Source organism: Salmo salar, chromosome 20 (assembly GCF_965601325.2).
Source record: "Salmo salar chromosome 20, fSalSal1, whole genome shotgun sequence".
NCBI lineage: Eukaryota > Metazoa > Chordata > Actinopteri > Salmoniformes > Salmonidae > Salmo > Salmo salar.
In genome coordinates, this window is record NC_138310.1 from 29465050 (window position 1) to 29537138 (window position 72089).

The following is a 72089-nucleotide window of genomic DNA, read 5'->3' on the forward strand; positions in this document are numbered from 1 at the left end:
TTCAATCCCCACAGTGAATTATTTTAAAGTTTGTTACAAATGGAGATATTTCATTAAATAGTGTTAGTGATCCTTTCTGACTGCTACATTTGTCCTCACACAGGACCACGTGCTGACAGACCAATCACGGGCCGGCAGGCTACCAGGAGGCTCCGGTTGACTCTCTCAGGCAGGATGAAAATGACTACATCGACCATGATCCTTTGCTAGTTACAGCCATTCAACCACATTGAGCAATATGGTGCGCTTCAAATTCAAATACTTACAGCTTCATGCGCCATCGGGAGGTTTCCATAGGAATACGTGGATGACGTCAGCGCTGTCACTATGTACTGGTCTATGCTTTAATGTCTATGCTTCTGTTACTGGAAATGAGGCTGTGTTTATGTTAGGATGACCCTTACTGAGCCTCTCTCGCTCTGAGCCTCAGACTCTCACACGCACACAGACACACACCTCTCTGTAAGCCGTGAAGACAGCAGGGTGATTGTGAGAGGCCAGACTGGCTGCATAAATAGCTTTATTATGTTCCTAACGCTGCCAGCTCTACCCACAGTTTCCCTCTAACCAGCATAAGGCCTTTCCTTCACTGTGTGTGTGTGTGTGTGTGTGTGTGTGTGTGTGTGTGTGTGTGTGTGTGTGTGTGTGTGTGTGTGGTGTCACTATAACTGAAATACATTCTGCGCTGGACTATACAGTTTCAGAAAATGGACAGTCTTTGGCAGTAATAGGACAGAATTTTGACTTAAAATCTTTCATTTTCACCAACTACTACTCCCAACATGTACTTGAAGAGCACTTTGATGAAAGCTATGATCCTCTTCCTTGTGCATATGGGTATAAGATAGAGGGAGAAAGAGAGAGAGGCCCAGCCGAAACACAACCTTTTAAGGCTGCAAACCCAGCAGCCTTAGGCGGACTCAGAAATAGCTCCCGCGCGCGCGCACACACACACACACACACACACACACACACACACACACACACACACACACACACACACACACACACACACACACACACACACACACACACACACACACACACACACACACACACAGAGTATGATTGCTCTTGTAGAAGATGTGGTGTCTTTTGGTGTAGGAGTGTTGCAGAGACTCATACATCTGATGCCAGCTACTCTCCCTCTCTCGCCCTACTCCTGACCGTCTCTTTAACAGAGATAGGTGGATGAGGATAAAAGGATGGAACTGCCTGTAGAGACTGATCTGTATAAACCAGTGGCTCCCTAACAGTTGGCTGCTGCTATGAGACTGTATCCTGGCTAAAAACCTTGATTCTGTTAACTAGTTGAACCATGTTTTAAGATTCGGTGTGATCTGTCCCCATAACACACAAAGAGAGACTGAGCTGGTTAAAACATTCTTAGACATCATGTGAGAGTAAGATAACACAGGTCTGTGTGTGTGTGTTTGCAAGCTTGCGTGCGACATAGCTTACTCTGCTATTCCTGATCACAGAACCAAAGGTCAGACAGGTCCTCAACATTCCAGCCATTGAGGTTCTGCACTAGTCTGCTGGATGAGCATGGCTGGTAGGACAGTAGATGAATGTTAAACCACTTCAAATGCAGCAGGAGACTCAAAATGGCTGTAAGCGAAAACACCTAACCCTCTACCACACCCCCTCTCTCCCTTCCCTCTACCTCACCCCCCTCTCCTCCTCATCTCTACCTCACCCCCCTCTCCTTCTCTCTTCCTTCTGTCTGCCTCCCCCCTCTCTGCCAGAAGGTGTTCCTGTACTGATACGCAGCTCAGAGTCCGCCAACAGTTAGATTTGTCCTTGGATCTCTTTCCTCTCTTCCCCCTCTCTCCCTTGCCCCTCTGACCAGCTCTTTCTCTTCCCCCTCTCTCTACCCCCCCCCCCCCCCCCCCCCTTCCCCATCTTGCTGCCTCCCTCCCTCCCTCTCTCTCTATCCTCTCTCGCTCCAGTCTTGGCTGGGGTCCAGTGTTACCCAGAGGAGGGAACACAGGGAACAGGGGAGATCTGGCCACGCTCCTCTCCTCTGTTTCACATCACTTCAGATGGAGAAGAAACAAGCAGAGAAAGCCAGTGTAGCCGATTGGGTCTCACTTTACAATAAGTGTCCTTAATACCTATGCACTGGCAGGTACAGTCGATGGGTCTGCTCTTGGCTCAGGTCTCAAACCAAAATTACCATCACAGCTGGACCAACCTTAACAATTTTCACATTTGAGAGAGAACCCATGAACTCTTAAAGGGTTCCCTGTCCCTGGTCTAGGTTCCCCTATGATTCCAACACTGGCCCTAGCAGTTAGCCTGTCTACATCATGGGATTTGAATTTGCTCCAGGAATCCAAACTGAATCCAAATGGTGAGAGCCTCTGTTAGTACCTACTGTAGTCCACCATCCAGTATGGTTCCAGTTGCCATGACAACAAGAAGCCCCACACCACACATATCAGATACAGCGCCTTCGGAAAGTATTCACACCCCTCGATTTTCCACATTTTGTTGTGTTACAGCCTGAATTTTAAATTGATCAAACTTAGATTTTGTCGCTGGCCTACACACCATACCCCACAATGTCAAAGTGGAATCATGTCTTTCGAAAATGTTACAAATTAATATAAACTGAAAAGCTGAAATGTCTTGAGTCAATAAGTATTCAACCTAGGGATAGTTGCCTTTAGGATGTGTGTATAACCCTTCACACCACCACCCACACTGGGACCATGAATAGTCTTCCACTACAACTCCTAGAACATCTCAGAGGTCTGGACTCCTCTTAATGGCACAGGACACAATGCACTTGGCAAAGGGTTACTGGTTCAAGACCTGGCCTAGACCAGTGGTCAGAGGGTTATACCTATGCCTTCCACATGCTCCACACACACACACACACACACACACACACACACACACACACACACACACACACACACAGTAGTACCATAGTTACAACCAGTCACCAATCCATGCCCCTCTCCTTGGTGCTGTTGACAAACCAAGCTGTGACATGCCGCTGCTAAAACAATCCAGTCGGCAATGAAGGAAACATATTTGCTAAAATGTGCTTGTAGGCTATGTTCACAGTGTAAGTACTAGTAGGCTGCTGTACCTAATCGTGGTAACAGCTATGGCTAGACAGAGATTCATCCCATGCTTTTCTGGAAGTGTAGAATCATATATGGGAGAACATCCACCTACTAGGCTACAGAGAAACATTGTACCATGTAGTTTAGTTACATGTTTGAAACATTTGACAGTCAATACAAGCTACACATTAAAAGTTTATTTGGATGTGTCCACTTTTTTAAACTACAGTCAACCGCAAATAAATAGGCCTACATATAATCATGTTCAATTCACATTTAGACTCCAAGAATTCAAGGTGGTAAGAAATGATAGTGAACTAGGCTAGCCTACTTACCCATGTCCAATGTTTTCGAACACTCGAGTCTATCGTGTAAATATGTTATCAAGATCATTTAAAATCCATGTAGTCACATGTACAGAACCTGCCGTATGCACTGACAGCGTCCTGGATAGCTGTCAAATGGTGCAAGAATATTTTTATAGACAAACCCGAGGAAAATGGCGTCAACACAACAGTGCGCTGAAAACAGCCCCCCAAAAATAATTATAGCCGATCTAATAATCAAATGAACATGTTCACAAAAATAGAAGATTTACTTTTTCTGTGAAATACAGCGCGTGATGCTAATAGGCTAAACTTTGCATGCGGGTAAACTACGCACATTCACAGGTCCACTGCAGAGATCCCCTCGCCGTATCAGTGGCTGGTCAGTCGGCCAGCAGCATAGTGCTGCTTCCCTCTCAAATCCGTGACTCGGGGGGAGGATCGGAGCAAACCGTTTTACTGCAGTGAAAATAAACTAGCAGATTGTATCCGAGTAGCCTCCAACCCCACATCCAACGGTAACGTCACTGGAGAGATCGTGGTTACATGCGTAAAAATGGTAGACGTGTTGTTGAGCAGAAGACTGGTGTTTTCGATCGTTTCCCCTCCCCGGTTGGCGGTGGGTCGAAATTAGGGGGTGTTCTGTTCGCTCGCTCTAGATCCGTGTGTGTTGCGACCCGTTGCCGTGACTGATAATGATCTCAGAGAGACAGGACTATAGATGCAGCTCGCGCTCCGATAGAGGAGAAGAGCGCAGTGTCGCCTCCACCTGGTAGCGGGTGGTAGACTAGCCTAGGCTACTACAGAAACACAGGACATATCCCGCACAGTTGGTTTTAACCAGTTTCATAACAGGACAGGATATCACTGGTCAGTTCCAGGGGATTTCCTTTATTCACAAACCAACATTCACTATCTAATGTATGTGATGTCCTACCATGTCGGAAGTTTATACATGTTATGTCAATTGGTGTCACACGCTGTATAGGCTACACAGTTATTTTAATGAGCCAGCCATATTGTTATTCTGAAGGCATCCTCCTCTTTCAGAATTGGGGCAACATCAAACTGGATTTATTTGATCATGCATAAACACTGCATTGTGTGTCTGTGTTATGTTTAATGCATAAACAACAGTATGTGCATCCTGTGCTTCTAGGAGGACAATATATTGACAGAGAAAACGTAGAGCTGAATAATGACGCAGACAAAAAGGTTAGCTGCATCCACTGCAGAACAACTGGACAACGCGTTTGCATATTGGTGTGTGTTTTTGCTGCTATGATAGCATTGCAACCAGTGCTGATATTTCCATAAACATACATTTATGCTGCATTAGTTGAAAGGATTATTGCTGTTTCTCTTTTGTGGTAGTTATAAGCTATAGAGACAGTTACTCACTCTTATGTTCTAACATCTTGACATAGTGAGATGCTGTAAAGTGGGATGCTCTCTGTGTACAGTTATTAAATGTAAAACACATCCTGCAAGTTGGCTCTGACCTATGGAAAACATCCTCTAACATTAACTAACATGCAAATGACAAATGACCTTTTCCTCCCTCACTCAGTGTCACTATATCTCAAACTAAATTTGTAAATCTCACCCTAGTCTGACAGACTGACTGTTTGTGTTTGTGTTTGTGCATTCACTCCCTCTATAAATGTTTTCTTGGCAGCGTTGTCATAACAATGCTAAAGCAGAACTGTTTATGGTCCAGCATCAGCTAATTTCTCTGGTTATGGGTGTGGGGCCAGTATTATAGCACTGGTGTGTGTGTGTGTGTGTAAGGATACAGACAGGCCTCTGAGAATAAGAGGTCAACAGCTGCTCCCCAGACAACCAATCAATGCACATTGTATGATTCTTACATACACACACCAGAACACCAACACACACAAATCCCACACACACACACACACACACAGAGAGTAGCTTTTGGATGTGTTACCATGGATACCAGATACCGGCATATCCAAGGGGAGCCGTTTCCAGCTTAAACTGTAAATACTGAATTACTATTGGGTAGGTAGAGACAGAGAGAATTGGGGCTTTTTCATTCATTTACGTATTTACATCTAAGTGGTGCATAGTCATGTTTGTTTCAAGTGTTACCATTGTATTTCCTGAGCATGATATACTTTTACATAGCTTGAATGTGTGTTTTATTGATTATTGTGAACCAGTTGGACTATAGATGTCTGTTTGGGTGGCAGGTAGCCTAGTGGTTAGAGCGTTGGACCAGTAACCGAAAGGTTGCTTGATCGAATCACCGAGCTGACAAGGTAAAAATCTGTTGTTCTGCCCCTGAACAAGGCAGTTAACCCACTGTTCCTAGTCTGTCATTGTAAATGAGAATTTGTTCTTAATTGACTTGCCTAGTTAAATAAAGGTTAAAAAAAAATGTTTAAGATGTATCTACAGTACTTGTCAATGTCAGACTGACTAGTGAGAGGCGCTGAAATTCTGCTTCCTCACTCACTACTCAAACTGACACTCTGAGGATAAATCACTTCACATTCGCACACACACACACACTCTATGGACTCCACAAATAACTCCACAGATCCAAGGACTGCATGTGTGTGTGTGTGTGTGTGTGTGCGTGTGTGCATCTCCCTCCCCTGTCTCTCCATTCTCTAGAGTATAACATGGAAGTAAATGTCTGTATCCTCAGGCCAGATCTGTAGGAGATGAAAGTGAATCTTATTCTAAACCACTTTACCAAACGCTTCAGCTTTTATGTGGAAACAGCAAACGTTCCTCTGTGGTTGCAGAGAGAGAGAGAGAGAGAGAGAGAGAGAGAGAGGGAGAGAGAGAGAAAGAGAGGAAGGGGGAGAGAGTAAGGATCAATGCACCATCTGATTTTACCAAGCCCATTTCATATTTCATGGGATTGAGCTATTGCTTCATGTGGCTTATAGGACATTAATTCATCTCGACATTAGAAGACTTTAATGAGCTGGCCACCTAATGCAACCATTTCAGATTTGTGTACAATAAATACAAAGATACAATGGCATACTAGAAACCATTAGAGCTGATTGTATCTCTTATTGGCAGTGTTTCAAGGGCTGTGTCAGTACATGTGTGTGTGTGTGTGTGTGTGTGTGTGTGTGTGTGTGTGTGTGTGTGTTCTGGGGCTGGAGTGCGAAGCAACATGTTTATTTATCAAAGTGACAGGAAGTAAGTGTTGTTCTGAGAGGATGTTCTGAAACCACATCCTGCTGCATGCTGAGAGAACAACTTGTGCCGGGACGCCACAGTCTACCTTGACTGTACAGCGGTGGCAAAAGGGTGTGTGTGTGTGTGTGTAATGTGGTCAGAGCATTCGGCCAAGAACATAGCACCTGCAGATTTACCATGTTTTTCACACCACCACTCATAGCAGTAGACTCTCTACTTCAAAGAATAGCAGAAACATAACACCTGTGGTCAAAAACCTCAACATCTTTAGAAGATACAACTCAGGTGTCCAGGGGGATTTAGTCCACCTGCTGCTCTGGGGCAACAGGTAGCCTAGTGGTTAGAGTGTTGGGCCAGAAACTGAAAGGTTGCTAGATCAAATCCCTGAGCTAACAAGGTAAAAATCTGTTGTTCTGCTCCTGAACAAGGCAATTAACCCACTGTTCCTAGGCTGTCATTGTAAATAAGAATTTGTTCTTAATTGATTTGCCTAGTTAAATAAAGGTCAAATAAATGTTCTTCATCTGGGAAATAAGCTGGATGTGGTTTATGATGTGTAACTGTCAGAGAGGTTTGTTTACTCACAATCAGGGTTGGGCCAGGTACGTGAAGGGTCATACAGAGAACAAACCTGTAGTAGAGAACTGAGTCGACACCCATCCACTCATCTCTCTCTCTCTTTCTAGCTGCTACTAGTCAGGGGAACGTTGAGGTGATTCAATTAATTTCCTCTTTCTTCCACCTCCCCATTCTCTAAAGGTGATTTATTAACTTGTGTTCACATATCAAAACTAGAAGTAAACTCCCACACACACAGAAATCACCTACCTCGCCACATTCACAGCTGTAGAATATAAGGAAGCTATGGGGTCGTTTGGGGTGTGAAGGTTCGCTGAACTTCAAATTCAGATATTACTCAGTCTAATTATAATTGACAGTTATATCTGGAGTTCGGATGAATATCTGTAGTTATGATTACAGTGTGTGTAAGTGTAAGTTTGTGTATACATACTAGGCTACAGTAGGCCCACCACTGCTAACCGTTGCTTGGATGGTGTGTTATCTGAAGTGGGTAAACCATGTAGTTACAATAATCAATCCTGAACAGGATGCCACGGTATGGTTATTGTAATGTTTGAGTGTGTGACGGGTGTAGTGTCACAGTTGTCTCCCTCACTCTGATGACAGGCTGTCAGAGGGAGTTATTATTGTTGTACCATGTGCTTGTGTTTCAGTCAGAGTCACAAACACACACACACACACACACACACACACACACACACACACATGCACACACATGCCCACACAAACACACACGTCTCAATATCACACACAAATACACACACTAACAGTCTGGCATGACAACCACACTAATGGCCGCAGCGCATGACAGGTTCATGACAGGTTCATACAGAGAAAATATAAACATGATGATAATAATGTTAAAGCAGTAAACACCGAGGGGGATGGGTGAATTATATCCTCTATTTGACGGACACAGCAGGGAGTCCAGACTGAGACTACTGAGACACAGTAGTTGTCGTTGTTGTTTTGGTTGGTATTTACCTCTCAGACATTATCTGTCTCATTAGGCCAGGGAAGTGGCTGCTTTAGTCCCAGACAGAGAGATGAGTGTGTGTGTGTGTGTGTGTGTGTGTGTGTGTGTGTGTGTGTGTGTGTGTGTGTGTGTGTGTGTGTGTGTGTGTGTGTGTGTGTGTGTGTGTGTGTGTGTGTGTGTGTGTGTGTGTGTGTGTCTGTCTGATGGACTAAAATATGTCTTTGTACTCTGTTTTTACTGTCCTTCTAAGAAACGGACTAAATAAACACACACACACACCTATCTCGTCTTATACAGTGATGGAAAGCCATTATGTATGAAAAATATGGCTAGGTTTGTAGAAGGACCATTAAAAATAGGGGAACACTGAGGTGCTGGTATTAAGCTGGTAGTAACCACTACGTAACCACTACAGAATGTCCGACCAGAACAATGAGGGGTCAGAATGTCCAGGTAAGGGGGTTTTATTGACAGGAAGGAGCCACACACACACACACACACACACACAGCTGACACCACTCTGACATCAATGAATAACTGTAGATAGTGGTTCTACAACGGTAGAAATAGACATATTATAATATACAATAATATGTCAAATACCTCAACTAACTGGCTGGAGGCGGAACTTACAACGAGCAATCATAACCGCCATAGATAAAAGACAGTACTGTGCAGCCGTTTTCATCGACCTGGCCAAGGCTTTCGACTCTGTCCATCACCGCATTCTTATCGGCAGACTCAATAGCCTTGGCTTCTCAAATGACTGCCTCGCCTGGTTCACCAACTACTTCTCAGAGTTCAGTGTGTCAAATCAGAGGGCCAATGATATCGCTCTTGCTGCTGGTGATTCTCTGATCCACCTCTACGCAGACGACACCATTCTGTATACATCTGGCCCTTCCTTGGACACTGTGTTAGCAAACCTCCAAACGAGCTTCAATGCCATACAACACTCCTTCCGTGGCCTCCAACTGCTCTTAAATACAAGTAAAACTAAATGCATGCTCTTCAACCGATTGCTGCCCGCCCGCCCGACTAGCATCACTACTCTGGACGGTTCTGACCTAGAATATGTGGACAACTACAAATACCTAGGTGTCTGGTTAGACTGTAAACTCTCCTTCCAGACTCACATTAAGCATCTCCAATCCAAAATTAAATCTAGAATCGGCTTCCTATTTTGCAACAAAGCATCCTTCACTCATGCTACCAAACATACCCTCGTAAAACTGACCATCCTACCGATCCTCGACTTCGGCGATGTCATTTACAAAATAGCCTCCAACACTCTACTCAGAAAATTGGATGTAGTCTATCACAGTGCCATCCGTTTTGTCACCAAAGCCCCATATACTATCCACCACTGCGACCTGTATGCTCTCGTTGGCTGGCCCGCGATTCATATTTGTCGCCAAACCCACTGGCTCCAGGTCATCTATAAGTAAAGCCCCGCCTTATCTCAGCTCACTGGTCACCATAGCAACACCCACCCGTAGCACGTGCTCCAGAAGGTATATTTCACTGGTAATCCCCAAAGCCAACACCTCTTTTGGCCACCTTTCCTTCCAGTTCTCTGCTGCCAATGACTGGAACAAATTGCAAAAATCACTGAAGCTGGAGACTTATATCTCCCTCACTAACTTTAAGCATCAGCTGTCAGAGCAGCTTACTGATCACTGTACCTGTACACAGCCCATCTGTAAATAGCACACCCAACTACCTCATCCCCATATTGTTATTTCTTTTTTTGCTCTTTTTCACCTCAGTATCTCTACTTTCACATCATCATCTGCACATGCATCACTCTGTTGTTAATGCTAAATTGTAATTATTTCGCCACTATATTCTATTTATTGCCTTACCTCCCTAACCTTACTACATTTGCACACACTGTACATAGATTTTTCTATTGTATTGTATGTATAGATTTTTCTATTTTTGACTGTATGTTTGTTTATTCCATGTGTAACTCTGTGTTGTTGTTTTTGTCGCACTGCTTTGCTTTATCTTGGCCAGGTCGCAGTTGTAAATGAGAACTTTTTCTCAACTGGCCTACCTGGTTAAATAAAGGTGAAATAAAAAAATAAAAATAAAAATTGGTCAGAAACGTAGGGTGATTGACTGAGGAGCTGTCATCAGGCATTCTAACTAAAGGTACAAACTTGGGGTGCATAGAGATCAAAGGTTGGAACCAAATAATTACATTATTTGAGGAACAGAACCCAAACCGAAAACGAAAGTGATTTGTACTGTTCCGAACAGAACCGTTATTTTAAAAGCATGGGATACGGTTAATACGGTTATTTTATGTACCAGGAATTTTTATCTGGTCCAAGAAAAATCACATCAAAGCGCATATGCAAAGCCCTTAATCTGTCACTCAGAAACATATTCCAGCGTCTGCCTGCCAGCTGGAAATCTTTGCCAGTGGGTGTGCATGTGTGAAGACTACCTGCCCCTCCCCTCTGAAGCATTGGTTACTGTAGCCTGCTGACAACGTTACATAGGTTACTGTATCCTACTGACGACATTACATAGGTTACTGTAGCCTACTGACGACGTTACATAGGTTACTGTAGCCTACTGACGACGTTACATAGGTTACTGTAGCCTACTGACGATGTTACATAGGTTACTGTAGCCTACTGACGACGTTACATAGGTTACTGTAGTCTACTGACGATGTTACATAGGTTACTGTAGCCTACTGACGACGTTACATAGGTTACTGTAGCCTACTGACGATGTTACATAGGTTACTGTAGCCTACTGACAACGTTACATAGGTTACTGTAGCCTACTGACGATGTTACATAGGTTACTGTAGCCTACTGACGACGTTGCATAGGTTACTGTAGCCTACTGACGATGTTACATAGGTTACTGTAGCCTACTGACGACATTACATAGGTTACTGTAGCCTACTGACGATGTTACATAGGTTACTGTAGCCTACTGACGATGTTACATAGGTTACTGTAGCCTACTGACGACATTAGACGCGTAATTCAGAAATTTGGGAGAGATGTTTAATTATAGAAGAATGGATTTACTATTTCAATGCTAGTTAAGGATACTATAGTTATTAGGCACACCCACTGGCAAAGATTTCCAGCTGGCAGGCAGAAGCTGGAATAAGTTTCTCAATCGCACTCCACACTGCCCTTTCCCACCTGGACAAAAAGAACACCTATGTGAGAATGCTGTTCATTGACTACAGCTCAGCGTTCAACACCATAGTGCCCACAAAGCTCATCACTAAGCTAAGGACCCTGGGACTAAACACCTCCCTCTGCAACTGGATCCTGGATTTCCTGATGGGCCGCCCCCAGGTGGTAAGGGTAGGCAACAACATATCTGCCACGCTGATCCTCAACCCTGGGGCCCCTCAGGGATGCATGCTTAGTCCCCTCCTGTACTCCCTGTTCACCCACGACTGTGTGGCCAAACACGACTTCAACACTATCATTAAGTTTACTGATTACCGACAACAATGAGACAGCCTATAGGAGGCCAGAGACCGCCTATAGGAGGTCAGAGACCTGGCAGTGTGGTGCCAGGACAACAACCTCTCCCTCAATGTGAGCAAGACAAAAGGAGCTGATTGTGGACTACAGGAAAAGGCGGGCCGAACAGGCTCCCATTAACATCGATGGGGCTGTAGTAGAGCGGGCCGAGAGTTTCAAGTTCCTTGGTGTCCACATCACCAACAAACTATTATGGTCCTAACACACCAAGACAGTCGTGAAGAGGGCACGACAACACCTTTTCCCCTTCAGGAGACTGAAAAGACTTGGCATGGATCCCCAGATCCTCTTTCTACAGCTGCACCCTCGAGAGCATCCTGACCGGTTGCATCACCGCCTGGTATGGCAACTGCTTGGCATCTGACCGTAAGGCGCTGCAGAGGGTAATGCGTATGGCCCAGCACATCACTGGGGCCAAGCTTCCTGCCATCCAGGACCTATAAACTAGGTGATGTCAGAGGAAAGCCCAAAAAATAGTCAAAGACTCCAGTCACCCAAGTCATAGACTGTTTTTACACTGCTGCTACTCGCTGTTTATTATCTATGCAGTCACTTTACCCCTACCTACATGTACAAATTACCTCGACTAACCTGTTCCCCCGCACATTCACTTGGTACCGGTACCCCCGTATATAGCTGTTACGACTCCTACCGTAGGTAGCTCCCCCTCCTGTTCGGGTGGCGCTCGGCGGTCGTCGTCGCCGGCCTACTAGCTGCCACTGATTTCCTTTTCCCCCTTTTTGTTGATTGTGTGCACCTGTTTTTGGTTTGGGCTGATTAGCTGGGCTATTTTAGCCAGGAGGCCCGCCTGCTCTGTGTGCGGGATTGTTTGGTACTGTATTGCTTGTGTATGCACGCTCATTTGTATTTTTGAAGTGTGAGTGCGTATGTTGCGCCGACCTGTTTTTGTCCCATGTGTTTGGGCACGTTGGTTTTGGTGTGCGCTCTAGTTCGCTGTTGGGGCGGCTTGTGTTTTGCCGTTGTGTGTTAAATAAATAACACTACCCTGCATTCTCTGCCTCCTGCTCCTGACTCTGCACCCACTACGCCCTAGCGTTACAATAGCCTTGTTATTGTTATTTTATTGTGTTCATTTTTATATTTTTTTACTTTAGTTTATTTGGTAAATATTTTCTTAACTCTTTGTTTATTTGGTAAATATTTTCTTAACTCTTTCGTGAACCGTATTGTTGGTTAAGGGCTTGTAAGTAATCATTTCATGGTAAGGTCAACAACTGTTGTATTCGGCGCATGTGACAAATAATGTTTGATTTGATTGGATTTATTAACCTAAAAAGGTAAAACGTGTTTTAATTCTAGTGCTACTCTGCACACACAAGCTTGGTATCTAGCTAGCTAGCTATCCAGCTAGCGTTTGCTCTGGTCCAAAGTTAAACCAACTAGGAAGTTCAAAGACATTCAAAGTTCTTCCAAAGAAGCCGCACCTCCGTAGATAATTCTGTGGGTCTAATTCAGATAATGCATGTCATAACAAGATTCCCAGCGCATTAAGGCAAGCTTCCTCCATCCTCTCTCATCACCCTCAAAATGTCACTTGCATCTCGCACCCTACACTGTGACTGGCAGCACAGTGTGTGTGTGTTTGTCTTTCATTATGATTACACTATGCTGTTACGGAAAAATACAATTTGCTCGTAACGACTTTCCTATACAAATTAGATTGCTTACCCGCTCCACAACAAGCAGCTCTATCTGAACTGGTTGGTGAAGTAATTTAATGTCGAGCTAAATGTACAAAAATATATATAGTTCAGAGGTTTAAAAATAAACAGAAAGGAACAATATGAACTGGTACTTTATTTGGTTAGAACCGGTGAGGAACTTTTTTGGGGTCATTCACCGAGGCAGGAGTGTAGACAAGATGGGAAACCGGTCAAACAGAAGTCCTGTCTCTTTGTGCGTCTGGCCGCCCCGTCACAAAGGTGCTTGAGGTCACCAGACCAGGGTGTGTGGTGTCCCCCACAGAGATGTCAGGAGGGTTCCCGACTGAGACATCAGGAGGGTCCCCCACAGGGACGTCGGGAGGGTCCCACACAGAGACGTCAGGAGGGTTCCCGACTTAGACGTCAGGAGGGCCCCCCACAGAGCTGTCAGGAGGGTCCCCCACAGAGCTGTCAGGAGGGTCCCCCACAGAGATGTCAGGAGGGTCTCCCACAGAGACGTCAGGAGGGTTCCCGACTGAGACATCAGGAGGGTCCCACACAGAGACGTCAGGAGGGTCCCCCAAGGCTGGAGCTAGATGGACACAGTTAGTAAGGGGCTGGCAAGAACCCAAAAGCTGGGACAGGTAGATCCCACCATGCAGGGGCTGACAGGGCCTGGACAGCAAAGGGTGCTCCTAGGGAGGAAGCAGCAGGCTGGACGTCACAGGTAGGAGGGAGACGTCTTTGGACAGCAGCAGGCTGGATGTCACAGGTCGGAGGGAGACGTCTTTGGACAGCAGTAGGCTGGATGTAGAAGGTTGGACTAGGCAGATTACACCAGAAAGGGACCGGAGAGGTCTGAGTGGCAGGGCTGGACCTGTCGCCTACAGCAGCTGCAGGAAGGGCTCCCGCATTATGGACCAAGTGACATTCAGAGGTGTCGGCAGGAGTAGGAGTAGGGTGCTCTCTCAGGGTGAGTTCAGGCAGCTCCTCTGTCCCTGGAGAAGGCTGTAGGTCTTCCACAAGCAGGGAGGTGAGGATAGATCTTGAATCCAGAACAGGGATCGGCAGAACCTCTGTCACTGGAGACGCCGATGGCACCACTGTGCACCAGTTGAGACTCCATGGCAGCAGCTGGTTGAAGCACAGCAGTTGGAGTGTATAGCTAAAGCTACATAGCAGGAGCGGCTGTAGTAGGCGCAACTACTAACTTGAGCTCCATGGTCGGAGCAGGCTAGATCGGCACAGCTGGGGCTGGAGCACAGTGGTGGAGTGCTCCCCCAGGGTGAGTTCTGGTAGCTCCTCTGGCTCTGGAGAAAGCTGTAGCACCGCTGGGAGGGACTTCACAGCAGGCGTCGGATCTGAGACCAGGGCTGATGGTGAAGCTGATGTGGAAGGGCGTAACGTCTCGAGCATCTTCTGTCTGGGGTTGCGGAGCTGGTTGCGCTGGCACCACAGAACCTCATTCTGGTTTAGTATCTGTTGCATGACGATCTCTGAGATGATGTTGTCAACTGCTTGGGCAGCTTGGTGGCACAGGTCCCTGTTCTCCCCCTCTAAGACATCTTTCCAATGTAAGAGGAGAGAACTGTTGAAGGACTGACTGAGACGCTCAGTGTCCAGGTAAGTACTGGTGATGGTGGACTGTAGGAACCTTCCATCTTCCTGACTTCCTGACAATGAGCTCATCAATCTCGTCCTCTCTGGTTGTCACTGGCGCTCCACGCTGATCCCGGTCAAGGGTCGATGCTGATCCTGAGGATCTATGGTCGGGGTTTGACGCGGATCTTGCCGATCTCTGGTCAAGGTTGGCCTGAGGTGGGAACCCGGTGAATTAGCAACCAATGAGAAGGCTGAGGCTCTGTCCTCTATTCTGCTTCAATGAGCTCATTAATTTCATCATGCTGGCTGTGTAAACGCAGTGAGTCCTCTCAGGTTGTCACTGGTGGTCCACGCTCAGGTAGATGCTGATCCTGGTGATCTCTGGTCGAGGTTCGATGCTGATTTTGGCAATCTCTGGTCGAGTTTAGCCTGAGGTGGGAACCCGGTGAATTAGCAACCGATGAAAAGGCTGAGGCTCTTTCCTCTATTCTGCAGGTCAGCCTGGGTGGTGACTTGGATTGGTGATGAGTTGTTGAAAAGGAAAAAGGACACGTTGACTGCAGTATGTCACATCTCAAATGCTCAAGAGAACCCTCTAGCTGCTCTCCCTCGTAGCAGTGGTATGTGGAGTCGTAGCCATTGCAGTAATTATTGAGATATTGTGGCAGGTGAGCTGATCAGCATAGATGGACGTGTTAACTGGCATCCTTGGGCTGTAACAGTTACTGGATCTGGCTCCAAGGACCATGAAAAATATTGCTAGGTTTGTAGATTCGAAGGACCATTAAAATTAGGGGAAAACTTAGATGCTGGTATTAGGCCGGTAGTCAGTCCCGAAAAATTAGGAGTCAGAATGTCCAGGTAAAGGGGTTTAATTGACAGGAAGAATCCACACACACACACACACAAAGCTGACACCACTCTGACATCAATGAATATCTGTAGATTGTGGTTCTACAATGGTAGAGAAGAAAGGACATATTGTAATACATAATAATATTTAAAAGGGGTATCTTGACTTAACTGAATGATAATGCAGCAAGCAAGCCTAACACAAGTTAGGGAGAGGAAATCACACTTCACCACCACCACATGGAAGGTAATTACTTGTGTGTGCAGATATGATGAAGATGTATGATGTCTGTCCAATGCAAATTCACAACTCTTGTTGTTTCAAAATTAAAAGTTGCTTGCTGCTATGGATCAATGTCAAGTCCTGACCATAGAGAGCTCTTATTTTCTATGGTAGAGTAGGTCAGGGCGTGACTGGGGGGGTTTATTCTAGTTTTATTTTTCTATGTTGTTTGGTTCTGTCAGGCGGCTCAAGGAAGCAGGAGGGGTGAAGTCAAGCGCAGGAGACACAAGTCCGTGAACACACGTTTAATAGGTATCCACTCTTGTCCAAAAACTAGGTAGGGCAGGGTGACAATACAAAAAGCCCAAAATACCAGCCCGCACACAATGTAGGGACGCAGCCCACAATATACTCTGCAAAACCCACAGGCAGAGGGAAACACCTGTTCCCCAGACTAATCGTCCTGACGTAAAATAATCACACACAAAAAACAAACCTTACATAGCAAGACTAAATACCCCCCCACTAATGAACTAATACAAAACAGGTGCGTACCTAACCTAGACCTAACCAACAGAAAATGAAACAGAGGATCGGTGGCAGCTAGTAGGCCGGGGACGACGACTGCCGAGCGTCGCCCGGGCGAGGAGGGGCGCCACCTTCCGTCGATGTCGTGACAGGTTCTAGTTTCTGTTTTTCTATGTTGGGGTTTTTGGATGATCCCCAATTAGAGGCAGCTGGTCATCGTTGTCTCTAATTGGGGATCATATTTAAGTAGTTGTTTTTCCCCCCTTTGTTTGTGGGAGATTATTTTGCACTAGGCCTCCAGTGCGCCTGCCCAGTCTGGTGCGTCCTGTGCCTACTCTCCGCACTCGCCCTGAGGTGCGTGTTACCAGTCTGGCGCCACCTGTGCCAGCCCCACGCATCAGGCCTCCAGTGCGCCTTCCCGTTCCAGAGCTTCCGGCGACAGTTCCCAATCCAGAGCTTCCGGCGACAGTTCCCAGTCCAGAGCTTCCGGCGACAGTTCCCAGTCCAGAGCTTCTGTCGACAGTTCCCAGTCCAGAGCTTCTGGTGACAGTTCCCAGTCCAGAGCTTCCGGCGACATTTCACAGTCCGGAACCTCCAACGACGGTCCATAGTCCGGAACCTTCTGAGATGGCCCACAGCCCGGCGTCTCCTGAGACGGCCCACGGCCCGGCGCCTCCTGAGACGGTCTGCGGTCCGGCGCCTCCTGAGACGGTCCGCGGCCCGGCGCCTGGGATGATCAGGTTCTTCGTCCTGCACCAGAACCGCCACCAACACTAGACACCTCCCCAACCTTCTCTTTTGGTTTCAGATTTTGCGGCCGGAGTCTGCACCTTGGGGTGGGGTGGGGGGGGGGGGGGGTACTGTCACGTCCTGACCGTAGAGAGCTCTTATTTTCTATGGTAGAGTAGGTCATGGCGTGACTGGGGGGGGGGGTTATTGAGTTTTATTTTTCTATGTTGTTTGGTTCTAGTTTCTGTTTTTCTATGTTGGAGTTTTTGGATGATCCCCAATTAGAGGCAGCTGGTCATCGTTGTCTCTAATTGGGGATCATATTTAAGTAGTTGTTTTTCCCACCTTTGTTTGTGGGAGATTATTTTGAGTTAGTGCATGTTGCACCTCTGTCGTCACGGTTTGTTGTTTTTGTTTATTGTATGTCGTGCATAGTTTCACATTATAATAAAAGATGTGGAACGATATTCACACTGCGCCTTGGTCCGTTCCTACACACAATCGTGACAATCAAGGTAATTCATGACTTGTCTGGGGTATTTATTTTATAACCCAAAATTAATTAATGAATTTAAACCAAAATGTATTTGAATACTGTATTGGAGAAGTGTAGCATCTGAATCCATCTATCCACCTTGCTCCAAGTGTGTCTTAAAGATATGTAAATCTAAAGCATATAAAGGTTATGCAGTTATGACATATCTATTAATAATTTGAGCCTTGTCCCAGTGAATCAGCCAACTAATCAATAAAGTTGCCTTGTATAACAACATTTAAAGGTAGTTATCGTCTTTGAACGGGGTACTCTAACCCCTGCCAAGAGATCTCTTGGACCTCTCTTTTCAACATGAGTACAACATGAGATACTTTATTTCTACCCTGCTATTCAAAATAATCAGCAAGTGCTGACCCAGTGTAAGGCTCTGGGTGTAGTGGGTGTGAAGTCAGGCACAGGAAGCAGAGATTACAGGGTAGTGCTTTATTTGCACACACGGCGAACATAAGCCACCACACGAAAATACAGGGCGCACACAAAACAAATGCCACAAACACTGGGGACTGAAACAGTCCGGAGAACACCCACGACCAAAAACTCGTCAGACACAAGCGTGCACAGTAGTGTCGTGTCTTTGGGCACCATTAACTTGAAGACATGTTTATCAAATAACTCCCTGTAATTATTATCACACGATTAAACTGATTAATCGTTTAATTGTAATTAACTAGGAGATCGGGGCACCAAGGAAAATATTCAGATTACAAAGTTATAATTTTCCTAATATAACTTTCCTATATTATAACATTATATATTATATTATATTATAGTATAGGCCGATTATCTTCTGGTTTAAATGGTGTATTTTACCTCGCGTCCAGTCTCATTCCAAACGTCGTAAATTGTTGTATCTGCACGAATCCAGCCTTTACTAAAGTCATCCATACATCAATTGTCTTAAAATCATTTATTTACTAAACTAAGTAATTCACAGAAAGCATACAAACAGTAATTATCGTCATAAAGAATTGGTAGAGTAATGTGCCCTAGTGGGCTAAACAGGCATGGCTGGTGTCTTGTTAAAACAAAGGGTCATAAAGGGCAGCTGAGAAGGCACACAGAGTTCATTAATATTAACAATTGATATGCTAATACTTTGCACATGAACGCTCACTCATTCGGGAACAATTGCAATCAATATATATTTACGCTCAGTGTGTCGTCGGGATCCTTGTTGGAGAGTTCTGTTCTGTTGGAGAGTTTTGTTCTCGTTCTCTCTCTCTCGGTTAGAATGGATCTTTCAAAGCGACATTCATTAATGTCGTTATAGAATGGATGTTTCGTCGGTCTTCGCGTTCGATGATATCGAGTACTTAGCTGCAGACTAATAATTAATATCAAAGACTTGTTCTTATTCTTTAGACTATCGATAGTCTAAAAGTTAACCACGTGATGTAGTTAACTTTCAGTAGAGGATTTGGATGGTCAAACCTATTGGCCAACTCGTCATGGAGTGGAGGCCTGGTCTGATGAAAGTAACCCTGGGTGGGGGTTTTATTCGGAACGACAGAAAAAGGCTGTCTCATGACGCCAGGTCTTGTCTGTGTCCCTGGGGGCGTGCCGATGACTGAGTTAACCTCTCTGGGCTAGTGTAATCCAATGGCGCGATTTTCAAATACCTTAAAAATCGTATTACTTCAATTTCTCAAACATATGACTATTTTACAGCTATTTAAAGACAAGACTCTCGTTAATCTAACCACACTGTCCGATTTCAAAAAGGCTTTACAACGAAAGCAAAACATTAGATTATGTCAGCAGAGTACCCAGCCAGAAATAATCAGACACCCATTTTTCAAGCTAGCATATAATGTCACAAAAACCCAGAAGACAGCTAAATGCAGCACTAACCTTTGATGATCTTCATCAGATGACAACCCTAGGACATTATGTTATACAATACATGCATGTTTTGTTCAATCAAGTTCATATTTATATCAAAAAACAGCTTTTTACATTAGCATGTGACGTTCAGAACTAGCATACCCCCCGCAAACTTCCGGGGAATTTACTAACAATTTACTAAATTACTCACGATAAACGTTCACAAAAAGCATAACAATTATTTTAAGAATTATAGATACAGAACTCCTCTATGCACTCGATATGTCCGATTTTAAAATAGCTTTTTGGTGAAAGCACATTTTGCAATATTCTGAGTACATAGCCCAGCCATCACGGGCTAGCTATTTAGACACCCGGCAAGTTTAGCCTTCACCAAAATCAGATTTACTATAACAAAAATGTTATTACCTTTGTTGTCTTCGTCAGAATGCACTCCCAGGACTTCTACTTCAATAACAAATGTTGGTTTGGTCCCAAATAATCCATCGTTATATCCAAATAGCGGCGTTTTGTTCGTGCGTTCTAGACACTATACAAAATGGTAAATCAGGGTTACGAGCATGGCGCAATTCGTGACAAAAAAATTCTAAATATTCCATTACCGTACTTCGAAGCATGTCAACCGCTGTTTAAAATCAATTTTTATGCAATTTATCTCGTAAAAAAGCGATAATATTCCGACCGGGAATCTCCTTTTCGGTAAACAGAGGAAAAAACACAAAGACGGGGGCGGCCAGTGCACGCGCCTAAGCCCACAGTCCCTTGATCGGCCACTTGAGAAAGGCGATAATGTGTTTCAGCCTGGGGCTGGAATGACGACATTCAGGTTTTTCCCGGGCTCTGAGAGCCTATTGGAGCCGTGGGAAGTGTCACGTTACCGCAGAGATCCTTTGTAATGGAATGAGATGTCAAAGAAAGCCAATAAATGGTCAGACAGGCCACTTCCTGTAAAGGAATCTCTCAGGTTTTGACCTGCCATTTGAGTTCTGTTATACTCACAGACACCATTCAAACAGTTTTAGAAACTTTGGAGTGTTTTTTTATCCAAAGCCAATAATTATATGCATATTCTAGTTACTGGGCAGGAGTAGTAACCAGATTAAATCGGGTACGTTTTTTATCCAGCCGTGTCAATACTGCCCCCTAGCCCTAACAGGTTAAGCTTTGAACAGAAATACAATTCTATCACATTAACATCAGTACATAGCCTCAACATATTCCAAATAGCTTTAATCTTATTAAATCATTGTATACAACCATTTAGATGCAAGTCCCATAGCTGAGGCTATTATATAAACCTTAGTATGGTAATATGGTACTATTGTCTCCAATGGGTATCACAAAATTGTACCAAGCGGACCAGTTCGTAGCTGGATGCTTCACCGATCTTTTATACCTTCTCCAGAACATAAATGTCGTTCGGTTCCCCAATTCTGTGAGTTGGAAGAATTTCCTTTGTCCCTCTATGAAACCTCTCTCTGTGTCAACTGGGCCATGTGGCAGGACATTCTCCTCTAGAATTTTACCACCCCTTCACACAGGGCCTGGGTGGGGGGAGGTAGGTTGGGGGATGGTGCAAGGGGGAGGGGGTCAACTGTCCTCCCTGTACTCAAAGAGGGCAACGTCATGACAGTAGCAACACACAAACAATCCCGCACACAGAGCAGGCGGGCCTTCTGGCTAAAATAACCCGACTAATCAGCCTAACACAAAACAGGTGAAACCAATAAACAGAAAGGGAAAAAAAGGGAATCAGTGGCAGCTAGTAGGCCGGTGACGATGACCGCCGAGCACCACCCGAGCAGGAAGGGGAGCTACCTTCGGTAGGAGTCGTGACAGTACCCCCCCCCGACGCGCGGCTCCCGCAGCGCGCCGACACCGGCCTCGAGGGCGACCCGGAGGGCGAGGCGCAGGGCGATCTGGGTGGAGGCGATGGAAATCCCTCAACAGTGACGGGTCCAAGATGTCCCCCACTGGTACCCAGCACCTCTCCTCCGGGCCGTACCCCTCCCAGTCCACAAGGTACTGCAGGCCCCTCACCCGGCGTCTCGAGTCCAGAATGGCCCGTATAGTGTACACTGACCCCCCGATGTCCAGAGGGGGTGGAGGGACCTCCGGCACCCCACCTTCTTGCAGGGGACCAGCTACCGCCGGCCTGAGGAGAGACACATGAAACGAGTGGTTAATACGGTAATAGGAAGGGAGTTGTAATCTATAACACACCTTGTGTATCCTCCTTAGGACTTTGAAGGGCCCCACACACTGTGGCCCCAGCTTCCGGCAGGGCAAGCGGAGGGGTAGGTTTCGGGTCGAGAGCCAGACCCTGTCCCCCGGTACGAACACGGGGTCCTCACTGCGGTGGCGGTCAGCACTCCTCTTCTGCCGTCCGCCGGCTTGCTTGAGGGATTCCTGGACGGCTCTCCAGGTCTCCTTGGAGCGCTGCACCCACTCCTCCACCGCAGGAGCCTCGGTCTGACTCTGGTGCTATGGTGCCAGGACCGGCTGGTAGCCCAAGACACACTGAAATGGTGATAGGTTCGTAGAGGAGTGACGGAGTGAGTTCTGGACCAACTTCGCCCATGGAATGTACCTAGACCACTTCCCTGGCCGGTCCTGGCAATACGACCGCAGAAACCTACCGTTCACTCTCTCCGCCTGACCATTACTCTCGGGGTGATAACTGGTGGGCCACCAGTACTTCCCCCTGAGACCCCACACTGTCCTCGCCACACCAGGATGACCCGAAGAGGGTAGTGTGTGAGCCCACCGAATCAATTGATCATGAACACCAAGCGGCACGTACTTGCGACCCGTGGGACACTGTGGAGGCGCAGGTTCCACCCGTAACGCCCGCTCGATGTCCGAGTCCACCTCCCAAACCACCGGTGCCACCAGCCTAGAGGCTGGAATGATGGGAGTAGGATCGATGGGCCGGTCCTCCGTGTTGTCATGACGTTGGCCTCTTTGAGTACAGGGAGGACAGTTGACCCCTCCCCCCTTGCACCATCCCCCAACCTACCTCCCCCCACCCAGGCCCTGTGTGAGGGGGTTGTAAAATTCCAGAGGAGAATCTTACAACCACATGGCCCAGTTGAGACACAGAGGGGTCCCATAGAGAGACACAGGAAATTCTTCCAACTCACAGAATTGGGGAACCGAATGACATTTGTGTTCTGGAGAAGGTATGGAAGATTGGTGAAGAATCCAGCTACGAACTGGTCCGCTTGGTACAATTTTGTGATACTCAGAGGAGACAATATAGCCATATTACCATAAAATGGTTTATATAATAGCCTCAGCCTTGAGACTTGCATCCACATGGTTGTATAGAATGTATTAATAAGGATAAAGCTATTTGTAATACATTGAGATGCTATGTACTGATGTTAATGTCATAGAATTGTATTTCTGTACCAAGCTTAACTCAGTCATCGGCACGCCCCCAGGGACACAGACAGGACCAGGCGTCATGTGACATGTTCACTATAACACTATACCCTGATCTACTTTCTTCAGACCCGGCCTCCACTCCATTGCGAGTTGGCCAAGAGGTTTGACCATCCAAGTACTCTACTGAAAGTGAACTATACCACGTGGTTAACTTTTAGACTATTGATACTGACAGAATAAGAACAAGTCTTTGATATTAATTAATAGTCTGCAGCTAGAATTTATATCATAGAACGCGAAGACCAACGAAACATCCATTCTATGACGACATTAATGAATGTCGCTTTGAAAGATCCATTCTAACAGACAGAGAGAGAGAGAGAGAGAGAGAGAGAGAGAGAGAGAGAGAGACAAAACTCTCCAACAGAACGATGCTCCAACAAGGATCCCGACGACACACTGAGCGTAAATATATATTGATTGCAATTGTTCCCAAATGAGAGAGCGTTCATGTGCAAAAGATTTAGCATGTCAGTTGTTAATACTAATGAACTCTGTGTGCCTCCTTAGCTGCCCTTTATGACCCTTTGTTCAACAAGACACCAGCCATGCCTGTTAGCCACTAGGGCACATTACTCTACCAATTATTTGTGATGATAATTACTGTTTGTATACTTTCTGTGAATTACTTAGTTTAGTAAATAAATGATTTTAAGACAATTGATGTATGGATGATTTTAGTAAAGACTGGGTTCGTGCAGATACAACAATTTACGACGTTTGGAATGAGACTGGACGCGAGGTAAAATACACCATTTAAATCAGAAGATAATCGGCCTATACTATAATAGAATATAATATATAATGTTATAATATAGGAAAGTTATATTAGGAAAATTATAACTTTGTAATCTGAATATTTTCCTTGGTGCCCCGATCTCCTAGTTAATTACAATTAAACGATGAATCAGTTTGATCGCGTGATAATAATTACAGGGAGTTAATTGATAAACATGTCTTCAGTTTAATGGTACCCCAAAGACACGACAGTGTCATAGAGACAGGACAGCGCGTCGGCCTTTGTGTTCAGGGAGCCTGGTCTATAAGAAATGGTGAACCTGAATCGGGTGAAGAACATGGCCCACCTTGCCTGACGCGGATTCAGTCTCCTAGCTGCCCGGATATACTCCAGATTCTGGTGGTTGGTCCAGATGAGAAAAGGGTGCCTAGCCCCCTCAAGCCAGTGTCTCCACACCTTCAGGGCCTTTACCACTGCTAACAACTCCCGGTCCCCCACATCATAGTTACGCTCCGCCAGACCGAGCTTCTTCGAAAAGAAAGCGCAGGGGCGGAGTTTCAGTGGCGTACCCGAGCGCTGTGATAGCACGGCACCCACCCCAGCCTCGGACGCGTCCACCTCCGCTATGAAGGCTAGAGAGGGGTCCGGGTGCGCCAACACGGGTGCATCGGTGAACAGCGCCTTCAACCTATTGAAGGCTCTGTCAGCCTCTGTCGACCACTGCCGCTACCTGGCCAAAACCTCAGATAAACCTCTGGTAGTAATTGGCAAACCCTAAGAACCGCTGCACTTCCTTCACCGTGGTTGGAGTCGGCCAATTACGCACGGCCTTAACGCGCTCACACTCCATCACCACCCCCGAGGTGGAAATGCGATAACCCAGGAAGGAGACGGCTCGTTTGGAGAACACACACTTCTCAGCCTTGACGTATAGGTCATGCTCCAGCAGTCTACCAAGCACCTTGCGCACCAGAGACACATGCGGGGCGCGGGTGGCGGAATGGTGGTATGATGGAGGACGCGTTCCTCCTTCGAGGGAAGGGGGGTGGCAGCTGCTCCTGCTGACTCCATTCACGAGGTGCGGGATTCTGTAAGGCTCTGTGTGTAGTGGGTGCGAAGTCAGGCGCAGGTAGCAGAGAGTACAGGGTAGTGCTTTATTTGCACACACGGCGAACATAAGCCACCCCACGAAAATACAGGGCGCACACAAAACAAATGCCACAAACACTGGGGACTGAAACAGTCCGGAGAAAACCCACGACCGAAAACACGTCAGACACAAGCGTGAACAGTAGCAACACACAAACAATCCCGCACACAGAGCAGGCGGGCCTACTGGCTAAAATAACCAGACTAATCAGCCTAACACAAAACAGGTGAAACCAATAAACAGAAAGAGGAAAAAAGGGAATCAGTGGCAGCTAGTAGACCGGTGACGACGACCGCTGAGCACCACCCGAGCAGGAAGGTGACACCCAGGTCATTTCCCCCCACATGTTTTTTTCTTTTAAACATTGCACACTGCAATCATATGATATGATTTTCAAACTTCTTACTACTGGGTCAGTAGGTGCCCTTATGTCTGATTGATATTGTCTGATTTGTTATGATTGTTCTCTATTATATCAACTGAGTGCTTGTGTATGGGGTGAATATTTGAAGCATTGCAATGATAAAGGCTTTCGTTCTATTTCAACCAAAATCAACAAATAAGAACACACAGACCAACAAGAGGCACAAGTATTTCTCATTGACAGCTTAATTAAAACATTTCACAAAAGGGAATTTTAAAACAATGGTATCTGGCAGACGCTTTCATTCACCTCCAGGAGTTCTTTATTGTCATTTAGCAGATGCTCTTATCCAGAGTGACTTACAGGAGCAATTAGGGTTAAATATCTTGCTCAAGGGCACAGACAGATTTTTCACCTAGTCGACTCAGGAATTTGAAGCAGCAACCTTTCGGTTACTGGCCCAACTCTCTTAACTGCTAGGCTACCTGCCGCCCACATGGTTTTTCAGTGGCACTTAACTACTTTATTTGGAACTAGAACTACTGTACAAAGAGTCCTCGTTGTGTCAAAATAAGTACGCCAAGCATATCTCCACCCAACCGCACAGAGACAAGACAAAGAACCCCTTACAGAAGTGGAAAATTGTACATCCTGATGTAAACTATAGGCTGATCTGCTACTACTTCTATGTATTATTTTGTATATGTTATCTGTAAATAGTTCACTAAAGTGTTCTGCATCGTACTGGCCGTCTACTTTTCTTTCTTGTTCTACACAAATATCACTAAGACCTCCAGTGGTGTCAGGTTACATACTGACTGCAGCTGCTGGTCCACTGTCCATAAGTTCACCTCAGTTTATAAGAGAATTAACATTGCAGTCCTGAGGGACTGGTGGAGGAGGCACTCCACTTTACACGACTACAGGATATGATTACAGATTTGTCGGAGAGTTATAAAGCAATAATATCATAATAGAGTGGAAAATTCCACAGCTAATCATTCCATATGTAGTAACTGATTATGAGAAGATATTAAACACAATGGAACAGTTTGCACCTCAGAACAGCCCCCCACTAACCTGCCAGCTTCTAAGAAATACAAACAAAATGTTAAAATTCAATAGCTATTTATGCATTATAACGTCAGTCTGTTCGACTTGGTGGCAAATGGGTCGAATCAAGCGCTGAGCAATGTCTGTTGTCCCCTCCCGAAAATGGACAGTTTGATGAGCTAAGCTGGTGATCCCTCTTCTCCGTGTCTGGGGGCATAGTGTCCATCAACAGGGAACGGATATCATCAGCTCTTTGAAGGAGTAGGATGAGGTCAGACTGAGAGTAACAGGGTGATAATGGGTTTCTCTAGACATGTGTATCAAAATATATTGAAAGGGAATTATTGTGAGCCGACTACGTCACTGTAAGTCAGAAACAGTTGTGCAAGTAGAAAAATATAACACATGTATACATTCACTGTCTACCATTTTGAGTAAAAAACATGAGAGCTCTCGTTTATGTTGAGAATTATCAGAGAATACTGATGGTAACACTCTTCATTGAAAAGAAAAAGAGAATTTGACATTCTCAGCTCAAATGTTTGTAGTCCCCAAAAATGTTTGGGTGCCGTGTTCAAAAGGCATATACTGGAAGAAAGGAAAAACCTGCACTCACTGAAATATTCTTTAAGTTTTAATGTCTTATTTTTTAGCAGTAGATGTCAAAACAATCAGATGCATTTTGGCGGCAGCCTTCGGCAGCGTTTGGAGAACAGTAGACATCCCCTCATATTTATAGACGACGTCACATTGTAGTACTGCTTCTCTCTTTTTTCACAATCATTATTTACATTCATTATTTACTTATTGTACATTATTTACATACATTTATTACTGTTTTCCACAAGAGCTTCAAAATATGAATAATAATCAAAAAAAGAAAAGTGCATCTGTTGCTCACAGGAAGCAGCCAAACAGGAGTTCTTCATTAAGGCCTCTCTGTTTGTAAGGCATGGATATAATATGCCTCTCTCTGTAACAGCATTTCTTTCCCTCTCAGAAGCGTGATGTGACGTCATCTATAAATATGAGTGGATGTCTACTGTTCTACAAATTCTTCTGAAATGCATCCGTTTGTTTTTACATCTTCTGCTAAAAAATAATACATTGAAACTTTAAAGTATATTTCAGTGAGTGCAGGTTTTTCCTTTCTTCCAACACTTCATTTGACATCTTCATGCTATCTACTGTTAACACTAGCAGAGGAAGACATCTTCATGCTATCTACTGTTAACATGTGTACTATGGCCAGGTCAAGAGCGGTCTGTCCCTCCTGGTTCTTCATGGTAGGATCAGCGCCGTGTGCTAGCAGTAGAGCACACAGCGGAGTTCCTCCCTTCTGGAGATGGTTGAAGGCCCACTTGTCTGTGGCTTTCACACACGTGTTCAACTTGATCAGGACGGCTGCAATGACCACGTGCTGGTCTATATGCTTCAAGATGTCCATTGTTCCTGTACACAAGAAAGCGAAGGTAACTGAACTAAATGACTATTGTCCTGTAGCACTCATTTCTCTCATCATGATGTGCTTTGAAGCTAATTAAGGATCATATCATCTCCACCTTACCCGACACCCTAGATCAACTACAATTTGCATACTTCCCCAACAGATCCACGGATGACAGACTGCCCTCCCATCTGGATAAGAGGAATGCCTATGTAGAAATGCTGTTCATAGACAACAGCTCAGCTCACAGTGGTAAGGCGCCGGATTTCTGACATTCATTCAGGCACCGATAATGTGGACGCCGATTAAGGCAGCCCCCCACACCTCTCTGATTCAGAGTGGTTGTGTTAAATGCAGAAGACACATTTCAGTTGAATGCATTCAGGTATCCCCTTTCACCCTTTCCCATAGTGCCCTCCAAGCTCATCACTAAGCTTGGGGCCCTGGGTCTGAACCCCCCCATGCAACTGGGTCCTGGACTTCCGGTCAGGCCAACCCCAGATGGTGAAGGTAGGCAACAACACCTCTGACACGCTGGTCCTTAACACGGGGGCCCCCACAAGGGTGCTTGCTCAGCCCCCTCCTGTACTCCCTGTTCACCCATGACTACATGTCTCAATCATCAAGTTTTCTGATGACACAATAGTGGTAGGCCTGATAACCAACAACGACGATACAGACTACAGGGAGGAGGTCCTGGCAAACTTCTACAGATGCACCATTGAGGGCATCCTTTCGGGCTGTCTGCAACTGCAGGGCTCTCCAGAGGGTGGTGCGGTCAGCCCAACACATCCCCGGGGGCATACTGCCTTCCCTCCAGGACAGCTACAGCACCCGGTGTAACAGGAAGGAAGGTCAAGAAGATCATCAAGGAACTCAGCCACCAGGGCCTGTTCACCCCACTACCATTTGGAAGGCGGAGACAGTACAGGTGCATCAAAGCTGGGACCAAGAGACTGAAAAACACCTTCTTCTATCTCCAGACCATCAGAGTGTTAAATAGCCACCACTAGTCTGCCCAGTACCCTGCCCTGAACTGTTATGAAGCTGACTCAGTAGCTCTCATCACGAACAAGCATTATTTAATTGCCCTTATAAATATTTAGTGCGTTCATATTCCCCCAAATATCTAGTAATTAATTTATCCTAAATGTATATTATATACTGTTGTAATTTTCCTCTTTTGCCAGTATCATTGGTATTTACTGTGTGCAAGGCTAATTATGTGTCGAGGAAGGAAATGTTTTGCTGAGCTGCATTGTGACGCATTTCAGTTTCATATGTAAATGCATTCATTTACCATTTTGCAATCTTCCAAGTGGATGCGATGTTCAGGTGCACATGAACACTTGCTAAACTGACGAGAAAGAAGTTTGTTTATTTCCATATTGTAATGTGTTCTGTGTTTGAAGTTTGCGTGCCTCGGAGCTCCATGTCTTGTCGTGCGTAATGGGTGCGCGGCTCCATAACTAATACGTTTTGTTCTGGTATGTGAGCTGTGTTGGGAGGCGATCCATAGACCTGTATACCCCAACCTGATATAGTTGATGTTGCAGGGTAGGCCTGATTGAGGCTTAGGTTTTGATTTAAATTCAAACCTGTATTTTGAGTCTGTTTATTTTGTAAATACCTTTTGTAGATTATGTAAATATTCATGGGATTTCATCAATCACCGGGATCCACATTTTCTCTGTTAACAAACTGGACACTATTTTGCACCTGATCCTGCTGCCTCCTGCTAATTACTGCCCTTAAAGCTACTCCAACATCCGGTCCCTACGAGATATATTTATTTTACGGACTTTGACATTGCTGGTTCTGATATTTCTTAATTTCGCTGCACCTGCAATAACATCTGCTAAATATGTGTACATGACCAATAAAATGTGATTTAAGAGGCAGAGGAGAGGAGAAGTGACAGAGGAGAGAAGAGAGGACAGGAGAGCCAAAAGACTGATGACATCCAAGCTGTTGCATATCTAGGCTTTCCATAAGGTCACTTTCATCACAGTGCGGGAGTTTAAACATTGTATACGCTAAAGGTCACAGCATAAAGTGTCTTCAGAAAGTATTCAGATCCCTTGACTTTTTCCACATTTTATTGTGTTACAAAGTGGGATTAAAAATGATTTAATTGTCATTTTGCATAAATGATCTACACAAAATACTCTGTAATGTCCAAGTGGAAGAAAAATTCTAACATGTATTAAAAATAAAACACTAATACAGTGCATTCGGAAAGTTCAGACCCCTTCCCTTTTTCCACATTTTGTTACGTTACAACCTTATTCTAAAATGGATTAAATAAATACAAATGTTTGCAAATGTATAAAAATGTTAAAACATTAAAATATTTTATTTACATAAGTATTCAGACCCTTTGCTATGAGACTCGAAATTGAGCTCAGGTGCATCCTGTTTCCATTGATCATCCTTGGAAGTTTCTACAACTTTGAGTCCACCTGTGGTAAATTCAATTGATTGGACATGATTTGGAAAGGAACACACCTGTCTATATAAGGTCCCACAGTTGACAGTGCATGTCAGAGCACAAACAAAGCTATGAGGTTGAAGGAATTGTTCGTAGACCTCCGAGACAGGATTGTGTTGAGGCTGAGATCTGACAAAGGGTACCAAAAAATTTCTGCAGCATTGAAGGTCCCCAAGAACACAGTGGCCTCCATCATTCTTAAATGGAAGACGTTTGGAACTACCAAGACTCTTGCTAGAGCTGGCCACCCGACCAAACTGAGCAATCGGGGGAGAAGGGCCTTGGTCAGGGAGGTGACCAAGAACCAGATGGTCATTCTGACAGATCTCCAGAGTTCCTCTGTGGAGATGGGAAAACCTTTCAGAAGGACAATAATCTCTGCAGCACTCCACCAATCAGGCCTTTATGATAGCCACTCGTCAGTAAAAGGCACATGACAGCCCGCTTGGAGTTTGCCAAAAGCCACCAAAAGGACTCTCAGACCATGAGAAACAAGATCCTCTGGTCTGAGCATCACATCTGGAGGAAACCTGGCACCATCTCTACAAGGAAGCATGATGGTGGCAGCATCATGCTGTGGGGATTTCTTTCAGTGACAGGGACTGGGAGACTAGTCAGGATCGAGGGAAAGATGAACGGAGCAAAGTACAGAGAGATCCTTGATGAAAACCTGCTCCACAGCGCTCAGGACCTCAGACTGGGGCAAAGGTTAACCTTCCAACAGGACAACAACCCTAAGCATACAGCCAAGACAACACAGGAGTGGCTTCGGGACAAGTCTCTGAATGTCCTTGAGTGGCCTTCTGGAGAGACCTGAAAACAGCTGTGCAGCGATGCTCCCCGTCCAACCTGACAGAGCTTGAGAGGATCTGCAGAGAAAATAGGAGAAACTCCCCGAATACAGTTGTGCCAAACTTGTAGTGTCATAGCCCAGACAACTCGAAGCTGTAATTGCTGCCAATGGTGCTTCAACAAAGTACTGAGTAAAGGGTCTGAATACTTATGTAAATGTGATATTTCATTTATTTATTATTATCTTCTAAAAAACAGTTTTTGCTTTGTCATTATGGGGTATTGTCTGTAGATTGATGAGGGGAAAAAAATATTGAATCCATTTTAAAATAAGGATGTAACGTAACAAAAAAGTCATTGGGTCTGAATACTTTCCGAATGCAATGTATACATATTTTATTTGTTAGACCAGAATGATTTTAGTAAGTTATGTCCATCTACTAATCTCTTAAAATGTGTTGACTTGCCTCTCATCATAGCCAGCTAGCTGACTAACGTATCTAACCTAGCTCACTAGCTACATATACTAGCCATCATTGCTAGTAGCTTGCAGCAAGCACCACAACCGATCTGTCTCCCCATGTCTCCTCGCACAAACTCCTTGCTCACCGGCTGTCCTAGCCAGCATAGCAGAGATAATCTATCTGAGTTATTTAGTATATAGTACAGCTTCTCTTCTTTCTCTCTGATCCAGAAATGAAGAGTATCGGTATTTCTGTCTGAGCATAGCTAGCAAGCCTAGGCAATCTATCCCGCCTCACGTTACCAAAACCCCGCCCCAACAGATCCACAGATGTCGCAATCTCTATTGCACTCTACACTACCCTTTCACACCTGGACAAATTGAACACCTACAGTTGAAATCATGAGTTTATCTACACCTTAGCCAAATACATTTAAACTCAGTTTTTCACAATTCCTGACATTTAATCCAAGTAAAAATTCCCTGTCTTAGGTCAGTTAGGATCACCACTTCATTTTAAGAATGTGAAATGTCAGAATAATAGTTGAGAGAATGATTTATTTCAGCTTTTATTTCTATCATCACATTCCCAGTGGGTCAGAAGTTTACATGCACTCAATTACTATTTGGTGGCATTGCTTTTAAATTGTTTAACTTGGGTCAAACGTTTCGGGTAGCCTTCCACAAGCTTCCCACAATAAGTTGGGTGAATTTTGGCTCATTCTTCCTGACAGAGCTGGTGTAACTGAGTCAGTTTGTAGGCCTCCTTGCTCGCACACACTTTTTCAGTTCTGCCCACAAATTTTCTATGGGATTGAGGTCAGGGCTTTGTGATGGCCACTCCAATACCTTGACTTTGTTGTCCTTAAGCCATTTTGCCACAACTTTGGAAGTATGCTTGGGGTCATTGTCCATTTGGAAGACCCATTTGCGACCAAGCTTTTTTCCTGACTGATGTCTTGAGATGTTGCTTCAATATATCCACATAATTTTCCTGCCTAATGATGCCATCTATTTTGTGAAGTGCACCTGTCTCTCCTGCAGCAAAGCCCCCCTACAACATGATGCTGCCACCCCCGTGCTTCACGGATGGGATGGTGTTCTTCAGCTTGCAAGCCTCCCCCTTTTTCCTCCAAACATAACGATGGTCATTATGGCCAAACAGTTCTATTTTATCAGACCAGTGGACATTTCTCCAAAAAGTATGATCTTTGTCCCCATGTGCAGATGCAAACTGTAGTCTGGCTTTTTTATGGCGGTTTTGGAGCAGTGGCTTCTCCCTTGCTGAGCGGCCTTTCAGGTTATGTCGATATAGGACTCGTTTTACTGTGGATATAGATACTTTTGTACGTGTTTCCTCCAGCATCTTCACAAGGTCCTTTGCTGTTGTTCTGGGATTGATTTGCACTTTTCGCACCAAAGTACGTTTATCTCTAGGAGACAGAACGCGTCTCCTTCCTGAGCGGTATGGCGGCTGCGTCGTCCCATGGAGTTTATACTTGCGTACTATTGTTTGTACAGATGAACGTGGTACCTTCAGACATTTGGAAATTGCTCACAAGGATGAACCAGACATGTGGAGGTCTATAATTCTTTTCTGAGGGCTTGGCTGATTTATTTTGATTTTCCCATGATGTCAAAAAAAGAAGCGCTGAGTTTGAAAGTAGGCCTTGAAATATATCCACAGGTACACCTCCAATTGACTCAAATTATGTCAATTAGCCGATCAGAAGCTTCTAAAGCATGACATCATTTTCTGGAATTTTCCAAGCTGTTTAAAGGCACAGTCAACTTAGTGTATGTACATTTCTGACCCACTAGAATTGTGATACAGTGAATTATAAGTGAAATAATCTGTCTGTAAACAATTGTTGGAAAAATTACTTGTGTCATGCACAAAGTAGATGTCCTAACCGACTTGCTAAAACTATAGTTTGTTAACAAGAAATTTGTGTAGTGGTTGAAAAATTAGCTTTAATGACTCCAACCTAAGTGTATGTAAACTTCCGACTTCAACTGTACGTGAGAATGCTCTTCATTGACTACAGCTCAGTGTTCAACACCATAGTGCCCTCCAAGCTCATCACTATGCTAAGGACCCTGGGATTAAACACCTCTCTCTACAATTGGATACTGGACTTTTTGACGGGCCGCCCCCAGCTGGTGAGGTTAGGCAAAAACACAGACCCTCAACACGGGGGCCCCTCAGGGGTGCGTGATTAGCACCCTTCTGTACTCCCTGTTCACCTATGACTGCATGGCCGCACACGACTCCAACACCGTCATTAAGTTTTCAGACGACACAACGGTGGTAGGCCTGATCACCCACGATGATGAGACAGCCTACAGGGAGGAATTCAGAGACCTGGCAGTGTGGTGCCAGGACAACAACATCTCCCTAAACGTCAGCAAGACAAAGGAGCTGATCGTGGACTACAGAAAAGAGAGGGCCGAGCACGCCCCCGTTCACATCAACAGGGCTGTAGTGGAGCGGGTCAAGAGCTTCAAGTTCCTCTGTATCCACATCACTAAGGACCTATCATGGTCCAAACACACCAATACAGTCATGAAGAGGTCACAACAGCTTCTCTTTCCTCTCAGGAGGCTGAAAAGATTTGGCATGGGCCCTCAGATCCTCAAAAATGTTCTACAGCTGCACCATTGAGCGCATCTTGACTTCCTGCATCACCACTTGGTATGGCAACTGCTCAGCATCTGACCGCAAGGCGATACAGAGGGTAGTGAGTATGGCCTAGTACATCACTGGGGCCGAGCTCCCTGTCCTCCAGGACCTCCATACCAGGTGGTGTCAGAGGAAGGCCCTAAAAATTGTCAAAGACTCCAGCTACCCAAGTCACAGTCTGTTTGTCTGCTTCCACACGGCAAGTTTGGAACCAAAAGGCTCCTGAACAGCTTCTACCCCAAAGCCATAAGACTGCTGAACAGTTAATCAAATGGCTACCCGGACTTTCTGCTTTTCACCCCTACCTATATGTACATAGTACTTAAATCAATCACCTAACCAAACCTACATGTACATATTACTTCAATCAATCACCCCAACTACCTTGTACCTCAGTACACTGACTCGGTATCGGTACTCCTTGTACATAGCCTGTATATAGCCACAATATTGTCATTTTATTGTGTTACTATTTTCTTTTTTCTATTTACTAATTTTCTTACTTTTTAAACTGCATCGTTGGGAAAGGGCTCGTAAGTAATCATTTCACAGAAAAGTCTACATTTGTTGTATTCGGCACATGTGACAAATAAAATTGTATCATAACCTTGATGTGATTGGTCTGACTGAAACGTGGCTCAAGCCTGATGAATTTACTGTGTTAAATGAGGCCTCTCCTCCTGGTTACACTAGTGACCATATCCCCCGCTCATCCCGCAAAGACGGAGGTGTTGCTAACATTTACAACAGCAAATTTCAATTTACAAAAAATTCAATGACAGCGTTTTCATCTTTTGAGCTTCTAGTCATGAAATCTCTGCAGCTTACTCAATCTCTTTTTATAGTTACTGTTTACAGGCCTCCTGGGACAAATACAGCATTCCTCACTGAGTTCCCTGAATTCCTATCAGACCTTGTAGTCATGGCAGATAATATTCAAATGTTTCGTGACTTCAATATTCACATGGAAAAGTCCACAGACTCACTTCAAAAGGCTTTCGGAGCCATCATCGACTCAGTGGGTTGTCCAACATGTGTCCGGACATACGCATTGCCACAGACATACCCTGGATCTAGTTTTGTCCCTCTGAATAAATATTGTGGATCTAAATGTTTTTCCTCATAATCCTGGACTATCGGACCACCATCTTATTATGTTTACAATCGCAACTAGTAATCTTCTCAGACCCCAACCAAGGATTATCAAAAGCCGCGCTATAAATTCTCGGACAACCCAAAGATTCCTAGATGCCCTTCCAGACTCCCTCCACCTACCGAAGGACTTCAGAGTACAAAAATCTGTTAACCATCTAACTAAGAATTTAAATGTAACCTTGCGTAATACCCTAGATGCAGTCGCAGCCCCCCCAAAAAAATGTAAACAAAAAATCAGCTCCCCGGTATACAGAAAATACCAGAGTCCTGAAGCAAGCTTCCAGAAAATTGCAACGGAAATGGCACTGAACCAAACTGGAAGTCTTCCGACTAGATTGGAAAGACAGTGTCACATGAGCTCCCTCTCCAGACTGCTCGTTATGGCGCACACCTGTCACAATCGTTACAAGCACCTGCGCGTCATCAGACTCACCTGGACTCCATCACTTCCCAGATTACCTTCCCTATATATGTCACTCCCTTTGGTTCCTTCCCCAGGCGTTATTGTTTCTGTTCCAGTGTTAAGTCTGTGCATTGTTTGTGTTTCTTGTTTTATGTTGCGTTTATTTATTAAAACACTAACTCCCTGAACTTGCTTCCCGACTCTCAGCGCACATCGTTACAGACAGTAGTGTGCAATATCGAAGAGCCCTCACTGCTGCTCGATCTGCCTATTTTTCCAACCAAATCAAGGAGAATAAGAATAATCCAAAATGTATTTTCGATACTGCCGCAAAGCTAACTAAAAAGCAGCGTTCCCCAAGAGAGGATGGCTTTCACTTCAGCAATGAGGAATTCATGAACTTCTTTGACGAAAAGATCATGAACATTAGAAAGCAAATTAGGGACTCCTCTTTGAATCTGCGTATTTCTCCAAAGCTCAGTTGTCCTGAGTCTGCACAGAACTGCCAGGACCTAGGATCAATGGAGACACAAGTTTTTTAATCCTGTATCTCTTGAGACATTCACAAAAATAGTCATGGCCTCTAAACCTTCCAGCTGCATACTGGATTCTATTCCAACTAAACTACTGAAAGAGCTACTTCCTGTGCGTGGCCCTTCTATGTTAAACATAATAAACGGCCCCCTATCCTCTGGATGTGTACCAAACTCACTAAAGGTGGCAGTAATAAAGCCTCTCTTGAAAAAGCCAAACCTTGACCCAGAAAATATCGAATCTCCCATTCCTCTGAAAGATTTTAGAAAAAGCTGTTGTGCAGCAACTCACTGCCTTCCTGAAGACAAATAATGTATATGAAACGCTTCAGTCTGGTTTTAGACCCCATCATAGTACTGAGACTGGACTCATGAAGGTGGTAAATTACCTTTTAATGGCATCAGACCAAGTCTCTGCATCTGTCCTCGTGCTCCTAGACCTTAGTGTCACTTTTGACACCATTGATCACCACATTATTCTGGAGAGATTGGAAACAATGATTGTCTACACGGACAAGTTCTTGTCTGGTTAAGAGCTTATCTGTCGAAAAGATATCAGTTCGTCACTTTGGTTGGTTTGTCCTTTGACAAATCAATTGTAAGTTTCGTGTTCCTCAAGGTTCCGTTTTAGGGGCACTATTGTTTTCACTATATATACACTACCTCTTGGTCATGTCATTTGCAAACACAATGTCAACTTTCACTGCTATGCGGATGATACACAGCTGTACATTTCGATGAAACACAGTGAAGCCCCAAAATTGCCTACCCGATAAGCCTGTGTTTCAGACATAAGGAAGTGGACGGCAGCAAATGTTTACTTTTAAACTTGAACAAAACAGAGATGCTAGTTCTAGGTCCCAAGAAACAAAGATATCTTCTGTTTGATATGACAATTAATCTTCATGGTTGTACAGTCATCTCAAATAAAACTATGAAGGCTCTCGGCGTTACTCTGCACCTTGATCTTTTAACGAAAATATAAAAAATATTTAAAGGGCGGCTTTTTTCCATCTTCGCAACATTGCAAAAATCTGAAACTTTTTTAAAAAATTATGCAGAAAAGCTAATCCATGCTTTTGTCACTTCTAGATTAGACTACTGCAATGCTCTACTAACCGGCTATCCGGATAAAGAACTAAATAAACAAATAAACTAAATCTTGACTATAACCAAAAAATGTGATTATATTACTCCAGTGCAAGCCTCTCTACACTGTCTTCCTGTTAAGGTTAGGGCTGATTTCAAGGTTTTACTGATAACCCACAAAGCATTACATGGACTTGCTCCTACCTATGCTATGGTCACAAGACACAGGCCTCCTTATTGTCCATAGAATTTCTAAGCAAACAGACAGATTCAGGGCTTTATCCTATAGAGCTACATTTTTATGGAATGGTCTGCCTATCTATGTGACAGATGCAGACTCGGTCTCGACCTTTAAGTCTTTACTGAAGAATCATCTCTTCAGTAGGTCCTATGATTGAGTGTAGTCTTGCCCAGGGGTGTGAAAGTGAACGGTAAGGCACTGGAGCGACGAACCACCCTTGCTGTCTCTGCCTGTCCGGCTCCCCTCTTGCCACTGGAATTCTCTGTTTCTGACCCGATTACTAGGGTTGAGTCACTGACTTACTAGTGCTCTTCCATGTCGTCCCTAGGAGGGGTGCGTCACGCCGTGCCAGGCTTTTTTGCGCTATACTCGACTTGACTGGGTTGAGTCACTGACTTGATCTTTCTGTCCAGTCTTGCGCCCCCTCGGGCTTGTGCGGTGGAGGAGATCTTCGTGGTCTCAGCGTAGTAAGATGGTGGCCCATTGATATCCTTGTAGTGGTGTGGGGGCTGTACTTTGGCAAAGTGGGTGGGGTTATATCCTGCCTGGTTGGCCCTGTCCGGGGGTATCGTCGGATGGGGCCACAGTGTCCCCTGACCCTCCCTGTCTCAGCCTCCAGTATCTATGTTGCAATAGTCTATGTGCCTTTTCTATAGTCTTATCTGGTGTCCTGTGTAAATGTAGGTATGCTCCCTCTAATTCTCTCTCTCTCCCTCTCTCCCTCCTCTCCCGGAGGACCTGAGCCCTAGGACCACGCCTCAGGACTACCTGGCCTGATGACTCCTGGCTGTTCCCAGTCTAGCTAGTCGTGCTGTTGTTCCAGTTTCAACTGTTCTGCCTGCGGCTATGGAACCCTGACTTGTTCACAGGATGTCCTAACTTGTCCCTGACCTGCTGTTTTTGACTCTCTCTCTCTCTCTCTCTCTCTCTATCGCACTTGTTGTCTCGACCTCTGAACGCTCGGATATGAAAAGCCTACTGATATTTACTCCTGAGGTTCTGACCTGTTGCACCCTCTACAACCAGTGTGATTATTATTTGACCCTGCTGGTCATCTATGAACGTTTGAAGAGCAATGCCCATAATGGCCATGTACTCTTATCAACTCCACCCGGCAACTCCATTTGCATTTCCAATTGAGGTTTGAACGCGAAATGATTCCATAGAGGTGATGTGATCTTTGACTAGCCTCTCGAAGCACTTCATGATGACGGAAGTGAGTGCTACGGGGTCCGTGTGCTTATGGATAATTGATATTTCCTTTCATCTCGGCAAGGCCAAACATGAGGAAATTAAATGTTTTATCATTCAGTTCAGTTACTTTCTTGAAGCAGGTGGGGATAAAGACCTGAGCTAGAGAGAGATTGAAAATGTATCTCTAGCTCTCTTTTTGTAATCTTTCTTTTTGTAATCTGTGAATCTGTGCTTGAAATTCACTACTCGATTGACAGACCTTACAAATAATTGTATGTGTGGGGTTTAGAGATTGGGTAGTCAGTCAAAAATCATGTTAACCACTATGTTTGAACACTGAATGAGTCCATGCAACTTATTATGTGATTTGTAAAGCACATTTTTACTCCTGAACTTATTTAGGCTCGCCATAACAAAGGGGTTGAATACTTATTGACTCAAGACATTTCAGCGTTTCAAATTTTCTACAAACAAAATTCCACTTTGACATTATGGGGTATTGTGTTTAGATCAGTGACACAACCTCTAAATGGAATCCATTTTAAATTCAGGATGTAACACAACAAAATGTGTAAAAAGTAAAGGGTTGGTGAAGGCTTTCTGAAGGCACTGTAGGTATTTTGTATGCATTGTCAATGTTATAAAACCTTATGGCAAACCCTACAGCATGTAAAATGTGTTCAAAGGCCAGATGTACAGTGCATTTGGAAAGTATTCAGACCCCTTGACTTTTTCCACATTTTGTTAAGTTACATCCTGTCAGATAGAATGCAGATTTCGTGGAATGCTAAGGCGATGAAGTAGCAGTTTCTGGGGCATAGAAGGCTAGTGTTAACATCTGACATGTGTCAACCATTAACGTTAGCACTAAGCTAGCTAGCTAGTTACAGTTCACAGGAGCCAACATTTATCACATAAATGAAGATTACAAATTAATTTGGGTCATAATTTCAGGGAAGTTAGAAACCAATATACACAGGCAGTTAGAAAAGCCAAGGCTAGTTTTTTCAAGCAGAAATTTGCTTCCTTTAACACAAACTCAAAAAAGTTCTGGGACACTGTAAAGTCCTTATAGAATAAGAGCACCTCCTCCCAGCTGCCCACTGCACTGAGGATAGGAAACTCTGTCACCACCGATAAATCCACTATAATTGAGAATTTCAATAAGCATTTTTCTACGGCTGGCCATGCTTTCCACCTGGCTACCTCTACCCCGGTCAACAGCACTGCACACCCCACAGCAACTCGCCCAAGCCATCCCCATTTCTCCTTCCCAAAATCCAGTCAGCTGATGTTCTGAAAGAGCGGCAAAATCTGGACCCCTACAAATCAGCCGGGCTAGACAATCTGGACCCTTTCTTTCTAAAATTATCTGTCGAAATTGTTGCAACCCCTATTACTAGCCTGTTCAACCTCTCTTTTGTGTCGTCTGAGATTCCCAAAGACTGGAAAGCAGCTGCGGTCATCCCCCTCTTCAAAGGGGGACACACTCTTGACCCAAACTGCTACAGACCTATATCTATCCTACCCTGCCTTTCTAAAGTCTTCGAAAGCCAAGTCAACAAACAGATTACTGACCATTTCGAATCCCACCGCACCTTCTCCGCTATGCAATCTGGTTTCAGAGCTGGTCATGGGTGCACCTCAGCCACGCTCAAGGTCCTAAATGATATCTTAACCGCCATCGATAAGAAACAATACTGTGCAGCCGTATTCATTGACCTGGCCAAGGCTTTCGACTCTGTCAATCACCACATCCTCATCGGCAGACTCAATAGCCTTGGTTTCTCAAATGATTGCCTCGCCTGGTTCACCAACTACTTCTCTGATAGAGTTCAGTATGTCAAATCGGAGGGCCTGATGTCCGGGCCTCTGGCAGTCTCTAGCCACATCGGCCATGATGTGTTATGCAATAAGTAATTTAGCTCATTAACCCACCAAGACTCGTGGGCCAGGTTTCCCAAAAGCATCTCAAGGCTATGTACATAGTTAGAATAGTTTGGTTCTAACGATGAAAGCATTTTAATGCTAAGTTCATTGTTAGAATCATATGGTTCTAACGATGAACTTAGCCTTATGATGCTTTTGGGTAATCGGGCCCTGGAGCCTAAATAATCAACTCTGCTACTCACTATTAAACATGCCCCTTTCAAAAGACTCAGAGTCAAAAACCAAACTAACCCATGGTACACTCCTGTACTCTCAGACCTCTTTTTGATAAGAAATCAAGCCTGGGGCCAAGGCTTGAAACTGTCTCATTAGCTGATTGGCAGCTATTTAGGCAATTGAGAAATAGGTGCCCTGACTTGGTTAAACAGGCCAAATCAAACTACTTCCTTAGCACTACGACGGACTCTGTTAGTGATCCCTCTAAATTTGAAAAAAAAAACGATAATTCACTGAAGCAGGGTAATTGTGGGGCAGTAGGTTGCCTAGTGGTTAGAGTGTTGGACTAGTAACCAAAAGGTTGCGAAATTGAATCCCGTAGCTGACAAGGTAAAAATCTGTCGTTCTGCCCCTGAACAAGGCAGTTAACCCACTGTTCCTAGGCCGTCATTGAAAATAAGAATTTGTTCTTAACTGACTTGCCTAGTAAAATAAAAAATCCTCAACTTCCCTGCCTAAGCAAGTAGTTTTAGACTCCTGCATCATTACTGAAAAAGTTAAGATTGGTGATGCTTTTAGTCAGCTTTTTATCTCAGCTGGTTTCCTATTCGAAATAAGTGGTGCTCATACTGGTCATAGCCAGTCAGTTGACTGTAATTCCCACATACAGCCTCCAGTTGCCTTGATGGATGATCAGTCAACCTCACGGGACTTGGGAAATGGTAGTCAGGATTTTTCTTTTTGGCAACTCACAGAAACAGAAGTTCTTGCTGCCTTATTATCTGTTGACACCAAGAAGTCATTAGGGGATGACAATTTGGACCCGTCTTTGCTTAAGTATGCAGCTCCCGTTATTGCTGGCTCAGTAACATGCATATTTTATTTAACTAGTATCAGGAAATATTCTAAAAGTGTGGAAAGCCGCTTTTGTGCTACCGCTGCTTAAGGGTGGGGATAGTAGTGATCTTGATCATTATCAACCCATTTCCACACTCCCTTGTCTTGCAAAAATACTAGAACCATTGGTCAACAAACAGCTACATTATTTTCTATCTATGAATGGTATTCTTAATGTTAAACAAACCGAATTCAGACCTAAACATAGCACCACTACAGCTATCATGCTTATTGTAAATGCCTTAGAGTACAGAAAGAATTGTGCTGCCATGTTTGTTAACTTGTCAAAGGCTTTTGTTACTGTAGTGTAGACCATGTTCTTCTGCTGAATAAGCTGTCCTCGATAGAGTTTGGTACTGATGCTTGCCGATGGTTTCATAGTTATCTCAATGACAGAACTCAGGCCAACAGGGTAGATGGGGTCAAATCTGAGTTCCTTGAGTTACATAAAGGGCTGCCAAGGTTCGATACTCAGCCAATTTATATAGTTTATATTTATATAATTTATATAATTTATATATATAATTTATATAATAATTTATATAATAATTTATAATTTATATAGTTTACAATCTCTATAAATAACATTGGTAATGCTGTAAAAAAAAAATATATATATATATATATATATATATATATTAATTTGCATGCTGATGATACAGTGTTGTATTCAATTGCTCCATCGGTTGGCAAAGCCTTTTCACATCTGGCTTGATGACAAACTGTCATTTAAAAAACATGTCACTGAGCTGGTGAAGAAGTTGAAGTTGATTTATTTTACAGAAACAAATCATGTCTGACTTTTGTTAATAGGAAGGAAATTGTCCAGGCCACTTTTATGTCTATTTTAGATGGGGATATTATCTATATGCATGCAGCAGAATCTACACTTAACCCACTAGATGCTGTTTTCCATTGTACCCTTAGGTTTATTACTGGTGATGGTTATAGAACTCACCATTGTGTTTTGTATCAGAAAGTGAGTTGGGCCTCTTTGTATGTAAGGAGAGAGTGGCATTTTCTTATGGTCATTTACAAAGCACTCATGCAGAAACTTCCTATGTATCTATCATCATTAATTCAATTTAGACTTACAAATGACCAAACCCGTGGATCATTTAGCTATTTGATGTTACATTTTAGGAACCCTTTAGGTATGAAAGAAATATACACTGCAGTTCAGTAAACTTGGATTAGTTAACACAACGTGCCATTGAAACACAGGAGTGATGGTTGCTGATAATGGGTCTCTGTACACCTATGGAGATATTCCATAAAAAATCAGCCATTTCCAGCTACAATAGTCATTTACAACATTAACAATGTCTACACTGTATTTCTGATCAATATGATGTTATTTTAATGGTCAAAATATGTGCTTTTCTTTCAAAAACAATAACATTTCTAAGTGACCCCAAACTTTTGAACGGTAATGTATTAAAAAATGATTTGATAAAATATTGAATTTGGCCTCTACTACTATAGCCCATAGAAACGCATTGAATAACACATTCATAAATGGCATGAGACAGTAAAAAATCATAAGGAATACGGTTTTTAAGTGTCTGTCCTATATCTAGGATATATAAGAAAGCTCAGGAAATATTGTCTTTTTATTTTTTTACACATATTTAACTCTTTATTTTTGTTGGCACAAAACGACCTCCATTTGTATGGGTTACCTTCAGATGAGTTCTGTGACACTTGTGAGGGTCGTAGAGCAAAACAGAGAACAGCATTGTGTTCATGAGAGTCTCATCTTTCCATAGAGTTCCATTAGTTTGCCAAACCTTTCAGATGCTACAGACATTTTTGTCAGAAGACCGATTTCTGTGTTGTCAGCGGTCTGATAAACACCGCTGTAGCTCGGCCACCTTCCACCGCAGATGCAGAAGGTCGACATTGGCGGATGCGGATGCAACCCATGCAAACAAAGAGATATAGCTTAAATTGACGGATTTTGGATGGGAAGTAACTGTTCAGCAGTCTTATGGTTTGGGGTAGAAGCTGTTCAGGAGCCTTTTGGTCCCAGACTTGGTGCTCCGGTACCGCTTGCGATGCGGTAGCAGAGAGAACAATCTATGACTTGGGTGGCTGGAGTCTTTGACCATTTTTACGGGCCTTCCTCTGACACCTCCTGGTATAGAGGTCCTGGATGTCAGGGAGCTTGGCCCCAGTGATGTACTGGACCGTACGCACTACCCTCTGTAGTGCCTTACGGTCGGATGTCAAGCAGTTGCAAAACCAGTCAAAATGCTCTCGATGATGCAGCTGTAGCACTTTTTGAGGATTTTAGGGCCAATGCCAAATCTTTTCAGTCTCCTGAGGGGGAAGAGGCATTGTCGTGCTCTTTTCACAACTGTGTTGGTATGTTTGGACCATGACAGGTCCCAGTTTATTCTCCGGTGATTGCACATTCGTCAATAGAACGGATGGTAGAGGCCATTTATGTACTCGCCGACGTAGCCTCGTTAGGTATCCCGCACGCCGACCTCTATAACGCCGCCTCTTCCTTTTTCGAAGGTCAGGGATTTGGGCCTGGTTTGGGATGAGCAGTATGTCCTTTGCCACCGACGCATTGAAGTAGAAATCCTCATCCAATTTGAGGTTAGTGATCGCTGTTCTGACGTCCAGAAGCTTTTTTCGGTCAAAAAACACACACAAAATAGCACAATTGATCAAGAGCCCGTAAAATGGCTGCTATTCCCTCCAGCACCATTCTAGCTATTATATCTGGGTGTAGCAGCAGGTGCTGATGTTCTGGTACTTTTCACTTTTTCCTCCTCTCCTCTCCCTCTCTACATCCTCCATGCATCACTTTCTCTCTAGTCGCTTTCTTTCCTCTCCTTCTCTTCTTCCTTTCTCTTTCTTTCCTCCCCCACTCCATCCCAGCTGCATGAGCACATATGCTCCTGTCATTCATGTCTGTCATGTAGCTTTAACATGAGGCAACTATACGCATACATAAGGACCAAGGAGTCTGCATGAATTTGAATGTGTCTGTCTGAGAGAGTTAGGATGGAGAAATAGAGCGAGAGAGGGGGGGACAGTGAGAGAGAGAGAGAGAGAGAGAGAGAGAGAGAGAGAGAGAGAGAGAGAGAGAGAGAGAGAGAGAGAGAGAGAGAGAGCGAGAGAGAGAGAGAGAGAGAGAGAGAGAGAGAGAGAGGGGGACAGAAAGAAAGAAAGAGAGAGAGGGAGAGGGAGAAATGAGCTGTCAGGATGGTCTATGCATGCATATAAGGGGGAGCTAGAGGCAGGATATTTCACAAAGCTCTACATAAACATGAAAGGGTGTGTGTGTGTGTGTGTGTGTGTGTGTGTGTGTGTGTGTGTGTGTGTGTGTGTGTGTGTGTGTGTGTGTGTGTGTGTGTGTGTGTGTGTGTGTGTGTGTGTGTGTGTGTGTGTGTGTTCACTGGTGCATATATCACACAGGTTTCCATTCTGAAAGAGACATGTCTCGAGGATCCCTGCCAAATATTTAGAAAGAGTGAGTATAAAAAAGCCTGATAGCTGTGACTGGCACCAACTGTTTTATGTAATGAATAGACTAAAGCAGTATAACATACATAGATGTATGAAAACAATTATGATCATCAATTGTAGCCTTCAACATAGCCATTTTTGTATAAAACAGTCATTACAAAATATACATTCATCAAATAATTTGCCATATTACAAGTACATGCTTTTCTCAATTTGACAAACGGACATAACATATCGACCAACCTGTCGTTGCTCTTTGTTTTGAAGGTTAGATTATAATCACACCGATTTAAGATTCTTCAGGTTTACAGTAATCAACAGATGGCGCTGTTGTTCAGAAATCATAACTCTCAACACGTAGATTCTTTCACCCGGAAATACGTACGGACCTTTAACAAAGCCGGAAGTTGGATAAATTACAGTTTGAAATCATGGAGCTTGGCGTAAAGTCCAGAGAAAAAATATATGAAAGACTCGATTCTCTGGGAGAGGGATAGGTAATGAGAAACATGATAATATTGCCATTATTGGGTTTTTCGTATGAGCCGCTTTGTTAAGGTTAGCGCTGTATAGATGAAGAGAAAAGCTTGATTACAAGTTAGCACAATGAATGGGCTAGCCGGTTGCTGCAAAGGCAACACCTTCAAAATGAGAGTAATTCATTATCTAGCAACGCTAAGGTTAGCTCGGTTTGTTGACAAGTTAGCTAGCTGCATGTATCTGCTTGTCACTTTTAAAGTTGGTGCTAGTGTTTCTCTCTGTTTTACTTACCAACGAATATGGTTGTTCTTCCTGCCTTCCCAGTTTGCCACAGTGTACAAGACAATACCAACGACACGATAGTTGCCATCAAGAAGGTAAGAGCACTCTCTAAAATCTGTGTGGAATGTTTCAAAGTAATTGCCAGGAGCAGCTGTTTTTCCTTTAAGGTTTTTGTGTAGGCCTAACACCTGCCCAGAATGGGTAAAACCTGGGAAGTATAACCACAGAACATTGAGCCAGATGTTTCACTGGACGTATGCACCTGAAGCATCCGGTTGGCATTTCTACTCACCATGGTTATGAGAGGAAGCCCAGTGGCGGCAGTGGGAGGAGATGGATTTTGGCCGACATTTAGCAAATTTTGTCATTGAAACATTTGATCGCAGTACAGTTTTCTGTTTCCAAAACTAGAATCTGTTATGACCAGAGTGGACTAAAGTTTGTAGACTATTTTTTGCCAAAGTCCCTGTATTCCCACGGCTGCGTAGCCTCACAAAGTTCCAACATCAAGTTTGTTGACGACGTGACACTAGTAGGCCTGATTACAAACAACAACAAGAGGTAGGCACTCTGACGGTGTGGTGCCAGGAAAAACAACCTTTCCCTCAACGTCAGTGAAACAAAGGAGCTGATTTTGGACTTAAGGAGGAACCAGGCTGGGCACACCCTCATCAGTAGAGACGGCGGTTCCTCAGTGTACACATCTCAGAGGAGCTGAAATGGTCAAACTACATGGACACCGTGGTGAAGAAGGTGCAAGAGCGGCCTGGCCCTGAAGGCCCTCCGTGTTCTACAGGAGCACCATCAAGAGCATACTGTCGGGCTGCATCACAGCCTGGTATGGCAACTCCACCACCGCTGACTGCAAGGCTCTACAGAGGGTGGCGCGATCAGCTGAACCCATCATTGGGTGCACACTGCCTGCCCTCCAGGACACCTACAACACGAGGTGTTGCAGGAAGGCCAAGAAGATCATCAAAGACCTCAACTACCCGAGACACAGCATGTTCTTCCCACGTCCATCACTCAGACTCGGGTAGTATAGGAGCATCATGGCAAAAACTACTTCTACCCCCAGATCATCACACTGCTGAATAGCCACCATTGGGCAGCTACCCCCCCCCCCCCCCTCCCCCTTCCCCCAGTTGTAAATATGTATATATTATTATTATTGTTTCATACACTTCTCTTTTGGACCTGCACTGTTAGAGCTCAGAGTTTAAGAATTTCACTGTACCCTGCAATTACATCTGCGACCCTGTGCATATGACTAATAAACTAATCTATCTAAAAATGTCATTGTTGGGGAGGAGTGCAAGGGCGAACACACTTCACTGAGTAGGCGTTCCCTAACGGAAATATGCAAATACATGCTAGAATGCTCCAATAGGATCTAGCTAGGTTGTGCTTGGCTCTGCCCACCTCCTTGCTTGTTCTGCTCACTATGATTAATTTGCTCCCATTGGAAACGATAGTCTTGTCAATCTTGGGTTTGTTATAACAATCTTTGGTATAACCTTGCGGGGAGAACAGGACACTAAGACACTCTGAACAAAATATGCAACTAAGCTATAACCATGGTTACACCATGCCATTAATGAAACTGTTGTTGATTTAATGTCCACACTATGTTGGTTTGATGTGATCATAATGTTAGCTGTACACTATTAATAGTGTGTGCTGATTCTCCTGACAGATCAACGTTGGACACAGCAGAGGCTACAGATGGTGAGTGTCTGTGCATCCCAATACAGGAGCCTCAGAATGGTTTAGGTTAAAACTATGTATGGGAGTGGTATCCCAGTCACAGATTAAGACTAGTCCTGGACTAAAAAACAAGCTCAGTGGAGAATTTCCATTGAAAAGGCTTAATCTTTGTCTGGGAAACCACCCCATGAAATTTGATTCTGTATATTTGTCTCATGTTTGTTGATCATGTGTCTCTCAGGCATCAACAACAGCCCTACGAGAGATTAAACTACTGTAGGAGTTAAGTCACCCAAACATTATCGGGGTAAGAATCTAACTAAACTCCTACTGTTTAAATGGAAACTGTCAGAAGTATTATTCCTGCTTTCCTGGTTGACCTTTGCATCAGTTTCATCAGTTGCATTAATGATAATTTACAGCTCATTTGGATATTATTCCTAACCAAAGCATCCTTTATGAACTATACTAATTATCTTGCTCACCATCATCTTTACTGTGAAACTATGTCATGTTCTCAAAGAAAGCACAATATCATATATGTCCCTACACTTAAATCAATGTGTGTCCATCATGTGTCTTTCTCAGCTCCTTGATGTTTTTGGGCATGAATTCAACATCAGCTTGGTGTTTGACTTCATGGAGACAGACCTGGAGGTAAAACTGTGCTGTAGGTTTTGTCCATATGGGCCAGTTTCCCGGACCCAGATTTAACCTACTCCTGGACTAAAAAAAGCTTACTCAATGGAGAAACTCCACCGAATGGCTTTTTACTCCAAGACTAGGATTAATCTCTGTCCAGGAAACTGGCCCCAGTAAATGCTGATGTTCACGGCTTTAGTCTAAAAGTGACCTTGGCCACTAGAGGGATACTCCAGCCAGTGCTTGGGATTCATGGGTTAATTCAAAGTATGAAGGTTCTGTTGGATATGCGAGAGGGTCACTTTATAGACTAGTAATCTGTTCATTCTGATAGCTCTCTGTGATGTTCTCCTTGAGGCACAGATATGGGTTCAGTCATACCGAACATCAAAGACTGGCTGATGCCCAGAGAGAACCAGAGAGAGGGAGCAGCCTGAGAGCTATGGTATTAGTTTGCTTCTATCTCTCTCTTAGGGGTTCTGTAGGGCCAGCTCTGGTCCTGGGGGATCTGTCTGTCTGCGTCTCTGCCTCTCTCTGTCCCTCGCTCTCTCTGCCCATCCCTATTTCTCTCTCCTTGTCTCTGTCTCTCCCGTTTGCTCTGGATTTATGAGTCTGTGTCTGCCGGATGGCTCCAGATGAGTGCCCAGTTTCACTGCCAATACATCAAACTCAGTTAGAGAGTAGGAAAACAGACCCCCTTAGAGCCATAATTAAGGAGTGATAGCTGCTCTTAAATAATCAATACCACCCTCTCCGTAGCTCTCAGGATGATGTAATGACAATTATCCAATCATAGACAGACAGATAAATAGCTCATAGCTCACAGACACAGAAGACTGAAATATGAGGAGGATTTGATAGCTTGTGTCTACATAGAGATGTTGTGCTGAAATTCTCTTGTGCTTTCCTGAGAGGCAATTTGTTGTCTGTGGACCTTCAGCCTTGGAGTTAAGAAAAGGTAGACTATTGAGAGACTGGCTGACACCCCTGGTCTAACTCTCTCTCCTGTGTTCTAGGTGATGATTAAAGATACCAGTCTGGTGCTGACTCCAGCCAACTCTACTGGGCCTGGAGTACATGCACCACCACTGGGTTCTCCACAGGGAAGTTGAAGCCCAGGCCTCAAAGCACTGTCATACAATACACACCTTCTCATAGGTGCCTGTGTGAGGTAAAGTTAGGCGTGATGGACTCGTCTCCACTTCAGAAATTAGATTTGTAATTGTATTTTATGCAAATTAATAAATGTATGTTTGTTATAAATCAATTACAGTTGAAGTCTGAAGTTCACATACACTTAGGTTGGAGTCATTAAACTCGTTTTTCAACCACTCCACAAATGTCTTGTTAAAAAACTATAGTTTTGACAAATCGGTTAGGACATCTACTTTGTGCATGACACAAGTCAATTTTCCAACAATTGTTTAGAGCGCTTATTTCACTTATAATTCACTGAATCACAATTATAGTGGGTCAGAAGTTTACATACACTAAGTTGACTGTGCCTTTAAACAGCTTGGAAGATTCCAGAAAATGATGTCATGGCTTTAGAAGCTTCTGATAGGCAAATGTACATAATTTGAGTCAATTGGAGGTGTACCTGTGGATGTATTTCAAGGCCTACTTTCAAACTCAGTGCCTCTTTGCTTGACATCATGGGAAAATCAAAAGAAATCAGCCAACACCTCAGAAAAGAATTGTAGACCTCCACAAGTCTGGTTCATCCTTGGGAGCAATTTCCAAATGCCTGAAGGTACCACGTTCATCTGTACAAACCATAGTACGCAAGTATAAACACCATGGGACCATACAGCCGTCATACCGCTCAGGAAGGAGACGCGTTCTGTCTCCTAGAGATGAACGTACTTTGGTGTGGAAAGTGCAAATCAATCCCAGAACAGCAGCAAAGGACCTTGTGAAGATGCTGGAGGAAACCGGTACAAAAGTATTTATATCCACAGTAAAATGAGTCCTATATCGACATAACCGAAAGGCCGCTCAGCAAAGAAGAAGCCACTGCTCAAAAACCGCCATTAAAAAAAGCCAGACTACGGTTTGCAACTGCACATGGGGACAAAGATTGTACTTTTTGGAGAAATGTCCTCTGGTCTGATGAAACAAAATAGAACTGTTTGGCCATAATGACAATCTTTATGTTTGGAGGAAATAGGGGGAGGCTTGCAGGCTGAAGAACACCATCCCAACCGTGAATCACGGGGGTGGCAGCATCATGTTGTGGGGGTGCTTTGCTGCAGGATGGACTGGTGCACTTCACAAAATAGATGGCATCATGAGGGAGGAAAATTATGTGGATATATTGAAGCAACATCTCAAGACATCAGTCAGGAAGTTAAAGCTTGGTCGCAAATGAACAATGACCCCAAGCATACTTCCAAAGTTGTGGCAAAATGGCTTAAGGACAACAAAGTCAAGCTATTGGAGTGGCAATCACAAAGCCCTGACCTCAATCCTATAGAACATTTGTGAGCAGAACTGAAAAAGCATGTGCGAGCAAGGAGGCCTACAAACCTGACTCGGTTACACCAGCTCTGTCAGGAGGAACGGGACAAAATTCACCCAACTTATTGTGGGAAGCTTGTGGAAGGCTACCCGAAACGTTTTGCCCAAGTTAAACAATTTAAAGTCAATGCTACCAAATACTAATTGAGTGTATATAAACTTCTGACCCACTGGGAATGTGATGAAAGAAATAAAAGCTGAAATAAATCATTCTCGCTACTATTATTCTGACATTTCACATTCATAAAATAAAGTGGTGGGAATTTTTACTTGGATTAAATGTCAGGAATTGTGAAAAAGTGAGTTTAAATATATTTGGCTGAGGTGTATGTAAACTTCCGACTTCAACTGTATATTTCTCCATAGTAAACACTGTGTGTACGATCTGAAGCCCAATAACCTGCTGCTGGATGAGAATGGGCTGCTGAAGCTGTCTGATTTTGGTTTGACTAAAACTCTCGACAGCCCTACAGTCTACACTCACCAGGTAGTCACCTGTAGGTGTCACTCTCAAACTCCATTTCAAAGTCTTTATTGTCCATTTATTTATATACATTTTTTAAATAGCATTTAATGTTTCACTCACTGTGTTTGATACAATGTTTGCTCTCTCTCTCAGGTGGTGTCGTTCTCCAGAGTTGTTCGGTGCCAGGATGTATGGAGTGGGCGTCGACATGTGGGCCGTGGGCTGGGTCCTTGCGGAGCTTCTACAGGTACACACACTCCATAAGCTCAGTCCAATTTAAACATTGAGATGAGACAAAACAAGTTTGTCTGTAGAATGGCACAGAAACTAAGCAGCTCAATTTAACTTTGTTCTGAAATTGTCTTGTCTCTGTGATTTAAAAAGAAATCTAGACTGAACATCAAGGTTCAGACTACTGTGTTGTTAGACACACACCTTTCTATATACATAATTCTGCATCCCAAATGGCAAGCTATTCCCTGTATAGTGTACTACTTTTGACCAGGGCACATAGGACTCTGGTCAAAAGTTGTACGATATGTAGGGAATGTGTTTGCCATTTGAGACTCCACCCATGTTCACTACATGTCTGTGGTGTAACAGCCTCTGTCTCTCTCCAGTTACCATTCCTAGCAGCAGACTCCTGGCCCGTGAGTGTCTGTCTTTTCTGAGTCTGCATGTGTGGTTCATTTAAGACTAAGCAACGCCTTGAAAATATCTGGATTTAAATAATGCCTTCATGTCTGTCTGTCTCTGTCTCTCTCTCTCTCGGGGATGAGTAGTTGTTTAAATAGTTTTCTGGTACTCTGGAACATATCTTCAGTGCTGCAGGAGACAACCTTTTAGAAGGACTACAGGGTCTATTCACCTTCAACCCCTCCACACGCCTTACAGCTACACAGGTATGCTGTGTGCTATGGCACTTAGTATCTTTCACAAGTTACTTTGTTTCTCAATTGGTTGTATAACCTGTTTTTATGGACTGTAATGTGATACACAGTTCAGCACACAAACACAGGGGGTCCCTGGGTCCTGTGTGGGAGGGTGATCTGGCATACAGACATACAGCTGCTGTGTGGCTTTGTCAGCCTGTCCCCCCTGCTGTTCAGTTCTGTGTCAGAACTACCTCAGGCTATAGGAACCCCTGAGCCCCCCTCGACCTCCCTTCTCTTTGGCTTTTCTCTGGAAGAGTCTTAAATGGCACCCTATTCCCTATTTAGTGCACTACTTTTGACCAGTGCTTAAAGCAGTGCACTAAATAAGGAGGCATTTGGGATGAAGTCAGTCTGTTTATTCAGTGCTGTTTCTCCCAGCTCTACCCCCCCCCCCCCCCCTCCTCCCATCTCCTCTCAACAGCCTCTGAGGGTGAGGTACTTCACTAACAGCCCCAGCTGCCCCAGCACAACTCCTCATCCGAGCCTCTTAAAGAGAGTCAAGAGGAAACGCGATGGTCTGGAGACATGGAATGAACAACACACAGACACACACGCACGCCTCAGCATTGGAATCAATAGCACAGACATCATTATTCCATCATACACCAGAGCTAGAAGTTTAAATACCTCATTGACATGTTTGTGTTTGACCATGATATTATTAACAACATGGTAAATATTATTCTGCTTGCTTATTTAAACTGATGGTTTGGCTTGTACAAAGGATTCAATGACTGGTTTCCAATTTTGGATTTGCCAGAAAGGGCCTCCCATACCTAGAATGCATACATATTTTTGTACTGTGACCATGTTATCAGAAGTAACCTCGTCAATTAAACACAAATATTCTCACACACTGTCAGAGTAACATGGTCTACTCGCATAGAACTGAAATCCCATTAGAATCAGAGCCCAGTAATTAAAAGGATGTAGGCGGTACAAAATAGCGCAATAGCAACCCAGGACTAACACACACACACACACACACACACAGGTGAAGGGATGGTGGCGGTACGTTTAACTGCAACAAAAACCGAGTGTTACTGGGAGGTTCAACGTGTGGTTTGGGAACTATTTAGGTCGACTGGGTTGTATATTATAATACTCTGAGCTAGAGTTGAAAAGAGGCTCTGGGTGTTGAAATGTAAATGTAGTTGTTAGCAGGTGGTGAGTGTATACGTTCATTACAGCAATGGTTGTTTTTCCTTTTCAGGCACCATAAAGAAGAAATTGATACTCTGATAGGGATATAGAGGGCATTTGCTTCAATGGAGAAACATGACTAGTCTTGCTGTTAAACTTCCAGTGTGGTTCATTGGACTAGGTAGCTAGAAGTTGCCCCTAAACAGTGGTCCATGGTTAGGTTTTTTTAAATCCTCTTAATGGTTAAGTTTAGTGTTGAATAATGTTATTCTAGACCTGTGGTTAGTGGCAACTTCTAACTCCAGTGTGGCGCGTGTGGTCCAGTGGAAAAGACCTCCAGTGTGGCGCGTGTGGTCCAGTGGAAAAGACCTCCAGTGTGGTCTAACGGTGGTTCTGCTAGAGCACAACTATTTAGGTGACGAAAGAAGAAAAAAACAGCAACAATGTATTTTGGTCATGATTCATTGCATACATTTAGATATACTGTATTTTGGTCATGATTCATTGCATACATTTAGATGTACTGTATTTTGGTCATGATTCATTGCATACATTTAGATGTACTGTATTTTGGTCATGATTCATTGCATACATTTAGATGTACTGTATTTTGGTCATGATTCATTGCATACATTTAGATGTACTGTATTTTGGTCATGATTCATTGCATACATTTAGATGTACTATATTTTTGTATGTTATTTCTTTTTGATGAATGTGATAAATAATTCTGAGATTGTGGTTGTTCATTTGGTTGACACTTCTGAATTAGCTGACTCTTAGCTGACTCACCTTAGAATAAAGTATCTAATCAATTATACAAAAACAAATTATGAATGCAATTAATTAAGTGGAGAAATGTTAGTAAAAAAGAAATAAAAATACCTACTCCCATTCTGGTGTCAGGTGGAATTCACCCCACATGGAGGGCCTCTGCCCTTAGTGCTCTGAATAAATACATATGCCTCCCACCCACTACATCAGCAGAGATTAGTCTTACTATGTGTGTGCCAGTCTGTTTGCACAGATTTGGACAGTGGGAAATGTTGTTTTGCATGGTTTGCTGCTCCAGGTGGGTGGAGATTATACTTCAGGACCAATTATTTAACTAGGCAAATCAGTTAAGAACAAATTCTTATTTACAATGACTGCCTACACAGGCCAAACCCGGACGACGCTGGGCCAATTGTACACCGCCCTATGGGACTCCCAATCGCGGCCGGTTGTGATACAGCCTGGATTCGAGCCAGGGTGTCTGTAGTGACGCCTCAAGCGCTGAGATGCAATGCCTTAGACCGCTGCGCCCCTCTGGAGCCCTTAAATGAACAAACCCCGCCCACCTGGGGCACCGGGCCATGCGAAACTAACTTGCCTAGTGTGTGTGGGAAAGAGACATGCTGCCTCCACGGCAGACGGTGGCTCTCCACTCAATTCCGCTCCGCTCTGACACCATTGTTCCACCAGCAGCGCTGTATGTCAGCAATCTAAAGTGGCCTGCTCCTGTCCTCCACTGTCCACACTGATCTGACTCAACCTGACAAGTGAGAGCAGATCTTATGACAGATTTAGTTAGTCTCTCTCGCCAGACTCAGGGACTACCTTTAGCTGTCCCCTGTCAGAGCAGGTCAAAAGCTGGCATCCGCTACACCTGTACTATAGTGAGACCCTTGGTTTCACCCATCCAATGTTGTTGGATCAGTTGTCTCAATGAAAAGGAAGGATACATTTTTTAAAGTATTGGAGCTGGACTTGGTCCAGACAGAGAACCATTTGGGTCATGGCCAAGGCTCAAGATTGAGGTGAGGGCAAGCTGAATGATTCAAGTCTATAGAACTGCTCCATAATACAATACAGCACCGGGAACAGCAGAGCAGGGACACAATGGCCGTGTATGGCGGCCAAGCCTGGAGAAATGACAGGGTTGTGTGTGTGTGTGGATGACGGTGGTGTCAGATGATACACACAGCAGTTGTAACACAGGAGGCCAGTACACACTGCGATTGCAGAATCACTCCAAGAATAGTTATGAGAGCCATTGTTTTTAGTGTTTTATTAGGAACCCCATTAGCTGTTACAAAACCAGCAGCTAATCTTCCTGGGGTCCACACAAACATGAAACATTACATAATAAAGAACATTAATACACAAGAACGTCAAACACAACCTACATATCAATACATACACACAAAATATCTAGGTCAAATAGGGGAGAGGCGTGGTGCCGTGAGGTGTTGCTTTATCTGGGGTTTTTAACCCAGGTTTGCTGTTCATTTGAGCAATATGAGATGTAATGGAGTTCCATACAATAATGGCTCTATATAATAATGTACGCTTTTGTGACTTTGTTCTGTTTTGGGGACTGTGAAAGACCCCTGGTGGCATGGCTGGTGGGGTAAGTGTGTGTCAGAGCTGTGTCTGTTGACTATGCAAACAATTTGAAATGTTCAATACATTGTTTCTTATAAAAAGAAAAAGTGATGCAGTCAGTCTTTCCTCAACTCTTAGCTAAGAGAGACTGAAATATATAGTATTTATATTAGCCCTCGGATTACAATGAAGAGCAAGATGTGCTGCTGTGTTCTGGGCCAGCTGCAGCTTAACTAGTTTAACTTTCTTTGCAGCACTTGACCACATGACTGGACAATAATCAAGATAAGACTAAATTGGAGCCTGCAGGACTTTCTTTTTGGAGTGTGGTGCCAAAAAAGCAGAGTATCTCTTTATTATGGACAGACCTCTCCCCATCTTTACAACCATTGAATCTATATTTTTTGATCATGACAGTTTACTTGGTGTTACCTTAGTTGTAATTGAGTCTCCTCAACTTGATCAACAGCCACACCATTCATTACCAGATTCAGCTGAGATCTAGAGCTTAGGGAATGACTTGTACCAAACACAATGCTCTTAGTTTTAGAGATGTTCAGGACCAGTTTATTACTGGACACCCGTTCTAAAACTGACTGCAACTCCTTGTTATGGGTTTCAGTGACTTCATTAGCTGTGTTTGCTGACACGTACACTATCAATCAATCAAATGTATTTATAAAGCCCTTTTTAAATCGGACGATGTCACAAAGTGCTATACAGAAACCCAGCCCAAAACCTCAAACAGCAAGCAATGCAGATGTAGAAGCACGGTGGCTAGGAAAAACTCTGTAGAAAGGCACGAACCTAGGAAGAAACCTAGAGAGGAACCAGGCTCTGAGGGTTGGCCAGTCCTCTTCTGGCTGTGCTGTGTGGAGATTATAACAGTACATGGCCAAGATGTTCAAACGTTCATAGATGACCAGCAGGGTCAAATAATAATCATAATCACAGTGGTTGTAGAGGGTGCAACAGGTCAGCACCTCAGGAGTAAATGTCAGTTGGCTTTTCATAGCCGAGCATTCAGAGTTAGACAGCAGGTGCGATAGAGAGAGAGAGTTGAAAACAGCAGGTCCAGGACAAGGTAGCACGTCCGGTGAACAGGTCAGGGTTCCATAGCCGCAAGCCGAACAGTTGAAACTGGAGCTGCAGCAGAACCAGGGGGACTGGGGACAGCTGGTCGTGCTGGAGGCATGGTCTTAGGCATCAGGTCCTCCGAGAGAAGAGAAAGAGAGAGAGAATTAGAGGGAGCATACTTAAATTCACACAGGACACCGGATAAACAGGAGAAATACTCCAGATATAACAGACTGACCCTAGCCCCCCGACACAAACTATTGCAGCATAATTACTGGAGGCTGAGACAGGAGGGGTCGGGAGACACTGTGGCCCCGTCCGACTATACCCCCGGACAGGGCCAACTAGGCAGGATATAACCCCATCCACTTTGCCAAAGCATAGCCCCCACACCACTAGAGGGATATCTTCAACCACCAACTTACTACCCTGAGACAAGACCGCGTATAGCCCACGAAGATCTCCCCCATGGCACGAACACAAGGGTGGTGCCAACCCGGACAGGAAGATCATGTCAGAGACTCAACCCACTCAAGTGACGGACCCCTCCTAGGGACAGCATGGAAGAGCACCAGTAAGTCAGTGACTCAAGCACTCCTTGAGTCAAGCACTCCTCCAGCATCTTTTCATTTTTTCTGCGTCTCACGAATGTTCCTCTTTATGATCCGAACACCTGAAACTTAGGTTTGTCTGTCCATAACACAGGTAACGAGCTGAGATTAGGAGCACACTCTTAAAGGGAGTAATCAATCAATCAGATTCCAAACTCTCCACCATGGCCAAGACCAAAGAGCTCTCCAAGGATGTCAGGGACAAGATTGTAGACCTACACAAGGCTGGAATGGGCTACAAGACCATCACCAAGCAGCTTGGTGAGAAGGTGACAACATTTGGTGCGATTATTCGCAAATGGAAGAAACACAAAAGAACTGTCAATATCCCTCGGCCTGGGGCTCCATGCAAGATCTCACCTTGTGGAGTTGCAATGATCATGAGAACGGTGAGGAATCAGCCCAGCACTACACGGGAGGATCTTGTCAATGATCTCAAGGCAGGTGGGACCATAGTCACCAAGAAAACAATTGGTAACACACTACGCCGGGAAGGACTGAATTCCTGCAGCGCCCGCAAGGTCCCCCTGCTCAAGAATACATATACATGCCCGTCTGAAGTTTGCCAATGAACATCTGAATGATTCAGAGGACAACTGGTGAAAGTGTTGTGGTCAGATGAGACCAAAATGGAGCTCTTTGACATCAACTCAACTCGCTGTGTTTGGAGGAGGAATGCTGCCTATGACCCCAAGAACACCATCCCCACCATCAAACATGGAGGTGGAAACATTATGCTTTGGGGTATTTTTCTGCTAAGGGGACAGGACAACTTCACCGTATCAAAGGGACGATGGACGGGGCCATGTACCATCAAATCTTGGGTGAGAACCTCCTTCCCTCAGCCAGGGCATTGAAAATGGGTCGTGGATGGGTATTCCAGCATGACAATGACCCAAAACACACGGCCAAGGCAACAAAGGAGTGGCTCAAGAAGAAGCACATTAAGGTCCTGGAGTGGCCTAGCCAGTCTCCAGACCTTAATCCCATAGAAAATCTGTGGAGGGAGTTGAAGGTTCGAGTTGCCAAACGTCAGCCTCGAAACCTTAATGACTTGGAGAAGATCTGCAAAGAGGAGTGGGACAAAATCCCTCCTGAGATGTGTGCAAACCTGGTGGCCAACTACAAGAGACGTCTGACCTCTGTGACTGCCAACAAGGGTTTTGCCACCCAAGTACTAAGTCATGTTTTTCAGAGGGGTCAAATACTTATTTCCCTCATTAAAATGCAAATCATTTTATAACATTTTTGACATGCGTTGTTCTGGATTTTTTTGTTGTTATTCTGTCTCTCACTGTTCAAGTAAACCTACTATTAAAATTGTAGACTGATAATTTCTTTGTAAGTGGGCAAACGTACAAAATCAGCAGGGGATCAAATACTTTTTTCCCCCACTGTAGAAGCATGTCAAACGCTGTTTAAAATCAATCTTTATGGTATTTTTTACGTAAAATTGCGATAATATTCCAACCGGACAATAGCATATTCATTCAAGAAGAAAAAGAAGGAGCTGCGCGCTCGCGGGACCGAGCATATCCAATCCCTTTGTTGCCAGGCAGACCACTCAGAAACTGAGCTCCTGTTATCTGCCCAGTGACAGGAAAATGCTCAAACCACTTTTTGAAAGCTTTAGACAGCCAATGGAAGCCTTAGGAAGTGCAACGTCCCCCACAGACACTGTAGTTTCGATAGAGAATCAATAGAAGAACTACAATTCTCAGACTTTCCACTTCCTGCTTGGAATTTTCTCAGGTTTTTGCCTGCCATATGAGTTCTGTTATACTCACAGACACCATTCAAACAGTTTTAGAAACTTCAGAGTGTTTTCTCTTGAAATCTACTAATAATATGCATATTCTAGTTTCTTGGCCAGAGTAGTAACTTGTTTAAATTGGGTACGTTTTTCATCCGGCCGTGAAAATACTGCCCCCTAGCCCAGACAGGTTAATTTTGCCTACTGTTCTGACTTGGTGGTGTACATGTAGCCTATAACCTGTTTTAGAGAAATGAAATCACTGTATATTGTAAGAGCTTTCATTGTCTGCTTATATGCCCCCTTTATTTATCCAATGGTTCTGACTTGGTGTACAGGGAGAACACTGTAAGAACGGCCTATGTTCTGAATTCTGTCACTGTACATTTCAAAAGTGATAAACAAATAGCTATATTGACTATGTCCGTCCTAGCTCGCTCATTAATGTCTTAATTGAAATTACAGATTGCCTCTTATCTGCTTGTCGTCCCCTAATGCCATAGTTTGTACATCTCAATTGTCATTAGGACCACATTTGTTTAAGCAAGTCAGCCATATCACCTAGTTTTTTTTAAAGTGATTAAATGAGGTTGAATGAACTGTTTCACTGCAAGAAAGGCTCAGCTGATAGCCAGGTGTAGCAGTGGTAAGATGTTGGGACAGCTTTATGTAGGCCCTAACAGTTTTGGGGCACTGTTTGTCACTGTTATAGTGCAATTCATGTATTGCTAAGTGTTGTGTAGTGTCTTTGCTGGCATGCATCCCACTTTTTTTGGTTTTGCCCACCAAGATGTACATGCTAAAATCACCACCGGCTGCCTTATGTGACTTTCACTTCAATATCACATGATATTGGTACTCAGCATCACATTATATCAAAATAAATACATGCCCAGGCTCTCAGATTCCCAGATGACTTCCAACGTAAAGACTAAGAAAACGTTGCCTGTGTGAGTGGGCTCAGACATGCCATTCTGTATCCATGTCCTGTACCACACACACACAAATACATGTGACGCACACGCACGCACAAACACACACACACTGAGTGAAAACCAGCCCCTCTCTAAACATTCCTCCCTCTATCTTGTTTGCGTTTCTCTGTGGAAAAGAAAGAGAGAAGAGTCTGAGAAGAGGAAGTCAGTGTCATCACCCAGGTTACCTAAAAGACAAAGGGAACTGAGAACTTTATGAAAAGCAAACACCCGAATCTTTCTCTACAATAACCCTTTAAACACACACACACACACACACACACACACACACACACACACACACACACACACACACACACACACACACACACGGTGGTGGTTAATTTCTTTACTATCAAATGAGAGACACACAAGTCAGAGTTATACTTAAACTAAATCTTTAGTAATGAGAGCTTTGCAATAGCAATGACAATTCACCATTTCTAATGATCCATTGAGAGTGGCGAGACAAAAGTACAGAGGTTTCTTATAGCCAAGATACACCCCTTTCAACCTACATGATGAACAACAGATACATAGAATGGGTCACAAGGTGAGACTTTTTAAATGAGAAAGGAGTATCCCGTAGCCAGATAGCATTCGCTATAAATTATTGTTCAGTTTGGTCCCTAAGACGAGGTTCCGATCTCGTTCCTGGTACTCATAGCACAAAAACACCAACTCGACCTATGTCATAAATCAATTGTCAACTCCAGACACTACCACACACATCCCCCAAGGCCAAAGGAGGGAGTGACTGGCGCACAGACATTGTGGAAACCAGTAATTGGTTCCCCATTAATCACACCATCCCTTCACGTGGTTTAAGAATAGGTCAAGACACATTCACATATGAAGACAATGTTCCCTCTTGTCCTCTTCCCTTTCTGATATTCTGCATAGCACCAGGGACATGTGAAAGACAAGCCTGACCTCTCCCCTATCTGGGCCCCAGGTGACTGAGCCCCAGCTGAGGGAAGAAGTGCAACTGCCAACACCAGAGGCCGAAGGGATACATTCTAATAACAAGTATATCACAAAAGCATATTATGCAGATAAGACATCTTAATTATCTATGTTACCTAACTAATTCTGATTCTTCCGCCACAACACACACACAGTTTGTTCAACATACAATGCCTTCAGAAAGTATTTTCCACATTTTGTGCTATTACAGAATTAAAAATGGAGTAAAATGAGATGTTTTGGGTCACTGGCCTACACATCATAATGTAAAATTATGTTTTTCTACATTTTACAAATTAATAAAAAATGTAAAGCTGAAATACCTAGAGTCAATAAGTATTCAACCCCTTTGTTACTGCAAGCCTAATAAGTTCAGGAGTACAAATGTGCTTAACAAGTCACATAATAAGTTGCATGAACTCACTCGATGTGCAATAACAGCGTTTAACATGATTTTTGAATGACTACCTCATCTCTGTACCCCACACATACAATGATCTGTAAGGTCCCTCAGTCGAGCCGTGAATTTCAAACACAGATTCAACCACAAAGCCCAGGAAGGTTTTCCAATGCATCGCAAAGAAGGGCACCTATTGGTAGATGGGTAAAAATACAAAAAATAGAACATGTAATATCCTTTTGAGCATGGTAAAGTTACTAAATACACTTTGGATGGTGTAACAATGCACCCAATCACTACAAAGATACAGGCATCCTTCCTAACTCAGTTGCCAGAGAGGAAGGAAACTGCTCTGAGATTTCACCATGAGGCCAATGGTGACTTTAAAACAATTACAGAGTTTAACAGCTGTGATAGTAGAAAACTGAAAATGGGTCAACAACATTGAAGTTACTTCACAATAATAACCTAATTGACAAAGTGAAAAGAAGGAAGCCTGTACAGAAGAAAAAATATTCCAAAACATGATTCCAGTTTGCAAGAAGGCACCAAAGAAAGACTGAAAAGAAATGTGGTAAAAGCAATTCATTTTGGTCCTGAATACAAAGTGTTATGTTTGGGGCAAATCCAATACAACACACTACTGAGTACCACTCCATATTTTCAAGCATAGTGGTGGCTGCATCATGTTATGGGTATGCTTGTAATCGTTAATGACTGGGGAGTTTTTCAGGATAAAAAATAAACGGAATGGAGCTAAGCACAAGCAAAATCCTATAGGAAAACCTGGTTCAGTCTGCCTTCCACCAGACACTGGGAGATGAATTCACCTTTCTGCACCTTTCTGAACTCACCATTTTATTTGAAGTTATATTCCGATATTGGGATATTTGTTCTACTGCTACATTGATGTCTTGAAAATTATATTAAATTTGGGTCTTGTAAGCCCCACTGCTGAGTATGTGTGTACATGGCGGGTGTTCTGCAGTGTCGCCTAAAAATGTTGCTGTACATTGACGTCTAGAAAATTAGGCTATTAGAAATTCGGACTTGTGTAAGCCCCGCAGTTATACTCAAGTATGTGTGCATACTGCAGTGAAGTCTAAAATGCTTTGAATTAATTAGCACCTTGGAGAGTGCTGTCCGTTTCACCACCATAGATAGTAGGCAACTTGGCTTAAATCTAGTGGCTTGCGAAAGTATTCACTCCCCTTGGTGTTTTTCCTATTTTGTTGCCTTACAACCTGGAATTAAAATAGATTTTTTGGGGGGGTTGTATCATTTGATTTGGTGTACAGCAATCTTCAAGTCATACCACAGATTCTCAATTTGACTGAGGTCTGGGCTTTGACTAGGCCATTCCAAGACATTTAAATGTTTCCCCTTAAACCACTCACGTGTTGCTTTAGCAGTATGCTTAGGGTCATTGTCCTGCTGGAAGGTGAACCTCTGTCCCGGGCTCAAATCTCTGGAAGACTGAAACAGGTTTCCCTCAAGAATTTCCATGTATTTAGTGCCATCCATCATTCCTTCAATTCTGACCAGTTTCCCAGTCCCTGCCAATGAAAATCATCCCCACAGCATGATGCCGCCACCACCATGCTTCATTGTGGGGATGGTGTTCTCGGGGTAATGAGAGGTGTTGGGTTTGCGCCAGAGATAGCGTTTTCCTTGATTGCCAAAAAGCTACATTTTAGTCTCATCTGACCAGAGTACCTTCCATATGTTTGGGGAGTCTCCCACATGCCTGTTGGCGAACACCAAACGGGTTTGCTTATTTTTTTGTTTAAGCAATGGCTTTTTTTCTTGCCACTCTTCCATAAAGCCCAGCTCTGTGGAGTGTACGGCTTAAAGTGGTCCTATGGACAGATACTCCAATCTCCGCTGTGGAGTTTTGCAGCTTCTTCAGGGTTATCTTTGGTCTCTTTGTTGCCTCTCTGATTAATGCCCTCCTTGCCACTCTTCCATAAAGCCCAGCTCTGTGGAGTGTACGGCTTAAAGTGGTCCTATGGACAGATACTCCAATCTCCGCTGTGGAGTTTTGCAGCTCCTTCAGGGTTATCTTTGGTCTCTTTGTTGCCTCTCTGATTAATGCCCTCCTTGCCACTCTTCCATAAAGCCCAGCTCTGTGGAGTGTACGGCTTAAAGTGGTCCTATGGACAGATACTCCAATCTCCGCTGTGGAGTTTTGCAGCTCCTTCAGGGTTATCTTTGGTCTCTTTGTTGCCTCTCTGATTAATGCCCTCCTTGCCTGGTCCATGAGTTTTGGTGGGCGGCCCTCTCTTGGCAGGTTTGTTGTGGTGCCATATTATTTCAAAAAAATGTATAATGGATTTAATGGTGGTCCGTGGGATGTTCAAAGTTTTGGATATTTTTTTATAACCCAACCCTGATCTGTACTTCTCCACAACTTTGTCTCTGATAATTTTGAAAGACTCCCAGCTGTAATCACTCTACAAAATATTGACTCAGGGGTGTGAATACTTATGCAAATTAGATATTTATGTATTTAATTTTCAATACATTTGGAAACATTTCCACAAATATGTTTTCACTTTTTCATTATGAGATATTGTGTGTAGATGGACGAGAAAAAAATATTGAATATATTTTGAATTCAGGTTGTAACAACAAAATGTGGATTAGGTCAAGGGGTATGAATACTTTCTGAATGCACGGTATATCCTCTCATTGAATAGTGTACAACTATCATGAATCGAAACCATATGAACCCAACAACGTGACGAAAACGGATGTGAGATAGAAACAAAAGAAGAAAATGCAATCTTCTAAATGAAATTTGTCGTAGTTATTCAGTATATTTTTTTGTCGTGCGTATTAACTGTTTATAATGCTTCATATATTGATTTATTACACCGTAGCTCTACTATGGCATTTTACTCGCTTTGAGTCACCCTCCATTGGCATTTTGTCAGTGCGATGAGCACCTGCCTGTAGCAAGTAACGCCATCACGGTAAAAACAGTGGGAGGAGAGAGGGGGCTAGAAAGAGAGAGAGAGGGAGAGATAGAGACGGGGAAGTTACACGTACTGCAGTCGCTCTGAGTAGAATTCTATGCGAGAACGTCCGTCTGTACCGAACTGGAAAAGTGGGCTGAATTCTGAAAGGGAATTTTTGACAACCATAACAAGATGTGTAGACCTACTCCGTGCTGTATAGGGCAGGTGAGTAATAACTAATTGTGGTTATAACTGATATTATAGTCGGCACGTTTATGGAAAAACCACCACCAGCGAACGTTCTAGCTTTTTCTAACAATTTGAACTCCATAATCTATAGTAGTTTAGGTTACATTTGATGTCAAATGTCGGAATTTAGTTAGCTAATTTAGTTTTTTTTCTTGATTTCGTATTCAAGGTTTCAATTCATTTTTGTATTTTACGAAATGTGTGTGGCTTCCAATTGTTTGGCTAAAAGCTAGCTAGCTAGTTACTGTAGCTAGCTATTCTTTGCGGATGACCATCGAAGATAATCTAGCCAGCCACAGTTTCCCCCAAAAATGAATAGTAGCGCGCGATGCAGCTACAAAGATGTTATGATTTGAATCGGATGCGAGTCTGTAACATTTGTGTAAACTGGCAACATTGTTGCTTGTGTTGTCGATGTCACTTCTACTGTAAACAATGTATCATCGCACTGTTTAACATGCGGTGACGGGTGTGCGTGACACTAATTTGCCGTCAGTTCCTACATTTGCCTATCTGGTTACCTCTGCCAACATCCTAGCGGTTGTGCCCGGCTTGATCCAATTACATTTTTTGAAACTATCTCACAGTTTTCCAGTGACGTAATGCTGTGTTGTTCTAAAGGTTTTGGGCAAGTCGCTGTATTTCATCTTTCCCAGTGGAATGATATTAGGTTGACTAGCACAGATCTTAATCCAATAAACCTCACTTATTCTCTTAGGCTATTTGGGAATGAAATGGTCAAGCCATTAGGTGATGAGAAGAGCTTCTCTGGCTGAGAAGACTATGGGACTAATTTAGGTATAAATTACCATTGCAGCAGAAGTCAAACCAACCAGCCAAAGTCCATTAACATATCTAGTTTAATATAACTTCATATTGGTATGTGAGAAAACGGGTTCTGATTTAACACAGTGATACAGAGATCTTCAATGTACCATTGAATAGGCCTTGTCTTTGGCATTGTTCCATAACTGCCTGCTAGTCTAACTAACCACACTGAATAGTTTCTCCTCCAGAGGAATTGAATTACAGGGACACGTCCCTCATCCAATGTATTCAGGGGCCATCCCTTCAGTCCACTCAATGAAGAACGGAATCAAAGGAAATACGGGCTGGTGTGTGTGTGCATGTGTGCACATGCATGCAGTGTGTGTGGCTGATGTTAGCAGGAAATGAAGCACAAACACTTTAGTCTACATTGTCTTGCTACACAGGCCATGCGATAATCCTGTCTGTCACAGACCCCCATTAGTGTTGTCCCCATCAACATGTGTATGAGTGTGTGTGTGTGTATTTGTGTTTGTTTTGACTGTGTGTCTATGCGTGTGTCCATCTTATTTGTATGTGTGATCGGCGGGTGGTCTGTTCATTTCCTCCTTGGCTGAATGTGGGGGGCTGGCTGTTTGGATTAGATTAGTGACGGAGATAAACTGGCCAGAGCTGCGCAGAAGAGGGCCAGAAACAGTGGTGTAGATGGACAGGGAGAGAAGTAGTCCAGGTTTGGAACAGTGGAATGAGATAGAGAATCAGGACCGGAGAGGTGACTCCGATAGACGTAGTTGTAACTCTGATAGACGTAGTTGTAACTCTGATAGACGTAGTTGTAACTCTGATAGACGTAGTTGTAACTCTGATAGACGTAGTTGTAACTCTGATAGACGTAGTTGTAACTCTGATAGACGTAGTTGTAACTCTGATAGACGTAGTTGTAACTCTGATAGACGTAGTTGTAACTCTGATAGACGCAGTTGTAACTCTGATAGACGTAGTTGTAACTCTGATAGACGTAGTTGTAACTCTGAGCTATGCTGGAAACAGAACAGGAGGGTGGCAAACACAGCAATGAGAGATCGAGACATGCTGTTGTCACACACTGACTCAGCATACACCTGCAGTAGTCTGGCAGACACACGCATGCACACACCTGCAGCCGACTAAAATAAACATCCAGTCATCTGTCACTTCAGGCTTGCCACATGGCCCCACTCTACATCCAGACACTGGTTCCAGGTCAGCTGGGTAGTTCAGCCTTTAATAGTTGAGGTTAGCTCTGGGGCAGGGAGATCTGACACTGGAACAGTTTCAGAAGGTTTCCCTCTGAACCAACATGGCTACGTAAACAAAGCCATAGTGTGTGTTTTTCAGTCTCTCCTGGCTCATAGACTATAGCTTCACATTTAGGAAACAACAGATGTAGTGATTATGGTGGTCTTCCTTTAAACCCCTCTGGCTGTGAACACAGTCAGGCTTCCACAGGAGGAGGGAGACTTGAGCTAAACCCCTGATCAAAACCAGGATATTATGGCCTTTGATTGGCTTGGCTTCTTAAAGGAGTAAATTACTATTTTACAACTTGATGTTAGATCAGTGTTTCCCAAACTTGGTCCTCGTGACCCCAAGGGGTGCTCGTTTTGTTTTTTGCTTGATGATGAGTTGATTAGTTGAATCAGTTGTGTAGTGCTAGGGTAAAAACCATAACGTGCACCCCTTGGGGAGTTTGGGAAACCCTGTCTAGATGGTTCCTCACCCTGAAAGTAGTCTATAGGCCAAGAGAAACTGTAATCCATGGTTCATTTTTCTTTAAACAACCACTCCGAACTTCAGCTAACCTTAACCACCACAATCTAACCATCAATGAAACTGATGGGGGCATGTGAGCATGTTTAAAAAAATAATGTCTAAATCACTTGAAATCAATTCAAATCTTCTCCATATTTGATGTTACTTAAAGGTGATTTGGCCATAAAAAAACATGCTCACATTCCCCCATCACTTCCATTGATTATTAGCTTGTGGTGGCTATTTACTAATTATTGCTGGAGCCAAATCACAGAGAGAATCTGTCCGCACATTTGAATTCAAGGGCAAAGAAGATAAAACGCCAGGTAAGAAACCTAGGTGTTATTTTAGATTCTGAACTCAATTTCAAATCATACATTAGGAATGTAGCCAAAATAGATTTTTACCACCTAAGGAACATTGCCAAGGTGCGACCATTTCTCTCAGGCTGATACAGAGAGACTCATGCATGCTTTTATTACAAGCAGGCTAGACTACTGTAATGCTATCCTGTCTGGTCTACCTAAGAAAGCCATTGGTCAACTGCAAAACATACAGAATGCTGCCGTGTGGCTACTGACCAAAACCAGACGGAGAGCACACATTACACTGGTTTTAAGGTCTCTGCACTGGCTGCCTGTGAGTTTTAGAATTCATTTTAAGATAATTCTATTGGTTTTTAAATCAATCAACGATTGTGCACCCCAATACATGTCAGACATGCTTTTAAGTTATGTACCCAGTGGGTCCTCAGGTCATCTGGCACTGGCCTTTTAACTATCCCAAAGCCTTGGACCAAGAGGCATGGAGAGACAGCCTGTAGTTACTATGCCCCCAGCCTCTGGAATAGCCTGCCAGAGAACCTGAGGGGGCCGAAACTGTGGACATATTTAAAAGACATCTTAAAACACACCTTTTTAGTTTTGCTTTTCCTTAGGGTGCTTTTTAGTTGTTCAGTTTTTATTGGTATTCTTTTGTTTTTTTATCCTCTTATGTTTGTTGTGTAGTAAATATTTCATTGTTTTATTAGTTTTTTCCTGTGAAGCACGTTTTGTTCCATCCCATGACTGAAATGTGCTGTATAAATAAAGCTTGATTTGATTTGATAAAGTTGTAAAATAGTGAACTGCTCCTTTAACTGTCCTTGTACCAGGTGCAGCCATTAGAGGATTTGAATTAAGTTTGAAACTGAAATGTTTTACTGGCTATGATGAGTGTCACAAACAGAGCCTGGGGTTGGGAGTTTGGCTAGGGCTGTAGCTAGGCTAGTAGGCATAGTCTAGTGTGTGTGTTTATGTGTATACTCTTAGAAAAAAGGTGCTATCTAGAACCTTAAAGGGTTCTTTGGCTGTCCCCATAGGAGAACCTTTTGAAGAACCCTTTTTGGTTCCAGGTAGAAAGCATTCGGTTCCAAGTAGTACCTTTTAGAATGCCATGTAGAACCCTTTCCACAGAGGGTTCTACATGGAACCGAAAAGGGTTCTCCTATGGGGACAGCTGAAGAACCCTTTTGGAACCCTTTTTTCTAAGAGTGTTGCCTAGATGTTGAGCATCTATCTCTCTGTGCTGGCTGAGGCTCCATGTGTAGAGATGGTAGTATGATGAAACCCTGTGAAATGTCTGTCTGCTTGATGGTAATGGGTTCAGCCTAGCGACATCGAAAGACAGGGAGAGAGTGTAACCCACTGCTTCAGTCAGCAAATGAAAGGGGTATACCTAGTCAGTTTTACAACTGAATGCATGTTTTATAATTGATATCCAATATTGGATGAAAAAAGATCTGCTAGACATTTAAGTTTCCCATGTAACTAAAGGTATTCCATTGTCTATAACACAATTATAAGCTAAATGCTTTATTTGTGTGTTTTTATTGGATGCAAAGGTAAACATGGCTGTGTATGTTCCATTACTAAGAGTAAGATCATGTATTGTATTGATCAGATAGCACTATGTTATGGCTGGACTACATTCTTCCTCTGTGTACTACTGTCTGTCTGTATCACTGACTATCTGGGCCCCTTTTTGTTTATTTTTGTTCCATTTCCTCTGTTTGTTTGGGTCATGGATGCCTCTTGGGTTGCTCAACATTCCCCTGTTCTCTATCTGTTTCTCTTCCTTTCGCTCCCTCTCTTTATTTAGCGTAGCCAGTGCCAGGGGCTGTATTTACCCCATTAAGGTGTTGTTACTCAAACCAATCAAATCAAATGTTATTGGTCACATGCTTCTTAAACAACAGGTGTAGACTAACAGTGAAATGCTTACTTACGGGCCGTTCCCAACAATGCAGAGAGAAAGAAAATAAAGAAATAACATTTAATAATAAAAGTAATAATAAATACACAATGAATGAATAACGATAACTTGTTTAATATACACGGGGTACCAGTACCGAGTGCAAGGGTACGAGGTAATTGGTAGATATGTACACTACCGTTCAAAAGTTTGGGTTCACAAGAGAAATGTCTTTGTTTTTGAAATATAAGCAACATTTTTTGTCCATTAAAATAACATCAAATTGATCAGAAATACAGTGTTAATGTTGTAAATTACTATTGTAGCTGGAAACAGCAGATTTTTAATGGATATCTACATAGGCGTATAGAGGCCCATTATCAGCAACCATCACTCCTGTGTTCCAATGGCACATTGTGTTAGCTAATCCAAGTTTATCATTTTAAAAGGCTAATTTGATCATTAGAAAACCCAATTATGTTAGCCCAGCTGAAAACTGTTGTGCTGATTAAAGGAGCAATAAAACTGGCCTTCTTTAGACTTGTTGAGTATCTGGAGCATCAGCATTTGTGGGTTCGATTACAGGCTAAAAATGTCCAGAAACAAATCACTTTCTTCTGAAACTCGTCAGTCTATTCTTGTTCTGAGAAATGAAGGATGTTCCATACGAGAAATTGCCAAGAAACTGAAGATCTCATACAACGCTGTGTACTACTCCTTTCACAGAACAGCGCAAACTGGCAGTAACCAGAATAGAAAGAGGAGTGAGAGGCCCAGGTGCACAACTGAGCAAGAGGACAAGTACATTAGTGTCTAGTTTAAGAAACAGACGCCTCACAAGTCCTCAACTGGAAGCTTCATTAAATAGTACCTGCAAAACACCAGTCTCAACGTCAACAGTGAAGAGGCGACTCCGGGATGCTGGCCTTCTAGGCAGAGTTCCTTTGTCTTTGTCTGTGTTCTTTTGCCCATCTTAATATTTTATTTTTATTGGCCAGTCTGAGATATGGCTTTTTCTTTGCAACTCTGCCTAGAAGGCCAGCATCCCAGAGTCGCCTCTTCACTGTTGATGTTGAGACTGGTGTTTTGCGGGTACTATTTAATGAAGCTGCCAGTTGAGGACTTGTGAGGCGTAAGTTTCTCAAACTAGACACTCTAATGTTCTTGTTCTCTTGCTCAGTTGTGCACTGGGGCCTCCCACTCATCTTTCTATTCTGTTTAGAGCCAGTTTGCGCTGTTCTGTGACGCCGCCACGGTAAGCCCACAGTAAGCACTCCCAGTGCTTACCGTGGGGAGCGTGTGACCAGTCAGGCACCGTGTTATGCGGTGATGCGCACTGTGTCTCCAGTGCTCATTCATAGCCCGGTGTGCTCTGTGCCTGCGCCCCGCATTTGCCGTGCTAGAGTGGGCATCCAGCCAGGATGGGTTGTGCCAGCCCTACGCTCCAGACCTCCAGTGCGCCTCCACGGCCCAGTATATCCTGTGCCAGCTCCGCGCACCCGGTCTCCAGTGCATCTCTCCAGCCTGGTACGCCCTGTGCCTGCTCCACGCACCCGGCCTCCAGTGCATCTCCCTAGTCCGGTGAGACCTGTTCCGGCTCCACGTACGAAGCCTCCAGTGATGATCCATGGCACAAAGCCTCCAGTGATGATCCATGGCCCGGAGCCTGTAGTGATGATCCATGACACGAAGCCTCCAGTGATAATCCATGTTCCGGAGCCTCCAGTGATAATCCATGGCACGAAGCCTCCAGTGATGATCCATGGCCCGGAGCCTCCAGCGATGATCCATGGCACGAAGCCTCCAGTGATCATCCATGGCGCATAGCCTGCAGCGACGGTCCCCTGTCCGGAGCCTGCAGCGACGGTCCCCTGTCCGGAGCCTGCAGCGACGGTCCCCTGTCCGGAGCCTGCAGCGACGGTCCCCTGTCAGGAGCCTCCAGCGACGGTCCCCTGTCCGGAGCCTCCAGCGACGGTCCACAGCGATCGTTTTTTCCACCATTCATTTTTCCCATAGGTAATTTGAGATACACTTAAAATAAGGGCTGTGTTTCGTGTAGGCTTACCCTGGCGTGATGTTTTGATAACCATGTAAATCTCTCCCAGACAAGGTGACTTTTATCAATGTATTTGGCTCTATTTACTCTTAGATTCGAAAAATGCTAATTAGCATGAATATATACGTCATGCGAGAGTACAAATCCCTGCAAGCTCCTACACGTCATCTCTAGCTGACACCTTTGCTAACAGGTATTGTGTCAATTTAAAACTTGCACAAGACAGTTCACAAAAATTTACATTTAAAGAAAGTTAGCTAATTTATTCATTACTAAATGTAGCTAATATTAGATAGTT

The 72089-nt window shown here is 43.8% G+C and overlaps 2 protein-coding genes and 1 long non-coding RNA gene across 9 annotated transcripts in view; 2 read left to right on the forward strand and 1 right to left on the reverse strand.

Moving 5' to 3' along the window:
• Positions 1–4138, reverse strand: part of LOC106580280 (SET-binding protein) — a 163150-nt gene extending 159012 nt beyond the window's left edge. The window contains exon 1 of one of the 2 annotated variants that reach the window (XM_082966337.1): positions 3744–4138. The gene's annotated coding sequence lies outside the window, so the exon portion shown is untranslated. Of the gene's footprint in view, positions 1–3415 lie in introns of both variants that reach the window. The other variant, XM_082966336.1, reaches the window with a different exon arrangement.
• A 41669-nt stretch (positions 4139–45807) lies between these two features.
• On the forward strand, positions 45808–54481 carry LOC106580397 (uncharacterized). 6 transcript variants are annotated; one of them, XR_001322886.3, is made up of 10 exons: positions 45808–45909; positions 46217–46269; positions 47871–47902; positions 48123–48188; positions 48470–48538; positions 49540–49694; positions 51410–51530; positions 51663–51756; positions 52130–52159; positions 52292–54481. It is a non-coding gene; the product is annotated as an uncharacterized LOC106580397 (long non-coding RNA). The 6 variants fall into 6 exon arrangements; XR_001322880.3 differs by adding an exon at positions 48881–48968 and having other exon boundaries at positions 51663–54481; XR_001322883.3 differs by having other exon boundaries at positions 51663–52159.
• A 10168-nt stretch (positions 54482–64649) lies between these two features.
• Positions 64650–72089, forward strand: part of LOC106580398 (serine incorporator 5) — a 42299-nt gene continuing 34859 nt past the window's right edge. The window contains exon 1 of the mRNA XM_014161409.3: positions 64650–64920. Coding sequence (XP_014016884.1) covers positions 64888–64920 — 33 coding nt within the window. The 5' untranslated portion in view covers positions 64650–64887. The remainder of the gene's footprint in view (positions 64921–72089) is intronic.